Here is a 72,089-nt window from a genome sequence, read left to right on the forward strand (position 1 = left end):
TAGCACATGTCACAACTTTGCCAGTTGCTGGACACAATAGCACCCTCCCTTAACAAAAGGCTATTTAACATCTCACCTCACATACAATGACAGAAAACTATGATAAGTCATTCAACGTATTAGCATGTAGAGTAAACCTGTTCAATGTAAAATAACCCTTTTCATGTATTGTATATAGCAGATACCAGTATTGTTTAACAAAGTTTCAACTGTATCTTGACAAACATGTTTCCCAAGGCCTACGAAGAAATACCAGGATTGTTCCAATTGGATCTTGAGAGACAATATGCGCCCACCCCAAAAAAGCCCTATAAGTATGTGCTGGGAAATAAAGATTTCAGATATTTAGCAACCTATGTTAAGTCTGGGATGATATTCATCTCCTGATCAGAGCAAATGGGATATTCGTTGCACAGGGAAATATTCATGGGTTGGAGGTCTGATGCCTCATCATATAACCATCATAAACCTGCCTGAGAAAAACCGCTAACAGTTTGGTGTCAGAAGGTGGGATCCATGAAAAAACAGTATCGGGTAAGTGATTCTATATTTTTTATATATATTATTACTGCCCTATACTGTAAGAGTGGATTATTTGAACCCGGTAAGCGCTTCTGATAAGCGTCTCCCCGAGGAATCTGATAAGCATAAGGTTTGTCAGTAAGTATTTTTGCACTAAACACAAACATAATCATCCTTTTATAAACCTTTAAATTCAGCTGATCTCACTGTATATTTTAGCTAATTAAGATGGGCAATTCTTATGGTAAGAAGAATCCCAAAAAGAAACTGAATTTTAAATTTAGAACTGAAAATTATGTACCCTAAATCTGCTGCAAATCACTCTATGGTAAAACTGTCTCCTAAAAAACAAAATTGGGAGAAAGTCCAAAAATGTTTGTCCAGAGGTGTTTAGGTTCATTTTATACTGATCCTTGGGTTGATAATATGTGTAAATGGACAGAAGGAATGAAATGTACTGACCCGTTCCCAAAAGAATGGTCTTTTTCAGACTTCCATATGCCCATGATCAAGGGCCTATGTCTGAATGACATAGACACTTTTCCATGGTACAAAGGAGACCCTCACTGGAATAAAATATATATGAAAACTTGCGGCCAAGCATGGCTATCTGTGCAAAACTTTTTGAACTGACTTGTGCAGTTCAAATACAAGACAGCAAAGTAAAACCCCCATCGTGACTCCAACTCCTGTCCCACCCCCATATGTGCCATTGTACCCTGTAGTCACTAAATTAACAACAGAATCAGATGATGAGATATGCACACACTTGACTCTACCACAGGTTCCTGGCTTTACAGAACCTGAGGAACAGGTTTTGTCTGAACATGCGAATAAGCCTATTGTACAGTCTGCACAGCCCAGTAGAACAATACTGTATATGCAAGGGCAGCAAAGATTCAAGGGTTGACCAATGACACTAACGGTTGGATGGGGAGACCCTTCCCAACCCCATGGAGAATGAGTCCATTAATTCTGATGCCTAGAGACTTGCAGCAGATACAAGAGGAATATGTGGCAAAACTGATTGAGAAATTAAACATTGATTATGATGATATTTCGCTCTTGTTTCCTTTGCCAACAGTTGCATCAACCCAACCCTCGTCTTAGAGGGATAGATGGCGCTGGATTATCTTTTAGCTTCTTAGGGGGGGTTTCTGTGAGTTTATAGGAGAGGACTGCTGTACTTCAATCGCAGATACCAGTGATAATGTCCAGGCCCATATGGATAAGGTCACTGTAATTCAGGGCAGAGCTAGGGTTATTACTAATGAGGGATAGAATCCTTTCGCAGCTTTTAGTGGTTTTTTGGAGATTCCCTGTTTTCCATAGGTAACTGGTTGAAGGAAATAGGAGTGTATATCCTCATGTTGTTGTTTTTCTCTTTATCATATATATCCTGGTGAGATGCTCCTGCTGTTTGATCGATCGGATCGCCCAGTCACGTGCAGATAATGACATCCTAATCGCAGCTCCCAGATATACCACGGATCAACCTATGTCTTTGATGGAAAGGATGTCCAACTAAACGTTCATCACCAGGCCACACCTCCCCACATCAGGACCTCCCTCAGAGTCAACTCCCCGAAGAATTGAACCAAAGGATGGAGCATCATCATGGAGGCAATAACACCCAAGGAGCACCACAATCGACGAGGGCAAGCTGAGGAAACCGAAGATTCAGCAAGAGATTCAAAGAACACAGGGGACATATTACAGAGAGTAGGGAACTGTCGTGGAAAGTTTTATTAAGCATAGGATGACTATTGTGGACTTTCTTTTTAGCTTAGGAATGGTATGTAGATTTATTTTGTATATGCCTCCCTGTGTAAGGTCTGACCTGATTACGGTTATGAGAGCGTGATCGGGTCAGGTCGTTGCAAGGGAAATTCTATAGATCAGCACTCTGGTCCCTATTTCCCATGTGAAAGCCGCCACCGTTGGTTTGAGGGGGATCTAATGGCTGCTGGCTCTGAGAGCAATGTTCTTAGTGAAAACTACCAGAGGGTCCTCATCAGCAACGGTGGGGTATGGCACACTGATGCCGGTCTCACTTAACCATGGCACCCCAACATGAAACATTGGTTGGTGGGACTGGTGTCCATGTGAATGCTATATCACCTTTCTTGGTCGACCCTGTTTTAACCACCTCCTGACCACCTAACGCGGGGATGCGTCCTGCGGGCGGCCGGGTTATTCCTCCATGACGCATCGGCGCGTCATCTCGCGAGACGCGAGATTACGCGCATATTCGGCCCGCACATGCGCAGTGTGGGTCGGCAAAAGTTGCAGAAGGAGTTGGTCACCAGCCTGCCAGCCAATGATCAGAGCTGGCAGGTTGGTGACCTTTAAATAAACGAACCAAAAGCCATATAACACATTATATTTATAAATATAATGTGTTAAATGGCTTCTGTGCTCTCTGCTGGGTCCTTTTCGTCGGTTGGTCCCAGCAGAGAGCACAGATCACAGTGAGAACACCAAACACTACATATTTAGCCCCAGATCACCCCCCCATCACCACAATTAACCCCTTGATCACCCCTGTCAATCACTAGTGAAAGGGAAAAAAGGATTAACGTCTATATAAATTGAATTGAATTCTTATCTTCGGCACCCTCTGGGACCCCCAGGATTCTCACGTTGTATCTTCGCGATCTATCTTCAAGATCCACCACCTTTCTCTTCAGAAGATTAAATTCTGTCTTCAGAGTGGAGATTTCAGAGTTTGTTTTTTGGGATTCATTCTGTATAAGAGCCATGGCGCTCTCCACATTCTTGACTCTGTCTCGAATTTTTGACATATCGTCTCTAATCAATCCCACATCAACTTGGATGGACCCGAGCTGAGTTGTAATGCCCTGTATTAAGTCCCCGTTTTGTTTTACCTCCAACAATATTTCTTTTAGCGGAGAGGAGTTGACCATGGGCATATCTTCTCCCTCCATTCCCTCTTCCTCCTGGAAGTGTCCAGAGGCTTTTTGTGGTTCTATTTCCGTCACCCCAGAATTATCATTTTTTTGGGAACCAATGTCCTTTTGTCCCCCCGTTGTATTCACCCTTGGAGACCTCAGGAATTTATCTATTTTTGTCGCTTCAAAGGTTTTAGTATTCTGTTTCTGGCCGGAGAGATCCACCGAGCGCCTACTATTTTTTGGGGCCATTTTTTTTTTCCTTTTCCCCCCCTTTCTTCTTTCTCCTTCTCTTCCCCCTCCTTTTTCAAACCGCTCCTTATTTCTTCTATTTTACCTTTTTTTTTTTTCTTTTTTCCTCCCCCCTTCTTTCCTTCCTTTTTTTTTTCCCTCTCCCCCCCTTTTTTTTTCTTTCTTTTTTCTCGCCTTTACTTTATATTCCTCTCCCCCTTTTTTTTTTCTTTCCTTTTTATTTGTATTTGTGATATATTTTGTATTCCCTCCTTGTTCTCTCTTGCAAACAAACCATGCACAATATGGGGTGAGTACGCTCTGGTAAAGTTTCCATTAGGTATGCTCTAATAGACTACTAACCCTTTTTTTTTCGGTTAGTTTTGTTAATAGCAGGTTAGTTAGTTAGTATGGAGAGGAAGAAGGAGATGGGGGAGCCAAAAGAAACAAACAGGAAAAATCTCACCAGCTTGAGCATCCAAGTGTCCACGAAGATCCCACCTGGACATCCAAAACGATGGCCCCTCGATCCCAGGAATCAGGAGAAGGAATCAGGAATCACTTGGGGGATGCAGAGCAGGGGAGCGATAAACATCGGCAGGAGACCGGAGAGTCAGGAGGCGCACCAGCAATCAGAAAATACAGGATCCTGAGTGCAGCAGGAACCAGCTGATCGCGCTTTACCCCACCAGCCAGGAAGCAGCCGGAGCCGGAACGCCAAGAACGAACCAAAGGGGAGAGGAGAAGAATCCAGCTACCCTCTATCCAGGCGATCCCAGCGAGGTGCGTCCCAGGTGCGGTGTGAGAGGCAGTAGGAGGCAGGAGGATAGGGGGGAGCTTAGGGCACAAACACCGCTGGGAGCGAGCGGAGTCAGGGGCTACGGGGACAACATACACCCCAGAATCATGGAGGCAGAAACGGCCACGGAGACGCCAGGAGGAGCGGGATAGCGGGATAGCCGAGCCATGGGGAGAGAGGAGAGCGTGACGTGCTGCGTCTATGTCATCGCGTCACCCCTGTGGAGTGGAGTGGCCATACTGTAAAGATGACTGCAGGAGCACAGCGCAGACTGCTCAATGAGATGAAGAAGAATCCTAGAGTGTCAGCTAAAGACTTACAAAAGTCTCTGGCATATGCTAACATCCCTGTTAGCGAATCTACGATACGTAAAACCCTAAACAAGAATGGATTTCATGGGAGGATACCACAGAGGAAGCCACTGCTGTCCAAAAAAAAATTTCAGCACGTTTACAGTTTGCACAAGAGCACCTGGATGTTCCACAGCAGTACTGGTAAAATATTCTGTGGACAGATGAAACCAAAGTTGAGTTGTTTGGAAGAAACACACAACAGTATGTGTGGAGAAAAAGAGGCACAGCACACCAACATCAAAACCTCATCAAGTATGGTGGTGGGGGCATCATGGTTTGGGGCTGCTTTGCTGCGTCAGGGCCTGGACAGATTGCTATCATCGAAGGAAAAATGAATTCCCAAGTTTATCAAGACATTTTGCAGGAGAACTTAAGGCCATCTGTCCACCAGCTGAAGCTCAACAGAAGATGGGTGTTGCAACAGGACAATGACCCAAAGCATAGAAGTAAATCAACAACAGAATGGCTTAAACAGAAGAAAATATGCCTTCTGGGGTGGCCCAGTCAAGGTCCTGACCTCAACCCAATTGAAATGCTGTGGCATGACCTCAAGAAAGCGATTCACACCAGACATCCCAAGAATATTGCTGAACTGAAACAGTTCTGTAAAGAGGAATGGTCAAGAATTACTCCTGACCGTTGTGCACGTCTGATCTGCAACTACAGGAAACGTTTGGTTGAAGTTATTGCTGCCAAAATTGGTTTAACCAGTTAATAAATCCAAGTGTTCACATACTTTTTCCACCTGCACTGTGAATTTTTACATGGTGTGTTCAATAAAAACATGGTAACATTTAATTATTTGTGTGTTATTAGTTTAAACAGACTGTGATTGTCTATTGTTGTGACTTAGATGAAGATCAGATTACATTTTATGACCAATTTGTGCAGAAATCCATATCATTCCAAAGGGTTCACATACTTTTTCTTGCAACTGTATGTATGTCGGCTAAAGGAATCCACACCATCGCATTTACAATCACGAAATTTGGCACACAGGTACATCAGGTGTCCAGGAAGGTTTTAGATAGGGTCTCAGCTTTCTAGCACATACCGTTCCTGAGATATTCCCCAAAAATGCATTAGCCAATAGAAGCCAGGTCACGCGACCCTTATGAGCCAATAGAAGCTCAGAGGCCCTTAGTCTCTACATACACACAGTTTTACACCAGGTTTCCATAACAACTCAGCCATTTTACTTCAATGCTGTAGGTCAGCTTTAAAGGGGCAGGGGGCGCTGTGGATGACACTGTTAAGGGAGCAGAGTGCTGTGGAGGTCACAGTTAAGGGGTCAGGTAGGGTGGCCATCCCCAGGTCCCGCTAAGCCATGCCCTGAGCTGGTTAGGCCACACCCCTCTCACTCCACAGCTAACGGGGATTGAAAAAATTAAGGTAAAAATCAACTGCAGGGGTGGGAAGGAGGGTGACTTTCTCCCTGCAGCTCATGGTCAGACAGCACAGTGCTGCTGTCCATCCAAGCCCTGCACCGGACAGAGGACAGGGAGTCTGAAAGCCGGACTGTCCGGCCTAAAACGGGACCTCTGTACATCGTAGGGGCAGGCTGCTGTGGAGGTCACAGTTAAGGGGACAGTCCACTATGGAGGTCAGTGTTAAGGGGCATATTGCTGTGGAGGCCACTGTTAAGGGGACGGGGTGTGGTGGAAATCACTGTTAAGGAGATGGAATACTGTGGTCACTAATAAAGGGGCGCCGCTGTGGAGGTCACTATTAAGGGGGCAGGGAACGGTGGAGGTCACAGTTAAAGGGGACGGTCCGCTATGGAGGTCAGTGTTAAGGGGCGGGATGCTGAAGAGTTCACTTAATGGGTCGGGGTGTTGTGGAGGTCACATTTTAAGGGAACGGAGCTCTGTGGAGGCCACTGTTAAGGGATTGCGTTATTGTGGTAATCACTGTTAACGAGACGGGGTACTGTGGAGTTCACTAATAAAGGGGCGGCCGCTGTGGAGGTCACTGTTAAAGGAGCGGGGTACTGTAGATGTCACTGTTCTAGTGGATAGTGTTGATATCTTTTAACGACACACACAAACATTAAATGAAATAGATGAAATATACCCGTGCAAAGCCGGATACTTCTGCTAGTTGACTGTAAGGCCCCTTTCAAACGGGCGTTGCGGGAAAATGTGTGGGTGCGTTGCGGGAACACCCGCGATTTTTCAGCGCGAGTGCAAAACATTGTAATGCGTTTTGCACTCGCGTGAGAAAAATCGCGCGTGTTTGGTACCGAAACCCGAACTTCTTCACAGAAGTTCGGGCTTGGGATCGGTGTTCTGTAAATAGTATTATTTTCCCTTATAACATGGTTATAAGGGAAAATAATAGCATTCTGAATACAGAATGCATAGTAAAACATCGCTGGAGGGGTTAAAAAAAACTTAATTTTTTTTAAACTCACCTTAGTCTACTTGTTCGCGGCCTGGCATCTCCTTCTGGCTTCATCTGATCTCTGTGCAGCAACAGGACCTGTGGTAACGTCATTCCGGTCATCACATGGTACGTCACATGATCTTTTACCATGGTGATTCACCATGGTAAAAGATCATGTGACGTACCATGTGATGACCGGAGTGACGTCATCAAAGGTCCTTGACCTATAATTAATGCTCACCACAGGTCCTATTCAGTAAAGGGGACAGAAGTGATACCGGGCTACGCGATCAAGTGGATCAAGGTGAGTTAAATGATATATATATTTTTTTTTAACCCCTCCAGCGCTGTTTTACTATGCATTCTGTATTCAGAATGCTATTATTTTCCCTTATAACCATGTTATAAGGGAAAATAATAATGATCGGGTCTCCATCCCGATTGTCTCCTAGCAACCATGCGTGAAAATCGCACCGCATCCGCACTTGCTTGCGGATGCTTGCGATTTTCAAGCAAACCCATTCATTTCTATGGGGCTTGCGTTACGTGAAAAACGCACAAAGAGGAGCATGCTGCGATTTTCACGCAACGCACAAGTGATGCGTGAAAATCACCGCTCATGTGAACAGCCCCATAGAAATGAATGGGTCAGGATTCCGTGCGGATGCAATGCGTTCACCTCCCGCAACGCATCCGCGCGGAAAACTCGCTCGTGTGAAAGGGGCCTAAAGGTATCTGTTTGGTTTCCATTCTGGAGAACATTTCCTGAATGCAGGACTTTTCCCTCTGATATTTTTGACAAAATCTGTGATGGAGGCTCCGAACACAGCCTCCAACGTAGATGTGAACATACCCTAAGTGAGACATTTCTAATACGCAGACAAAACCTCAATAAAACTGCACACAGTTTTACTGTGATTGCTATGGTATTGCGGTGTAGTTAGTGAAACATATAAAAAGAATGTGTTCACCTATAAAAACATGACCTATCATGACAATCATGGTAAAATTGCATGCAGTTTTAAATTACATTTTTGAAGCTCTTTAACCACTTAGGCAAAAAAGGTATCATGAAAATATACCCTTAGGTCTCATGCACACAACCATATTTTACTTCAGATTTAAAAATGGATAGTACACTAACCCATAGAAGTCAAAGGGACTGTTCACACATCTGTTTTTTTTACACGGATCTGTGCTCCATCAGGTATTCTCACAACAATTTCTATTCTTGTCTATTTTGTGTGAATCAGAATTGCCCTTTCTATTTTTGAGAGTGAGAAATAATGGAATGCATATGGATGATATCCGTTTTTCAAAGACCTATTTTTTTGGGGGGGATTTAAAAATCGGATATGGTCACATGAGGCTTTAGTCTTACAATATAGTTTTAACTCTTTTAAAACTATGAGAAGTATGAATTTAAACATGGAGAAAACAAGCATTTTTTATGTTAACTGTTTATTGATTTTCAGCTTTAGTCACAGTAGAAAATGTAGCCAGAATATACTTTACATCCCCATCTCATTGTTAGCAACACATAGAAAAGCTATATATGGGTCATTTTTATTATCTAATCATCAGCTAATAAAAATAGTTCAGTAATTTCCATATAAAAGGACTGAAACAAAAGCTCTCATCATATATAGGCCATCAAGGAGAATCGAGTGACGACATGAAGCTAGTAAGATTATAATTGAAGAATATTCTGAGGAACAAAACATCTGTGAAAGAAAAAAAGACAATATAATTATATAAGCACTAGAACTATCAGTGGAACTAGTAGTGTTAATAAAAAATAAAAGCTTTAAAGGCTATGGACACCTTTGGGGTATGTTGTTCATGGAAATGTGTGCATTTTTAGCTAAAGATTTTTGTAATTGGGATTTATTAAACATTTTGAACCGTTTGTCTTCTGCAGCCTACATATATTCTCATACACTGCAGCCTGCTCAGTGTCATTCAGTGTGAAATCCACCAGATAAGCTCTCTGATAGCTCAGTCTGTAGCATGTTTGTCTCCTCTCCTGTTGATGTTAGCTTTATGAGCATTCAGGGTACAGAGAAGGGGGTTACAGACTGAGCTGTCAGAGATGTCAGAATGGATTTCACACTGTACAGTAAAGAGCAGCCTGCAATATATAACAAAACATACAGTCTGCAGAAGATACATGAAGCCAATTTGTAATAACAAGTTATTGCAAAATGATCTTTAGCCAAAAATACTCGCATTAAGTTAAAAAAATACAAAATTGCCCAAAGATGTCCATAGCCTTTAAAGAGAACCTATCACTAAATCTAATATTTTTTTTAAAAAATGATAGGTTTTAACAAAATAGTAGAGGGACACCTCAAGCAGTCTATGCGCTTGGAGGGACAACTACTCCAGCCTGACTGGAGTAGTTTTACACCAACATTTACACCTGTTTCCAGTCATTAATGTTGGTAAATTTGTCAGCGTGGATGCCCCGGCCACTGTCATGCTCCCTCCACTCACATGTGACGAGGACAGCATTTAAAAAGTTGCCAAAAGTGTCTTGTGGCTTTTTTTTTTACGCAGATGATTTCAGTCCACTACAAATGAGATGAGTTGTCTGCTTCCAGTACCAGATCTATAGCTAAACTGGTCTGTGTGGTGTGGGATGTCAGTTCCCCAACGATCAGATAGTCATGGACCATCACTTAGTAACAGATGAACCACCCTTTTAACAGAAGTTCGGTGTTCGGATGCTAAATAAAGCATGTTGAATGGCTGCAGTGCGGCTAATAAACAAGCTTTTAAGCTATTGGCACTTGGAAGCCATCACAGTCATGCCTAGTATTGGCATGGCTGCGATTGTCCGACGCAGCACTTGACCTGGCCTCTATAAATGCCGGATCACGTGTTGTGCCACCATTCTGCTCCAACTAGTGTAGGGACAGGATGCTACTGCAGTGAGGGACAGTGTTAGGCTTTTCATTTGGCTGTTAACTCTGTCGGTAACCTATAGCCATTTTTTGTGGGTGCAATACACCTCCTTTGCACCAGTGATACAGAAATACAAAACTTTTTTTAAATCAGATATTTTTTATTCAACAAATATTAAGATTATAGAAGCATAAGGGACACAGATATCACTAATGACATTCCAAACTTATTAACACAGAAATACTGTACAATGCTTAATCTGGCTGTTAATTCTGTGTGTGACCTATTGCCATTTTTTGGGGTGCAATACATCTCATTTGCATCCGTGGCACAGAAATACAATATTTATTCTGTCTGTTAATTCTGTGGGTGACATACTGTAAATAAATTTTTTGGGGCGCAAAACACCTCCTTTGCATCCGTGACACAGAACTAGAATAGTTAATCAGTCTGTTTATTCTGTGGAGTACATAAACCCATTTTTTTGGTGCAAAACACCTCCTTTGCATCTCTGACAAAGAAATAGAATAATTAATCAGTCTGTTAATTCTGTAGGTAACATAAACCCATTTTTTAGGTTGCAAAACACCTCCTTTGCATCCGTGACACAGAAATACAATTGTTAGTCTGACTGTCAATTTTTTGGTTCCCTTTAAAGAATGAGGAGAGCATCAAATAAGGGACATGGCCCCGGTCATGGTACTGCTGGTGTTGGTGGAGCGCCTGCTACAGGGAGAGGACGTTGTCGATCAGTGCCAGCTACACGCCCAAATGAAACACCTTCCTCTGGTTCACGCAGACGATAGGATGTTCTGTGTCATTTTGTAGGCCCAGATACTGCTGTACGAATGGTAAGGGCCAGAACAATTAGAGGCGGTAGTAAATTGGATGGCTGACAGCGCCTCCAGTTCCTGCACATTGTCTTCCACCCGGTCCCCTGCTGAAAATGCTAAGTTGGCACCGCCAGGCCATGGGCATGTCTTCCACTTTACCCCCTTGCACATCAGCCAAGCAGTCTGAGGCCCAAGTCATGCAGCAGTCACTTATGCTTTTTGATGAATCTGCTGGCGGGGGTTCTGTGGGCCATCCACCAAGCACTGCCCCAGAAGTGGAAGACATTTTGTGCACTGATGCCCAACCACTTATGTTTGAGGATGAGGACGTGGGAGGACCACCGCAGCACGTCTTTGATGATGATGATGAAACACAGGTGTCAACTGCTGCGGCTTTCTGCAGTGTGCAGACCGATAGGAGGGCAGGGGTGAGGAGTGGGTGGAACATGATGGAAAGGATGATGAGGTCCTAGATCCCACATGGAATCAAGGTCATCCGTGTGACGTGTGCAGCAGGTGGTGGTCATGCAGTGCCAGCAGCTCAGCAAAAGAGGGAGCAGGGTGCAAAAGCACAGTGGCTGGCTCCTGGCCAGTAAGCCTGCTACTGCTCACAGCAGCCAGCCCAAAGTCGTTTCCTGGCGTGGCAGTTCTTCAGGCAATGTGCTGACGACAAGGAATGGGTGGTTTGCACACTATGCAGTCAGAGCCTGAAGCGAGGCATAAATGTTTTAAACCTGAACACCAACTGCAGTGGAGTAGACAACTGAAAAACCATAACAGATCTAAGGCTCCTCCTGCAGTCTCTGCCTCTTCCTCCCCCTCTGGAGCAACAGGGCTCCCCACAAAGAGAGTATGTGACAGCACCACCACGTGTCACCGAGCATCGCCACACTGTCCCATGGAAGCGTTCAGCTGTCTGTCCCCCAAATACTGGAGAGAAAGATGAAATACCTACCCGCGAGCCCTGGCCCTGAATGCCAGCATTTCAAAATTCCTGGCCTTTGAAATGCTGCCATTCCTTCTGGTGGAGACAGGCAGTTTTAAATGCCTTATTGTGGTGGCTGTCTCACAGTTTGTGGTTCCTAGCCGACACTACTTTTCAATATGGGCGATCCCTGCCCTGCACAAGCAAGTGGCGGACAAAATCGAGTGTACAGTATGCTGTGCCATCAGTGGCAAGGTCCACATAACCACCGATATATGGACCAGTAAGCATGGGCAGGGAAGTTATATCTCCCTAACTGCCCACTGGGTAAATGTAGTGGTGGCTGGGCCTGAGGCAGAAAGCGGTTTGGCGCATGTCCTACCACCACGACGAGGATTGTTGGACATTTCTCAGTACCTTCTGTTGCCTCCGCCTCATTCTCCACTTTCTCCTCTACCGCCTCTTCATACTGTCAGCGCAACACCTATACCACCATGATTAGCACAGCCAGGGGGAAAGACTGCAAGCTGTTGTGAAACTGTTTGGGCGAAAAAACCCACACCGTGCAGGAGCTGTGGACAGCTATCGAAGAATAGAAAGATGAGTGGTTGGTGCCGCTGAGCCTAAAGCCTGGCCTGGTGGTGTGCAATAACGGACAAAATCTCGTAGAAGCTCTGAGCCTAGCCGGTTTGACACACATCCCCTACCTGGCGCATGTGCTGAATTTGGTGGTGCAGAGGTTTCTGAAAAATAATCGAGTTTCAGCCGCAGCATGCACGGGTAAGTTGCTCTGTAGAACAGCACCACTTCACCACCGACTAGTGGGCGTCCATGTAGGAGTACTCCACCAACATGGCCAGCGCTGATGATGCCATCATCAGTGTTCCTATGCCACTTCAATGCCTCCTTGAGAAAATGCTTCAGGCAATGATGGATGAGGTGGTGGCACAGGAGGAAGAGTAGGAAGAACAGGGATCATTCACACGGTTATCAGGCCAGTCATCCCCCCACACGTAGCTCGGAGGGTGGGTTCCTGCACAAACAGCGGCCAGGTACACAACTGTCCAGCCAGGGAACAGTTTTGGAGAGGAGGAGGAACTGTGTTCACAGCTAGTGTTAAAGAGGACCTTTCACCGATTATGACAATGTGAACTAAGTATACAAACATGGAGAGCGGCGTCCGGGGATCTCACTGCACTTACTATTATCCCTGGGCGCCGCTCCTTTCTCCCGTTATGCCCTCCGGTATCTTCGCTCAGTAAGTTATAGTAGGCAGAGATTTCAGTCACTAAGTTATGGTGGAGTCTGCCCTTGTTCTGCTGTAGCGCTGGCCAATCGCAGAGCAGAGCTCACAGCCTGGGTGGTTATTTTCTCTCTAGGCTGTGAGCTCTGCAATGCGATTGGCCAGCGCTACAGCAGAACAAGGGCAGACTCCGCCTACCATAACTTTGTGACCGAAGATACCGGAGGGCATAGCGGGAGAACGGAGCGGCGCCCAGGGATAATAGTGAGTGCAGTGAGATCCCCGGGCGCCGCTCTCCATGTCTGTATACTTAGTTCACATTGTCATAATCGGTGAAAGGTCCTCTTTAAGCCTGAATATTCTAAACGCTAATTTTTAACGCAAATATCGGCACTTAAAAAAATTTGCGAAGATCTAGAATATATTGCTATATCTTTGTAATAGCGAATATTCTAGATTTTTTTTTTTCCACTAGCTAAACCTATAATCTTTTCTCACTTATTGTATATAGCTAATTTTAATCCTTATTATGCTATCATCGATACTTATATTTTTCTTTATAGTTATTATTTTACTTATCAATAATTAACTTTTATTTTCCTACCTAACTGGTGTCAACGGCAAAGTGTCCAAGAAGTGACTGTGTTATGGATGAAACCTCTCTCCAGGTAATTTGGAATTGTAAGTATGCACAGAACATATGGAGGAGGGTGTGTTCAGGGCCGTCTTTGCCGCTGCCCCGGGCCCAGTTGCTCCTGGGGCCCCAAGGCAGCTCCGTTTCCTACATTCACTTGTTGTCTATGCGAGCGGCGTGCTGCTCGCATTAGAAGTGAAGGACTTGTCTGTCAATTACAATTACTTACTGCAGAGTCTGCCGGCCAAGTGCCATGCTAGCTCCTCCCCCCGACCTTGCGTCCCTACGGTATGTACGCTCAGGCATAGTCATTTGTATTGCCGTCCTTAGGAGAGGAAGAGATGTGTCTGGGATTCGAACCCACAACCTTCTGTATCAGAGGCAAAGCACCTAACCACACAGCCATAAGAGAGGCATTACCACTGACTGAAAAATGAATGAAACTTCTACTGTTATAGCTGGCTAAGTGTACGTCTATACACATGACAGCTGCCCTAACACATCCAGCACTGCTATATCTCTATATGACAGCTGTCCCAGCAAACCCAGCTCTGCTACATCTATACACATGACAGCTTCCCAAACACACCCAGCTCTGCTACATCTATACACATGACAGCTGCCCAAACACACCCAGCTCTGCTACATCTATACACATGACAGCTGCCCAAACACACCCAGCTCTGCTACTTCTATACACATGACAGCTGCCCAAACACACCCAGCTCTGCTACATCTATACAATTGACAGCTGCCTCAGCACACTCAGCTCTGCTATATCTCTATAGCATTGGCTCTCAAACAACGTGAGCTTAGATGGATCCATCGTCTCAACACACTGAGACCCCATGGTCTCAATGTTGATTTTAAGTGGAGTTTAGTATAGGATGTGGCTTTTTTGCTATTCCCTGGTGCCCCTCTCCATGTCGTGTCCTGGTGTATGTGAATTCCGTATTGGTGTCATTTTTTGATATATATAACCAATTTGTTACATACAGATGTATAATTCTCTGTCTTATTGCTTATATTCTACTCTTTCTTTCTTTAGATCATTGGTGCTCCGCTGGTGTTCTCTGTGGACGGTATGCGCCTTCTTCTGCTTATCCATGTTGGGATTATGATGATGGGAGAGATCCCTGATGCATTTGTATTGGCTTTGCCATGTAACGTGTGGGTTTACTATAATCATGTTGTCTATCTGGAGTGGTGGTCTGTTTATTTCATCTTGGACTGTAGGGTCGGTGTTTGGGTTTGGGACCTGTGGCATGGACGTTGTCTCTGATCCCTCGCCTTCCATGGAACAGGGGTTCTGCCGTGACAACGGCGGGACCCTTTTGATCCCCGGCCTGTTGTCCTATTTTGAAGTATGGCACGGGTTATTACTTTTTCAGTGCTGATATACTTATGCAAGCCACGTTCACTCTGATTTTTATTTATATATATAAATATACAAACTACAGTGACCTGCTCTGGTCCTTTTACCCACATAGTTCATTGTTGCGATGCCAGTGTCCCCCTTTTTTTCTCTCCTCTCGTCTGTTAACTCCCCCTCTCCTGCCGTTTTTTTATGTGCCCGGGTACCTGTGCCTGCCGTGTGACCGGTTGGTGGACTACGATACACACTGCGGGACTGCTGGTGCTGGGGGAGCAATGTTTCATTGTTGCCTAGCGACGCGGGGCCGGCCTTGTGGGCGTGTTTCTACCCGGCGCGTCCTCCTGAGGAGTCACGTGTCTATCGCTGTGGTCATGTGCCCACACGTTTCCATGGTGATGACGCCTGGCTCCTCGGCTTGGAGCGTCCGTCTGGTGACGTGGCAGGCACTTGGGACATGCGCACTTTGACGGTGAGGACGCGGAAGTTTGGCGCGCCGTCCCATACGATCCGGTGTGAGTTCCTTTTTTTAAACTACATGCACTTATTCATTTGCACAGGTGATGTTACACTTTTTTGATTAACTAGATATTGGTCAATTATTTCATTTGATCGTTATCATAATGATCAAATATATATGTACACTGTATTGCACTATGATAAATATTATGCAATGTAGACCATTCGGCTATATATGACTTTTGTTTTTTGTACACCATAGATTGTATGGTTTATGCTTCATTGTCCTAAAGATTATATAATTGTCACGTTCATTATTTGCAATGTATTGTGGGTATATATACCCCTTGATGACACCTTTTTTGTTATGCTTGAGAAAGACCGCATTGAGACGGTTGAAACGTTGCACAGAGGGGAATAAAGGATCCACTTTTTTACTTCCATTGGAGTGCTGCCTCGTCTTTGGAATCTATACTTATTTATAGCCGTCTTAGCCTGCGGCTGAGAGGACTTGCACCCACTGCTTTTTGTCTTGTGCTGCTGAGTTTTGTTTTTGGTTTCTATATATCTATCTACTGTATAGCAATACTTAGAGATATATAGATGTAGCAGAGCTGGGTGTGCTGGGGCAGCTGTCATATATAGAGATATAGTAGAGCTGAGTGTACTGGTGCAGCTGTCATGTGTATTAGATGTAGCAGAGCTGGGTGTGCTGGGGAAGCTGTCATATATAGAGATATAGTAGGCTGAGTGTGCTGGTGCAGCTTTCATGTGTATTAGATGTAGCAGAGCTGGGTGTGCTGGGGCAGCTATCATATATAGAGATATAGCAGAGCTGAGTGTGCTGGGACAGCTGTCATATAGAGATATAGCAGTACTGGGTGTGTTAGGGCAGCTGTCATGTGTATAGATGTACACTTAGCCACCTATAACAAGTCTCATATTTTTTCAGTCAGTGGGTATGCCTCTGATACAGAAGATCGTGGGTTCGAATCCCAGCAGAAACTTTTCTGAAATACAGGCTAAATTAGAATACACAAGCACTGACTCCACATATGGACATACAGAGCAGGACACAGGAAGAGGCTGCATCGCATCGCTGATATGGAGGTAAGTATAAGTGTTTTTTTTTAATACCTGCCATGGGGAGCGGGAGGCACTTGATACTGGCACATGGGGGGAGGGGGGTTGGCACCTGATACTGGCACATGGGGGGGGAGGGGGGTTGGCACTATGATACTGGCACATGGGGAGGTACCTGATACTGGCACATGTGGGGGGAGGGGGGTTGGCACCTGATACTGGCACATTAAGGGGGGCATTATGGAGACACTAGGCCGGCAGCCTATCAGAGGCCGGACACTGAGGGCATCTACTGGGGCACTATATATGGGGCATTTTATACTGGTACATTATGGGGGAAATTAGCAGGAAGGGGGGAGAGGAGCACTATGAGGGAATTTACTGGGGGCACTATATAGGGGTATTTTATACTGGGACATTATGGGGGCACTATGGGGACATTAGCTCAACTGGGGGCATTACAAGGGGGTATTTTTTGCACTGTCACAATAAAAGGAGAATTATTTCTACTGGGGGGGGTGCATTATGGTGGGCTTTATTACTCCCCCATGGTATGACCCCCTAGTAGCAGCACCAGCCTCTTCCTGCTCTGCTATCCCTCTGCCCCTTCTCCAAATCCTTATTATGAAATCTTTCTCATTAGGATAAAACACAACATCAGCTCCGCCGAGCCCCCGGCCAAAGTAGTGAAGTGGTGTCCGAGATCCCCAAGGGCCAAGCCAAGTAATTGTAAGTTTTCATGTGAAATATGTTTGTTATACACATATAGCCTACACTGTGCCCCACAATATACAGTATACCTCTACACTGTGCCCCACAATGTACAGTATACCGTTACACTGTGTAGTCTGTTATATAAGCACCATTGTTTTGTGGCGGCGGACAGAAAATAATCTGGAAGTGCCCCTCCCGAGACCAGGCTCTGACTGCTAGCACCACCATAGCCCCCATATATGGCTAAAAAATTATTGCTTCTGGGGGGGGAGACACCCAGTCCATCACCACCACCATCACTAGTCTAGACACTCAGTAACGGTTCGGTCACCTCTAGACTATCTGTAAGTAAGTCCCTTGTCGCTGGTGTGCACTGCAGGCTCACTTTTCTAAAGGAAGTGGAACTGTCTGAATGGCTGTACAGTACAGTCAGAGTGGCATATGAGTCTGTGACACATGATGTGGCAATAATAATGTGCCTGCAGCCTGCTGCCTGGACCAGTATCTGTACACGTATGTATGTCCTAATTAATGGAATCACACATGACATGACATGAGTGAGACAGGTCTTTACCAGGCAGCCTGGTAACTCATGTCATGTTATGTGTGACGTGTCATTCCATTAATTATGCCATACATACGTGTACAGATACTGGTCCTGTACTCCTGTGAGGCTGCAAGGCAGGGGTGTGGTGTGGACCACTCCTGAGACTGCATGTGCTTACAGTCCCTAAATAAATAATACTGCAGTGATTAGCAACCGTATGACAGGCGTTTATCACCGATCCTCAGGACGACCTTAAAGTGTAACTGCCATTTAATTATTTTTTTTGCTAAAGTGTTGGGCAAGTGATAAGTAACATTTTTAGAATATAGTTTATTTAGCCAAAACGTTTAATTTTAGTAGAAAAGTGTGGCTTAAATGGCCCTTAGCAGCGCTCTCTGAAATGAGCGTTGCTAAGGGCCACCCGTCTTCTATTTGAAAAGGGGAGACGGGCTGTGCGGGAGCTGTGCTTCTGCCTCCTGTGCCCCCGCGGTGGCCATAGGCCTCTTAAAATCTAATGCTCGGGTACACTAACTAACCTGCCTTCCCTGCGATAATCACTCATGAAGACAGATGGACCTTAGCATTTCAGGGGGCCCAAGGAAATTCTTGCCCAGGGTCCAATCAATATTAAAGACGGCCCTGCCAGGAGATGCAGCCTGCAATATTATATCACTTACCCCATAAGATGTAGACCATAAAAAAAAAACTGTGCAAAAAATGAAATTTTTTGTCACCTTTAATCACAAAAAAGTGTAATACCAAGCAAACAAAAAGTCTTATGCAACCCAAAATAGTACCAATCAAACCGTCATCTCTTCCTGCAAAAATGAGCCTCTACATAAGACAATCGCCCAAAAAAAAAAAAAAAATATGGCTTTCAAAAAATGGAGATGCTAAAACATGATTTTAAAAAAAAAAAACGCTTTTATTGTTTAAAAACTGAAATACATTTTAAAAAGTAGACATTGTAAGGTATTGCCGTGTCCGTAACAAGCTGCTCTTTAAAAATATCACATGATCTACCCCCTAAGGGGGATTTTATTTAAAAAAAACCTCCAATCATTTGGTCACTTTGCCACATAAAGTGTAATATTGAGTGATCAATAAAAATCATATGTACCCAAAAATGCTACCTATAAAAACATTAACTCTTTCCACAAAAAATTAGCCCGTACACAAGAAGATCGTCAGAAAAATAAAAAAATATAGCTTTCAGAAAATGGTGACACAAAAAACATGATTTTTTTTTTCACAAATGCTTTTATTCTATAAAACTGAAATAAGAATAAAAAAATAGATATTTTAGGTATTGCTACGTCTGTAATGACCTGCTCTATAAAAATATCACATGAACATTTCCCTCAGTTGAATGCTGTTAAAAAAAGTTAATAAAAACTGTGCCAAAATAGCCACTTTTTGCTCACCCAAAAATGTGTCAATGAATGATCAAAAAATCATACGTACCCAAAAATGGTACCAATAAAAATGTCAGCTCTTCCTGCAAAAAAAGAGCCCCTGCACAAGACGATCAGCAGAAAAATAATTATTTTGGTTTTCAAAAATGCTTTACTAAGGAAAACTGAAACAACAATAAAAAATACACATATTTGGTATCGTCGCGTCCGTATCAACCTGCTCTATAAAAGCAACACATGATCCATCCTGTCAGGAGAACTCCGTAAAAAACAAAAAATAAAAAAACTGTTCCACAACAGCCATTTTTGGTTACCTTGCCTCACAAAAAGCATAATATCAAGCAATCAAAAATCATATGTACCCTAAAATAGTACCAATAAAACTGTCATCTCATTACGTAGTTTACAAAATGGGGTCACTTTTTAGGAGTTTTGGGATGTCCCAGCGACATCTGCCCTCCAAAATCCTTATGGTGATCCTTTCCCTCTGTGCCCTGCCGTGTGCCTGTACAGCAGTTTACCACCACATGTGGGGTGCTTCTTTAAACTAGAGAATCAGGGTAATAAATATTGAGTTTTCTTTGGCTCTTAACCCTTCCTGTGTTACAGGGGAAAATAGATTAAAATGGAAAATTTGCCAAAAATTTGAAATTTTAACATTTTATCTCCATTTTCCTTTCATTCTTATGGAACACCTAAAGGCTAGGGCTACACGGCGACAATAAGTCACGCGACACATAGGGCACAACTACACTGCGACAATTTGTCGCAGCAATGTCATGCGACAATTTTTATAATGATAGTCTATGGTGTCGCACTGCATGCAACTGCAACGCGACAGTCACAGAAAAATCCATCTCGGATGGATGTTTTGCTACTGTTGTGTCGCAGCATGTCGCAGTGCGACACCATAGACTATCATTATAAAAATTGTTGTGCGACAAAATGTCATCGTGTAGCCCTAGCCAAAGGGTTGACAAAGTTTGTAAGATCAGTTTTGAATAACTTGAAGGGTGTAGTTTCTAAAATTGGGTCATTTTTGGGTGGTTTCTACCATGTAAGCCACACAAAGTGACTTCATAACTGAACTGGTCCTTTAAAAAGTGGGTTTTGGAATTGCTTCTAAAATTCTAAGCCTTCTAACGTTGTAAAAAATAAAATGACATTTACAAAATGATGCCAACATGAAGTAGACATATGGGGAATGTAAAGTAGTACTATTTTGTGAGGTATCACAATCTGCTTTAAAAGCAGAGACTTTCAAATTTAAAAAATTGAGAATTTTTCAAAATTTTCTGCAAAATATAGATTTTTTTTAATAAATAAAGGTGAAACATATTGACTCAAACTTACCACCAACATGAAGTACAATATGTTACGAGAAAACAATGTCAGAATCGCTTACATAAGTAAAAGCGTTCCAGAGTTCTTACCACATAAAGTGAAACATGTCAGATTTGCAAAATGTGGCTTGGTCCTTATGGTGAAAAATAGCTTGGTGTTGAAGGGGTTAAGGACATATATATATCAACAGTCTGCTATAGAGTGCTTTCAGTCTTACCCACCTATGTGCTCCTGTGCATCAGTACACTCCTTGAGCTGCTTTTGGTGCATTCAGTGATAACATATAATCAATAATAAATGTTGGGCAGTAGGATAGAGGCAAGTAGAATAGCTTAGCGTCCAATCCAGCAGAATATCTTGTCCAGGGATAACAGGCGGTCAGTGCATGCTCAATACAGTTTGTTACCAAGTAGCTTTTGGGAGAACTTTGTGTAACCATTTGTTCCATATTTTGTAGATCTGAATGAATAAAAACATAAAATAAATATTTTTTTTTAAAAAACACATTCTTAGGCCTTATGCATACGAACGTTGTTTTGGTCCGCATCCGAGCCGCAGTTTTTGTGGCTTGGATGCGGACCCATTCACTTTAATGGGGCCGCAAAAGATGCGGACAGCACTCCGTGTGCTGTCCGCATCCGTTGCTCCGTTCCGTGATCCGCAAAAAAAATATAACCTGTCCTATTCTTGTCCGTTTTGTGGACAAGAATAAGCAGTTATATCAATCGCTGTCCGTGCCGTTCCGCAAATTGCGGAACGCACATGGACGCCATCCGCAATTTGCGGATGGCAAAACACACAACGGTCGTGTGCATGAGGCCTTATGCAGACCTGATACATGACTGCAACAACACCAAAATGATAGCTTGGATTGCTACAAGACAGGGAACATTGCACTCAGCACAGTCAACCCTGCCAGGAAGTATGCCTGGCTTATTTAATAGGGTTGATCATGCTGACAGATTCTCTTTAGGCCTCATGCACACGACCGTTATTTTTTGGGTTCCGTTTTTCCATCATCCGTGACTGTTTTTTCGTCTGTGGGTCTTCCTTGATTTTTGGAGGATCCACGGACATGAAAAAAAAAGTTGTTTTCGTGTCCGCCTGGCCGTGCGGAGCCAAACGGATCCGTCCTGACTTACAATGCAAGTCAACGTGGACGGATCCATTTGACGTTGACACAATATGGTGCAATTGCAAACGGATCCATCCCCCATTGACTTTCAATGTAAAGTCAGGAGTTAATATACCATAGGATCGGAGTTTTCTCCAATCCGATGGTATATTTTAACTTGAAGCGTCCCCATCACCATGGGAACGCCTCTATGTTAGAATATACCATCGGATTTGAGTTACATCGTGAAACTCAGATCTGACAGTATTCTAACACAGAGGCGTTCCCATAGTGATGGGGACGCTTCTAGTTAGAATATACTATGAACTGTGTACATGACTGCCCCCTGCTCCCTAGCAGCACCCGATCTTTTACAGGGGGCTGTGATCAGCACAATTAACCCTTCAGCTGCCGCAACTGAAGGGGTTAATTGTGCGTATCATAGCCCCCTGTAAGAGATCAGGGGCTGCCAGGCAGCAGGGGGCAGACCCCCCTCCCTCCCCAGTTTGAATATCATTCGTGGCCAGTGTGCGGCCCCCCCCCGGCCCCCCTCCCTCCATTGTAATATCATTGGTGGCCATTGTGCGACCCCCCCTCCCTCTATTGTAATATCATTGGTGGCCAGTGTGCGGCCTCCCCCGGCCCCCCTCCCTCCCTCTATTGTAATATCATTGGTGGCCAGTGTGCGGCCTCCCCCGGCCCCCCCTCCCTCCCTCTATTGTAATATCATTGGTGGCAGTGTGCGGCCTCCCCTCTCCCCCCCCTGCCCAATCATTGGTGGCAGCGGAGAGTTCAGATCGGAGTCCCAGTTTAATCGCTGGGGCTCCGATCGGTAACCATGGCAACCAGGACGCTACTGCAGGCCTGGTTGCCATGGTTACTTAGCAATATTACAATATTAGAAGCATCATACTTACCTGCTGCGCTGTCTGTGACCGGCCGGGAGCTCCTCCTACTGGTAAGTGACAGGTCTGTGCGGCGCATTGCTTAATGATCTGTCACTTACCAGTAGGAGGAGCTCCCGGCTGGTCACAGACAGCGCAGCAGGTAAGTATGATGCTTCTAATATTGTAATATTGCTAAGTAACCATGGAAACCAGCCCTGCAGTAGCATCCTGGTTGCCATGGTTACCGATCGGAGCCCCAGCGATTAAACTGGGACTCCGATCGGAACTCTCCGCTGCCACCAATGATCGGGGGGGAGGAGAGAGGGGAGTCCGCACACTAGCCACCAATGATATTAATATAATAGAGGGGGTCCGGGGGGGGGCGCACACTGGCCACCAATGATAATACAATAGAGGGAGGGGGGGCGGGGGGGCCGCACACTGGCCACCAATGATATTACAATAGAGGGAGGGAGGGGGGGCCGACGGAGGCCGCACACTAGCCACCAATGATATTACAATAGAGGGAGGGAGGGGGGGCCGACGGAGGCCACACACTGGCCACCAATGATATTACAATAGAGGGAGGGAGGGGGGGCAGGGGGGGCCGCACACTGGCCACCAATGATATTCAAACTGGGGAGGGAGGGGGGTCTGCCCCCTGCTGCCTGGCAGCCCCTGATCTCTTATAGGGGGCTATGATATGCACAATTAACCCCTCCGGTGCAGCACCTGAGGGGTTAATTGTGCGGATCACAGCCCCCTGTAAAAGATCGGGTGCTGCCAGGGGGCAGTCATGTACACAGTTCGTAGTATATTCTAACTAGAAGCGTCCCCATCACTATGGGAACGCCTCTGTGTTAGAATATACTGTCGGATATGAGTTTTCACGAAGTGAAAACTCATCTCTGAAAAAGCTTTTATGCAGACGGATCTTCGGATCCGTCTGTATGAAAGTAACCTACGGCCATGGATCACGGACGCGGATGCCAATCTTGTGTGCATCCGTGTTCTTTCACGGACCCATTGACTTGAATGGGTCCGTGAACCGTTGTCCGTCAAAAAAATAGGACAGGCCTATTTTTTTGACGGACAGGAAACACGGATCACGGATGCGGCTGCAAAACGGTGCATTTTCCGATTTTTCCACAGACCCATTTAAAGTCAATGGGTCTGCGAAAAAAAAAACTGAAAACGGCACAACGGCCACGGATGCACACAACGGTCGTATGTCATCAGTCAAATGTATTCACTATGGATACACTTTATGTAAATTGTTAGGCAGGGATGCTCGACCTGCGGCTCTCCAGCTGTTGTAAAACTACAGCTCCCACCATGCCCTGCTGTAGGCGGATAGCTGTAGTCAGCTGGAGAGCCTCAGATTGGTCATCACTAGGATAAAGGCTGTACTGCATTAACTGTCAGTGCAAAATTACAGAGTTTAAAGTGTATGTTTTGCTATACTACATTAAGCAATACTGCTTGGATACTGTTCCTATCAATGCTACTTTCCATTCCATTGAGAAACTGCAGAAACTGGGAATAGAGCCTAGCTCGATGTAGATAGCTTCAAGCGCAGAGTAAAATGAGCAGTAAGGCTCTGTTCACACTGGCATACAGTAATTGCTTCTGTTTTTAAGGATCCATGACAGATCTCTTATGATCTGTCATGATCTAATTGATAGGCCTATCATGATCTTTTGTCATTCTAGGATTCTTTTTTTAAAACTTATACTGAATTGTCCGGTATCAATTTTCTTAAAGATAGACTAGTGAAGCAATTCATACAGCTAGGATCTTGGACATGTTCTATATTATTCAGGTTTAATTTGCAATGCATTTGTTGCTTATTCACAAAAGGACACTCTTTTGGCATAGATTTACACAGAAATGGGGTTTATTCAGGCCTAAATCAATGGCAGCCCCCTTGTTGGTGAAGATTTAGATCATAAAACAGGTATAGAAAATGATAAATGAGATGGGCCAGCCAACCGGCCCCCTTCCCTGCCCACACTACGCCCGCCTTTTTTCAGACCTGATGTGTGTGGGGAAAAGTCGCAGATTTGTCCGAAAGTCTCTTTTGCAACCGAATCTACGACAGATATACACCAAAAATGGGCTTATATCTAATAATAAATGACCCCCAAAGTATATGGACACAAGTTTGGTGTGAATGGAATCATAATGCCCTTCTATATCTTCATAATAAGAAAAGTGTCTGTCATGTTCTGCAGTCAGGTGCCTGAGAACTGAATGAGAGTAAAATAATATTCAATCTGCATAGGTTTACTTGGAAACAGGCAGTTTGATTCCCATGTTTACAGTAAATGTTCTAGGGTAGAGTTTGTTGTAATCTTACGTTTCTTGTAGTAATGCTCTCCATACAGCATCTTGGTCTCAGCTGACGCCATCTGCCATTTATCCTCCACACTCTTCTTAATGAGTGGCAAAATGGTAAGGGCCGTGTTGAAAGCCCCTGGCTCAACTATTGAAACTTTCACCCCAAAATCATTAACTTCACGCCTAAAAACATGAATATATGCGTCAATGAAAGTATTCAGGTGCATCTGATTTCTACTAATCAAATTTTAATACCATAATATATTTTTCTTTGTAGTACATGAACGCCAGGAAATAAAATTCTACATTTTTTAGGGATCTTTTGTACATTTGGGTTATTCATTTTCCAGGCTCCAGCATTATCTTAGAGGGTTCTAATCTCATGATAACCAGTCTAGTTTAAAAATAGGTGCATGTTCCTCTCCTTATTCTGGCATACAAACAGTCACAAATATTGGAATAAAATGGTGTGACTTACATATGTGCCCAGGAGTCTCAAGACCTTTAGACAATATCGCCATTCATTGTGCAGACTACATCCACAGATCCAACTGTATTCTTCTTTGAGGCTTTGTCACATTTCCTGGCTGGGTTCAGGGTGGCCCATATGTCATGTTGGGTCCTCCAGACACCGCCAAAGTGTCAGCTCAGTGTGGTAAGACATGGTGCAAATAAGCTAGCTGTCTCTCTGAGAAAGCTGGTAGCCTGACCAAAGATTAGTGGCCCATGGTCTGTGGGTCAGTCATCTGGCTGGCTTCCTGGTCAATGGGCTGGTAACCTGAGGTCTATGGCTCCTCATGTCAGTGCCTTCTTCTGGTAAATCACACAGAGAGGTGGAGTTCCAAAGCACAGCCAAAACAGAGACATTGTTACAATTCCTGTCTATCATAGACCCATATAGAGCTTCAACTCTTTCCTGACGTGACACTTTTTTAGTTTTTGCATTTTTGTTTTTCACTCCCCTTCTTCCCAGAGCCATAACTTTTTTTTATTTTTCAGTTCACATAGCTGGATGAGGGCTTTGTTTTGTGGGACAAGTTGTACTTTCTAATGCCACTATTTAATATGGCATACATATATTTATAGTTTTTGTTGCATTTTTATACTAAATATAAAAATATAAACTTTTGATAAGATGATTTTCTTTTCATCGCCAAATTCTGACCCCCATAACTTTGTTTCAGTTATGTCTACGGAGATGTGTGGGAGCTAATTTTTTTGCAGGACAATTAGTTTTTCATAATACCATTTTGGAATGTGTGTGACTTTTAATCACTTTTTATTCAAATTTTTAGGAGATGAAGTGATGAAAAAATGGTGAGTAGGCCATTCATGGTATGGGATAACCTGATGTAACCCATGATGCTATTTTTTTTATATTGTTTATATATTTTCAAAACTTTAACTTTTTTTTAACTTAGATCCTTAAGTGGACCACAGCTTGCAATCATCAGATAATAATGGAATTTGTTCCATTATTCTGTACAGAAATAATTATATCCCAGTTCCCATCTGCTGGCCTGACCTAGGATATACTAATAATGAGCCTGGAAGCCTAGTACAGGTTCCAGCTCATTATTAGAACAGGACGCTTTCCTGATCTCCACCGGGGGAAAGCTTGCCTTACCCGGAAGTTCCAGGCTTTAGCCTCCTCAGATGCAGTGGTCACATTTGACCATGGCATCTGAGGAGTTAAATGTCTACAGTCAGCACCACTGCCTATCGTGGACATTATCTGCGATTGCCTGCTCTATGAAACAGCAGGAACCTGCCACCATCTTTAAAGACCCAACATCCACTGTACATGTACGGTGGATGTCGGAAAGGGGTTAATGCAAGTTTATGGGAATACATAAGCAGTTTTTCCAGACATAGCCTTCAGAAATAAACAACAGAGCCATACCAGACAGTCAGAAGGTCAGTATGTCTGTTTTTTCCCTCCAAAACTTAGCATAGGTAGAAATTCTTAAAGTCTCTCAGTATTAGCTGGCTGTGCATTAACCCTTTCCACAGTGCAGTACAGATATGGTGTGATAACAGTGCAAATTAACAGGATATATAACAAGAAACATAGACAGGCAGTTCAACAATATGAAACAGTATAAGTGCACACAAAACAGCATAAATCGCAATAAAATAGGGAGTTGATGGTTTTGCAGAATAGCAATATGGGCACATGTCCACAAACGCCCTCAGCCCACAGTACCCGTGCTACAGTGCACTACACTTTAAAATCAGGAAAAATGGACCGACATCCCAAAATAGTGAAGTACCAAGGTGGTTTATGAATACACACAGTGTATGATACTCACAAAAAATAGGTATAAAAATCGCAGCAGGTGAACAACCACGTTGTTTCTTAAAATGTGAAGAGACATTATGTGTATCTAATCCTACGGTAATATTATGAATGTGCTTTTGAATATGGGTTTGAAAATTCAGGGATTGGAGGTAGAGCACAAAAAATAGCAAGGTGGACATTAATCAGCAAGAACTATACTTGATTTATTCAATGGGAACTCTGCATCCAAAATTGTTTAATGTCAATTTTGATATTAGGTTCTTCTGATTACGTCCTCCTCTTAGTGAGAAATCCAGCGCCAGCGGCGTTTAACAGATTCGCCGCGCCTACGCACTTTATTCCCCATTATGACCAGATTTATTTATTGTGCATGTGCCGGCCTGTACATGCCGATCTAGCCGGCCTTGTGCCTCTGGCCATAATGGGGAATGAAGTGCGCAGGCGCATCTGTTGAATGGCACTGGCGCTGGATTTCTCACTAAGAGGAGGATGTAATCAGAAGAACCTAGGGCGGGCCAGAGGGGTGAAAGGGGAGGGGTTTCATATGAAAAGTGCCCAGGGGCCTGGGCAACGGCCGCATGAAAGCCCCCCTGGGCACCTTCAGAAGCTAATTAACATATTGAATAAAAGTGTTTTTCAGAGAAAATCGGCGATGAACAGCAATATGGAAGGTAGCATTGTGAGATTGTGGAACAGCTCTTCCTGTATGATGTTTGTGCCTAATTGTATTGAAACCGTCATTTGGCATTTTGGGCACTAGAGGCCACTGTTTTGCAGCTACAGCCAGCACACTCTGGGATTTGAATATGCAAAGCAGATGTTGACTCATGCAGTGTGCTTCTAGACAGAACCAGGAAGTGTGAGCGGATCTGACATGATGGAAGGATTGTTGCTAATGGTTGCTGAGAGGTTGGTGGGCATCCCGGGTATGCGGCATCCTCGGGCCCAGAACGGATGCAGGTCAGTACACCTGGTTACTGATTGTATTATACTGTTGCTCTGCTGCGTCTGCCACCGGCTAGGTGTGTCCTCTTTAGCGGCACAGCACGACTTGCAGGCTCTGCTGTGTGCGCGCCATCGGGCTAGGCCTGTCCCTCGGACAGGGACGGTGACTGTGGGCCTGGGGTATAACTTAGTCTGTGTATACTTATATTGTTGTGTTATTACTATTGTTAAAGTAAAGTTTCTGTTCTTGCATATAAAACTGGTGTCAGTGTCGCTTTCCTTGTCTGTGACTTTGCTGCATCCTGGGGAGCCCACCCCGGTACATGGCTTATAGCATTCTAATATGGGAAATGTAATGGAGATCCTGATGTTAGTGTTCTATAATGGTGATTTAAGGTGAAAGACTCCCTTCAAACTGCTAAAAGGTAAATATGCACAATTATGCAGTGAAAGGAGACATTATCACTGTGTAATTGGGCAGGTTAGATATTCAGCTGTATGTACTATTGGTGTGGCGTACCTCAAATATAGGCAGACCATGCAGCTGCTATGGGGCCCGTTGGAGGTGGGGGCCCGGAGTGGATGGAAGGCCCTGCCCCCTGATTATTATATCACAACAATAGCTGCTGCTTGAGTCCCTCTCTGGGGTTTTGGCGGGCCCTGCTTCCCCTTACAATGTATGTTCCGGCTGCAGTTACAGACAGTCCCCACTGGAAGCCTAAGGCCCCTTGCAGACGAGCGTGTCCAGATTAGGTCCGGATGTGTCCCGGTGCATTGCGGCAAACCCGCGCGAGTAGGTACGCAATTGCAGTCAGTTTTGACTGCGATTGCGTTCCGTTGTTCAGTTTTTATCGCGGGGGTGCAATGCGTTTTGCACGCGGGTGATAAAAAACTGAATGTGGTACCGAGACCCGAACTTCTTCACAGAAGTTCAGGTTTGGGTTCAAGGTTGTGTAGATTGTATTATTTTCCCTTATAACATGGTTATAAGGGAAAATAATAGCATTCTGAATACAGAATGCATAGTACAATAGGGCTGGAGGGGTTAAAAAAAATTACTAAAAATTTAACTCCCCTTAATCCACTTGTTCGCTCAGCACATGGTCCATCACATGATCCATCAGCATGGTGATGGATCATGTGACGGACCATGTGATGAACGTAGTGACATCATCAAAGGTCCTATTCCTCACACAACAAGACAGAAGAGATGCCGGCTGCGCAAACAAGTGGATTAAGGTGAGTTAAATTATGATATTTTTTTTTCAACCCCTCCAGCCCTATTGTACTAAGCATTCTGTATTCAGAATGCTATTATTTTCCCTTATAACCATGTTATAAGGGAAAATAATAATGATCGGGTCCCCATCCCGATCGTAACCTAGCAACCGTGCGTAAAAATCGCACCGCATCCGCACTTGTTTGCGGATGCTTGCGATTTTCACGCAACTGCATTCATTTCTATGGGGCCTGCGTTACGTGAAAAACGCACAAAGAGGAGCATGCTGCGATTTTCACGCAACGCACAAGTGATGTGTGAAAATCACCGCTCATGTGCACAAACCCCATAGAAATGAATGGGTCCGGATTCAGTGCGGGTGCAATGCGTTCACCTCACGCATTGCACAGGCGCGGAAATCTCGCCCGTGTGAAATGGGCCTAAGAGAGAGCTCTCTCTCTTCTGTCAGTTGAGCGCTGAACTGGCCAATTAGCGCAACTGTCAGATACAGAAGCCAGCTCCCATGTGTGAACCCATGCTGGCCCTGCCTGGCTCAGTGAAGGCTGACTGCCGGACTAGAGGCACGGCACAGCCAGAGTGAGTAACACGCTGCTTTAAGTAGTGAAAAAGGTCAGGACCTGGTTGTTAGAGGGGGCAGCAATTCTGCCTTCCTCAGCAGCAGTAACCAGAGTATTTTATTTTTTTGGGGTGTGGGACCTTCTCTATATAAGCATCAGTAGCAAGCAGAGTTCACGGCAGCTTGCTGCTGTTTATATAGAGGACATTGTGCCCTAGGAAGAACCCCCTTCTTGCCCATGTACTCTCCCTGGTGCACACTAGGCATCAGAAGCAAGCAAGAGTTCATGGCAGGGAGGTGGTCTGCTTTTGTAAAACAATATAATAATTTCTTAATAGAATAAAAAAAAAAAAAAAGTTCAAGGCATTTACATACTACTTAATTCCTTAATATTTTATCTAAAATATGTGTAACTCCGAAATTAATTGTAACCAGCTGAGAATCAATCTACATATTATATATATATATATATATATAAAAACATAAATTGTACTTGATTTTTACAGGTAGGGATGGGCCCAGTACTGAGTTTTGCTATGGGGCCCCATGATTCAATGTACGCCCCTAGGTGGTATTATGTAGCTGGTACGTTGGCTGGTGCTGTTATCAAATCTATTTTGTAGCATTAGTTACTAGGAGATTCCTACTGAAAAATGGCCATGCTCGCCAGTAGCGTACATAGAGAAGAAGGGCCCCATAGCAAGGATCAAACCAGCCCCCCCACACAGGACAGAAGGGTTTCTGCCTAAACCCTTTTCAATGACCCTTGGGCCATTTTTCCACTGCTTCATTTGCTAAAAGTTGTTCCTTTAGAGCAGGGTTTCTCAACTCCGGTTCTCGGGACCCACCTACCGGTCAGAATTTGAGAATATCCCACAGAATGAATACCTGGGGTAAGTCCTGATGCACTGACACTAATTATATCACCTGCTCAATACTAAGGAAATCCTGAAAACATGACTGGTACAGTAGGTGGGTCCTGAGGACTGGAGTTGAGAAACCCTGCTTTAGAGGGTAGATTCCTGACCAAGTTTTTACCTCCAGTAGAAGAGGAGATAATACCAACTAAGACTGAGCCCCCTCTTGCCCTGGGCCCCATAGCAGTCGCATGGTCTGCCGCTATGGTAGTTACACCCCTGATGCTCATTGTGTACATTATTCAGACTAAACCCAGCCCCCTCCTTCTAAACTTTCTGTTTCATGAGCACTAGCATCAGAGGGGAGAGAGGGAGGGGGATAAGACATGGCTCAGCCTGAGAGAACAATGCACTGATTTTCTATTTTATTTTTCATGGTCTGCAATTGTGAAATCTGATGAAACAAGAGCAAATAACAAATACACAAAGGGAATATGTTATGTTTTGTTGGTTATTTTTCTTTGTTTGCATTCTGGCTTTACTGGCCCTTTAAGTATCAAACTAGGATGCATCATTAAGGGGTTAAGCAGCAAACCTCTGAGACTACTTAGGTCTCTCCATCAGGTCTGTTATACCGTGCCTGATAAAGAGACCTAGTAGTTTGGAAAGTCTGCTGTTTAACATACAGTAATTTTATTTCAATTAGAAATTAAAATATATAAGGTTTAGGCCTGCTTCACACTGGCATTAATGGTTCTGGCAGGCTGTTCCAGCAGTGTGCAGCGTGCGCTGCTGGAGGTCCGTCCAGCCCCATTCACTATCATGGGGAACGACGGAGGTCCTGCCGCAACTTGTATGGCCAGTATTAATAACTGTAATATGCAATATAGACTAAAATGTATATGGCTGCGTTAAAATAATGATTGTTCACCAGATGGAGTATTGGTGCTCCAACTTCTTAGGTACAACATTTTCTTTAGTTGTAGATATAATTTAAATCTTTTTCAAACTCCCATCATTGGCTTCTGGAAGTGTCAGTGAAGGATAGGAAGTACATACCACATGGCATAGTTATTTTTTTTTTAACATTTAAAACCTATTAACGATGTATGCCTATACAGTGGGACATGTTGTAGCCTTCCATTGGAGATATATCCTCCTGATGTACAGATGTAGGCTCCAAACATGTGAGCAGAGCCTAACTTAGGGCAAAATGTGATTTGACGTCTTATCTGTTTCACTGCAGAACTTAGCCTAGCTAACATCAGGGAAAAGGCAATCAATTTTATTACAATTTTCAAGTCCAGCACCACATGATAATAAATAATATTTACCTTAAAATATCAGAGAAGTCTTCCACACCATATTTGGAGATATTGTAACCACCTGGAATAAGAGGCAGTCTGCCGCAAATACTGGAAACATTTACTATCCTTCCTTGTGCTTTCCTGATTAGTGGTAGTAATGTCAGTGTCACATCAATCATCCCCAGTACATTCACATTAAGGACCTTGACAAAGTCATCTTTCTTCTGCCATCCAAGAGGAGCCATATAACCAGAAATGGCAGCATTATTCACCAGACCCCAAAGTCCTACAAAACATAATTTTGAATATAAAAAACATGGGCATCAAACTCAAAGTGTCAAACTTAAAGGTTTCATGAAAAGGTGGCCTATCAGAAGTTTTGACCCTGAAAAACAACTGACCGAGCTAGGTAGAGGCTGTGGACAGCAAGACAAACATAGTAAAAATGAACAAACTTCTTGACTGAATCATTCCAAAAATTTGATCTGGGTTCTAATATATTTCACTGGAAAGTGGTATAGTTGGCCTGAAAACTGGTACATGACATTTTGCAGTTGACATTCTGCAATTCGAATTTCAGGGAAAATTTGATTCACAGCGAAGCCGAGTTTCCTCGTGCTTCATGGTAGTGAATCGATTTTCCCTGAAATACTGTAAAAAAATAAAAATAAAATCATACTTGCCTCATCCATTTGCTTGTGATGGGCCTTCGCCATCTTGATTGAAGATCTCCCATGAAATCCCGTGCATGGTGAAATATGAAGTCACCACGCTGGCTGATGTGATGACGTCATCATGGGCCACACAAGATTTTGCGCTATATCTTCAATCAAGAGGGCTGCAGCCGGCCTGTCTTGAGCAAATGAATTTTATTTTTATTTTACACCCGATTATTGCTATCAAACGCTGCAATAATGTATGAATGCGGAATCTGAGGAGTACAATGACGGGGAGCATTGCAATCATTGCACCCACTACTTATAAAGAAGTGCACTTCGTGACAAACTAATTTGTCACAAAGCAAATTTTTTTGTAAAATTTGCGAAGCAGACAAATTTTATTTTTTAATACTTCACTCGTCTCTAGTGAACTCCAATCACTTGCTAAAATGGTCCAGCTTTTATCCGGTTTTAACCAAAAAACGTCACCCCCTAATGAAATGTAGCCAGCTTATGCAGTCTTTAAACATTTCTATCCGGAGGTTTTTTCTTTTTTGCGTTTTCGTTTTGCGCTCCTTGCCTTCCCAGAGCCATAACTTTTTTATTTTTCCAATTACATAGACGTATGAGGGCTTGTTTTTTTGCGGGACAAGTTGAACTTTCCAACTCCCCCATTTACTATTGCATATGATGTAGTGGGAAGCAGAAAAAAAAAAATATCCAAATGGGGTGTAATTGGAAAAAAATAAGCAATTCCGCCACATTTTTACAGGTTTTTTTATTTCATTTACGACATTTGATTTGCAATAAAACATGTTAGTTTCATTCTACAGGTCATTTTGAATCCAGCAATACCTTATATGTATAGTTTTTCTTGCTTTTTGATACTGATAAAATAATAAAAACCTTGGAAAATATCAGTTTTAATTTGTCATCACCATATTCTGACTCCTACAACTTTTTTGTAGTTATGTATACGGAGCTGTGTGAGGATTAATTTTTTGCGGAATGATCTGTACTTTTTTATTGATACCTCTCTGGGGTGTGTACGACTTTTTCATCACTTTTTATTGAATTTTTGGTGGGAAATGAAGCGACGGAAAGAAGTTTAATCAGATACAATGAATTTCAAATGATCAAAGAGCCAGATTCACACTTTGATAGTTGTAGCGATCTCTCTGCTCTTTCTTTCCTCTGCTATGAGTGACGGTTTTAGAGATTTTCTGGACGCTCAAGACACAACTCATAGCAGAGGTGAAAGGCTGTGAAGCAGCTCACCAAATATATAGTTATAGCCAGGTTTTACCAACACAGTAGTATGTTGCCACCAGCTGCTGAAACCACATCAGGGTATCGTATTCTTTGGTGTTGCTGCAGATGTAATTTCTACATCTCTTTGATCTATGTAATGTATTTAATCATTATTATACTGTAGAGTTTTCTCCTTTGTGTGTTTTAAAACCTAAATGCCAGGTTTGGAACAACCATTTTCCATGAATTCTTATAAATTTTTGAACACTGCTGAATAAATATAACAAACTGATATTGTCAAATGCCCTAAGGCACAGTTCATACTCAGGGATTATATAACTCACCTTTGTCTCCAACAATAAGAGACACCCACTCAGCTGCAGAGCTCACATTCTTGGAGTCAGAAATATCTAGGATTACAGTTTGCAGTCTACTAGATGCTTCATTCTTCAGCTTCTCAGCCCCCTTCTCTGTCAGGCAAGATGCTAGAACCCTCATGCCACGTTTGTCCAGTTGCTTGGCCAGCACATTTCCAAATCCAGTGTCACATCCGGTAATGAAGACATATTTATCTGTGAGATTCTCCAAAATATGACTTTGTCTGTACCATCTGTACACTAATAGCAAACCCAACAGTATCAGCACAAAGAGACACATGATGGAATCACAAATTCTAAAAAAAAAAAGAAAAAAAAAAGAATAATTGTTATCATACTGGGTATGGTCTCTTCAAAATTGCTCTAGAGCTGTGGTCTCTCTCTAACCTCTGGTTCTTACAAAACTACAACTCCAAGTATGCCCATCAGTCTGTGTTCTCCCTATGAGGCCTGTACAGTTTTATTGCTTTTTTAAAGTTCCAAAAAGTTGACTAGTTGGTTCCAAAAAGAAGACTAGTTTGTGTTTTTGTAATATACATTTCCTCTATTTCGAGGATATATATGTATATACACACACACAGTATATACGCACACACATTGACAAAAAATATAGCGCACCCTGATAGAAATGTCAGATTGCTGCCAAACTTGGCATACAGAGCAGTCCGTTTTTTGTCCGGCTGCCTCTCGGCATGTTTGCCGTGCTGCAGTCAATTCTCCGGCCCGTCCCCATTATAGTGAAAGGAGCCAGACTGGACTTCCAGAAGCACACGTGTGCAAGCGTTAGTAATCGTAAGCGTTGAGCGTAATGGCTCAAATCCTACTTATCACAATCAACTACCTTATGTGTCACCCCCAATTCCTCATAGATTGCAAGCCCCTGCGAGCAGGGCCCTGACTCCTAGTGTTTCAGTTGCATATTAACCAGATACTTTTGTTTTGTACATGAACCCTATGAATTTGTAAAGCGCTGCGGAATATGGTGGCGCTATATAATTTTTTTATTTTATTATTATTATTATTATTATTATTATTATTATTATTATATTATCCGGCAGGCCATTCCCCTGCTGGACAAGCCTAACGGTAGTGTGAAAGAATCCTTACTAGCATGTTTGTTTCCCATGGAGCATTGGTAATAAGTCTCAATACCATGGAGTACTTCCAGTAAGTCTCCATACAGGATTAGTCTTTTTAAGGAGTCAGTAAGCACATCATCACATACATACACTGTATGTATCCAAAATATAGCAGAACATTCAAGATGAGACTAAATGTTCCCCTAAGGCAGAGATCAACAACCTCTAGTTTTTGTAAAACTACAACTCCCTGTATGTTCCATTCACTTCTATGAAAAAAATCTTGTAGTAGGGTCAGGCTCGGACTGGCCCACAGAGGTGCAGGTGAATCCCCCGGTGGGCCCCTAGTCTCCCACCCCCTAAACAAGTGGCACATAACACAGTAGACTTACTGCTTTACATACATATATTCAATGTACAGCTGTCACAGCCAGACAGCTGAGAAGCGCTCACAGGAGCTTCTCAGATCCTCCTCCTTGAATTTCTTTGTTTTGGTTTAGTTTCTCATCTCGTTAGTCTATCTCAGCTGTCATGCAGTCAGACTGATCGCTACCCTTTAAGTTCCTCCCCATAATGCAGTAGTGTGCGGCTGATACAACTTCCTGGAGTGTGTGCGCGCATGCAGTTCCCAGTTCCCAGTTCCCAGTCGTCAGTCGTCAGTCGTCTGCAAGATAAGTGCTGTTTATGTATTTATGATTTTGTCTTTTCTGGATCCAGGTGACCCTGACTCCCTCCGTGTCAGTGTAGGGAGCCGGTGGTCGTGTCCCTTCACTATTGTAGGGTCTTCAGGTAATAGATAGCCGAGGAACGTGGATATGCGGACATCCACCTTTGGGGTGTTCGCATAGGCTGAGCAGTGAGGGAGAGCGGCAGGTCTTTTGCAGGGGTCTCCCTTTGTTCCTTAGTTGTAGATCCAGAGAGACATTGTTTATATGGTATTGTCTTGTTTCCTGTACACCATCCGTGACATTATCAGCCGCCAAAACCGTCTCAAGCATGGATCCGGTTTCACTTTTGGCTGAACGCTTTCAGGGTCTTTCTTTGGAGGTAGCTGATCTCCGTAAGACTTTTTCTCAGTTTCAAGTGACCGGTTCAGCTTGCGTTCATGGAGTTTGTGCTGAGCCTAAGATCTTGCTCCCGGATACGTTCTCCGGGGGTAGTGAGAATTTTGTGCGTTTTAGAGAGGCTTGCAAACTCCATTTTCGCCTTCTTCCCCATTCTTCTGGTGATGAAGAACGGAGGGTGGGGATCATTATATCGCTGCTCAGGGGTAACGCTCAGTCCTGGGCCTTTTCGCTGCCGGAGGGGGCACGGCCCCTTCGTTCAGTGGATGAATTCTTTTTAGCCCTGGGTCAGATATATGATGATCTGGATCGTATTGCTATTGAGTCTAGACTACGTCTGTTATGCCAGGGTAAACAATCCGCAGAGATATACTGTTCAGAATTTCGGAGATGGGCAGCAGATACGGGTTGGAATGATGCTGCACTCCGAAGTCAATTTTCCTATGGTCTTTCAGAGGGATTGAAAGATGCATTTGCCTTTCATGAAAGACCTACCTCCTTGGATTCTGCTATGTCTCAGGCTGTTCGTATTGACAGGCGTCTTAGAGAGAGAGGAGAGATCTCTCCTTCCTGTCATACTCAGTCCCGGGACAGTGCAGCGGTCTCATTCTGTGCACAGGGGTCTCAGTCGCTGTCAGCCCCTTCTGAGCAGGAGTCCATGCAGCTGGGGTTGATTGCCTCTGACAATAGAAGATTCAGCCCGCAGGGGAGGGTTTGTTTTTGTTGTGGAGGTATAAATCATCTGGCAAATGTTTGTCCCTCTAGGAGATTCAGGCAGTTTTCTGGGAGTAATAAAGAGACAAAAAGGAAAAAATCTTTTAAAAATGTTCCGTCTGTTACTATTGGCAGGGTTGAGGCGGAAATTGAAGGTTTTCCGTTTGCTTGTAGTTCCCGTTTTGTCCTGCCTGCTAGGGTGGCGCTAGAGAGCAAGAGCATTTTTTGTGAGATTTTTGTGGATAGTGGAGCAGCTGTCAACCTCATTGATAATCAATTTGCAATAACTCAGGGTTTCCAGGTATGCACTTTGGGAAAGGATATTCCTGTTTTTGCTATTGATTCAGCTCCACTTTCTCAGAAATCATTAAAGGGCATAGTTCACAATATCCGTTTAATTGTGAGTGATGCTCATGTTGAGGATGTGTCATGTTTCGTCCTTAGCGGTTTGCCTACTCCTCTAGTGTTGGGGCTACCCTGGCTCACTAAACATAACCCCACCATTGATTGGCAAGCGAGGCAAATAAATGGTTGGAGTAACTTTTGCAGAGAGAATTGCCTCATAACATCTGTTTCTGAGGTTTCTACTAAGACTGTACCACCTTTCCTCTCTGAATTTTTGGATGTCTTCTCTGAGAGTGGAGTTCAGGGTTTGCCTCCGCACAGGGAGTATGATTGCCCTATTAATCTCATCCCAGGCGCCAAGCTGCCTAAATCTCGTTTATACAATCTCTCCCAACCTGAGAGGGTCGCTATGCGGGCTTATATCTCTGAGAGTCTGAGAAAAGGACACATACGACCCTCGAAGTCACCTGTTGCCGCTGGTTTTTTCTTTGTTAAGAAAAAAGATGGTTCTTTAAGACCTTGTCTGGATTTCAGGGAGCTGAACAGTATCACTATTCGTGATCCTTATCCGCTTCCTCTGATCCCGGACCTGTTTAACCAGGTTGTTGGGGCTAAAGTCTTTTCCAAATTAGACCTAAGAGGGGCATACAACCTGGTTAGGGTCAGAGAAGGAGACGAATGGAAGACGGCTTTCAATACCCCTGAGGGCCATTTTGAGAATTTGGTTATGCCTTTTGGTTTGATGAATGCCCCAGCCGTTTTTCAGCATTTCGTCAACAGCAATTTTTATCATTTAATGGGAAAATTTGTATTAGTGTATTTGGATGACATTTTGATTTTTTCTCCTGATTTCAAGACTCATAAGGAACACTTACGTCAGGTCTTGCTCATCCTGCGGGAGAATAAATTATACGCGAAACTGGAAAAATGTGTGTTTGCGGTTCCAGAAATCCAATTTCTGGGGTTTCTTGTCTCCGCTTCTGGTTTTCGCATGGACCCCGAGAAGGTCCGCGCTGTGCTTGAGTGGGAGCTTCCTGAGAATCAGAAGGCGCTGATGCGTTTTTTGGGCTTTGCCAATTATTACAGGAAATTTATTTTGAATTATTCCTCTGTTGTTAAACCACTCACTGATATGACCAGAAAGGGGGTAGATTTTTCTTCCTGGTCGGTAGAGGCGCGTAAGGCCTTTTCTAATATCAAGGAGAGTTTTGCTTCCGCTCCCATCCTAGTACAACCTGATATTTCGTTACCCTTCATAGTTGAGGTTGATGCTTCTGAGGTAGGGGTGGGTGCGGTCTTGTCTCAGGGTTCCTCTCCTGCCAAATGGCAACCGTGTGCCTTTTTCTCAAAGAAACTCTCCTCCGCAGAGAGAAATTATGATGTGGGAGATAGGGAATTGTTGGCCATCAAGTTGGCTTTTGAGGAATGGCGCCATTGGCTAGAGGGAGCCAGACACCCTATTACCGTGTTTACTGACCATAAAAATCTGGCCTACTTGGAGTCAGCCAAGCGTCTGAACCCGAGACAGGCCAGATGGTCTTTGTTCTTTTCAAGGTTTAATTTTGTTGTTACGTTCCGCCCTGGGGTTAAGAATGTGAAGGCAGATGCCCTGTCACGTTGTTTTCCGGGAGGTGGGAATTTTGAAGACCCGGGTCCCATTTTGGCTGAAGGTGTGGTGGTCTCTGCTCTTTTTCCTGAATTGGAGGCAGAGGTGCAGGCAGCCCAGTCAGAAGCTCCTGATCTTTGTCCTCCTGGGAGGTTGTTTGTGCCTCTCGCTTTGAGACACAAGATTTTTAAAGAACACCACGACACGGTCCTTGCTGGGCACCCGGGGGCAAGAGCCACACTGGATCTCATCGCTCGGAGATTCTGGTGGCCTGCGCTTCGTAAGTCGGTTGAGGGTTTTGTGGCAGCTTGCGAGACTTGCGCTCGTGCCAAGGTCCCTCATTCACGGCCATCAGGTCCTCTCCTTCCTTTGCCCATTCCTTCCCGTCCTTGGACACATCTGTCCATGGACTTCATAACGAACTTGCCTCGTTCCTCGGGGAAGTCTGTGATTCTGGTGGTGGTGGACCGTTTTAGCAAAATGGTGCATTTTATCCCTTTTCCTGGTTTGCCCAATGCTAAGACGCTGGCGCAGGCATTTATTGACCACATTGTCAAATTGCATGGGATTCCTTCAGACATAGTCTCTGATAGGGGCACGTGCAGCGTACTCAGGTTAGGTTTAGAAATGTTCCTGGGTGTTGTAGTGCAATAGACACTAACCTGAGACGGCTGACTCTCTGCAAGGGCAGGTGATGATGAGAAATGTTCGTGACGCCAGTGCCAATTAAACGGTGGCACGCCGTTTGCTGATAGCAGGAATAACTGAGGAACCACGTGATGTTAAAACAGAATTCAAACTTTAGTAGTCATCATTTAGGGACATTGACGGAAGCGCAGTTCCTTTGAAGACAGTTGATTTTCAATACAGTTGATGCAGGCAATATATATATATATAGCAAGGTGACTTTAGAGTGTTAAACACAGGACTTGCAGTACAGGCAGCTTGCACTCTATTCCTGACTGATCCTGGAACATAGAAACTCTTCTCCAAGGTCCAATGCCCTAGCTCTGGCGTATATCCTTGGTTTTATCTCTATAAAGTACCTCCTCTGTAGTCTTGAGTACCTCTTGCTTTTCTTGACTTGCCTCTGTCTCTCTCAGTGTCCTCAGGCTGATTAGCTGTGGTGTTCCTGCTTCTGCATATATAAATTCAGGAGGGGAACCTTTTCCTTGGATCTGGAACCCGGTTACAGGGACTGCATTACCCTCTCCTGGTCCACAGGCTTCAGGCCTGGACTTGACTCTGACATAGTCTAATCTCTGGATAGACTAGACTACAGACTTCAGACTCCAACTACAACTCTAGACTGACTTTCCTTTCCCTGACTGGGCCTTATATAAACTAGGGCTCCCTAGCTCCCTCTAGTGACTAAGAGCTGGAATGACACCCCTAGCAGGCCTGTACATGCACATTTTACAGCAACAGGGAAATACATAGCATTACATTACATTACATTTTATAAAGATGACTTATACCAACTTCCCCATAAATAAGGGGGACGACAGCACACAAGTGACCCTTCTGTAGTGACGGGCATTACAGTCCCCGTACACTACATACCCCACTGCTTTAAGCTGAGTACGACCTCGTACTCCATCAGGGCCCGCCCAACTGGAATTTCTACCTGAAACAGAAAAAGACACATGCAGGCATACATATATGTAATTCATCTGCATTTGCATTCATATCAGGTCCAATTGGCAAAGGTGAAGGGTGGTGACAAGGGGCGTCGTTCTCTTCTCTCAGGATAGTGAATGGAACTGGGGCACTGACCTGGCACAGCGTGACATTAATACCAGGATAGTCCATGACAATGAATAAGTCCATATTAGAACAGCAAGAAACGGTAAAACAGTATAAAAGTTCTTGGAGGCTCAAAGAACAAATATGAGTCCGTACCCAGGTTATTTTCCTATAAATCACAGAGGCTCTCATGCGGTGGAGTCCATCTCTGGGCACATTTCCTTTTAAAAAGAGCAAGAATCTCAGAGGCTCAGGTTCTTTTGAGTCTATCTCCGGGCACGGTTCCTTAGTATCAAGTTGCACAATAAAATTGTATAATATAAAACAAGTGCTGTAATACCCCTGATCAACCTGAAAAGGGGGGTAAGGGTAAAAGGTGCAACAAAGGAACAGGCACAACTTGGCGTGGGATAGCAAAAGCAGGCAGGAGGTCCTGGAAACAAACTTGGCTTCGTTGACTTTAATACTTCAGTGGTTAACACCTACCACTGAGCCGTGGATAAACTGGCAGCAGCAACAAACGACCAGGAAACATAGGACTCCTGTCCTGGAAGGGTTAACAACATCATTCTTTGGTGAAATAAATCAAAGGCCTAGCAGGCTGATTCACAGGGGTATGTCATAATTACCCGGCTCTGCTGGCAAGTACGGCCTGTAGTAGTCCTCTACAGGAGGATGTGCCCACATAACGGCATCAGGGGGCAGCTGCAAGGTAAAGGGGCCCCTAATAGGTATTGGCCCCATGGGCCTAGGGGTAAACCCTCGGGTGGACCGTACCGGTCCCGGCATAATGATTGTGGGTGGTGCTGCATTGGGTACCGCCGCCGCAAGCGGTCCGGTGGGCTCTGTGCAGCAATTCACAGGAATAGTGGGTCTTCTTTGGGGCCTGGACGGAGCAGCGTTAACAGACGGTGGTTTACGGGTGGTGACAGGCACCCTTACCTCGTCTCCTTAAGGCGGCGTCTGGATCCTGGCGGTGGCAATCTTGCGCAGCTCCCGCAACTTTTCCTCCAGCCGGACGATCTGGTCACCAATGCTCTCTGTGTCGGAATCGCTGTCCTCTTCTGGCGCCGCCGGCGCAGGTACAGTCAACGATGGCTCGGACGCGGCCTCTGCAGATTCCGGTGGCGCATCGGGTCTCCTACCCTTCCGGATATTCCCCAAGGTAACCCGAAGTCCTTTTAAGTTCTCCATGTCTGGTACGGTCTTCTCCCGACGAGGCAGCTCGGGGGAAGGATAGGGGCTCACCCATTTTTCCAACACGGTTGGCTGCCAGAAGACATTAGGCCCAATGAAGGAGCCCCGCTCTTGGAAGGTGTGATGGGCCGGCTCTGGAGAGCGTTCAGGTTCCCGCTCGCAGCCAGAGTAGTCTTCTTCTGCCTCCCAGTCCTCAGGTTCTCGCTTGGGACGGGTCACGGCAGTTGCATAAGGGCCTCTCAAGCTCTCGGCAGGGGTGAACTCCACTTCCTCTCCCTCGCGGAGGCTGTGCTGATAGGAAGGGAGGTAGTCTCTCTTGACAGATCTTCTGTTAACATATAAGTCTCTGCCAGTTAGATAATCTTGGATGAACCCGTAGCCACGGGTTTTGTCAAAGGACACCACCACTCCCTTTCTCCTTTCCAGGCGGGGTTGGGTGTTGGTGTGTCGTTCATGGATAGTCTTGGTCAGTTCCTCATAATATATTTTAGTCTGTGTATTCCGCTTTTTAGCGGCCTCCCGGATCTCTGCCATTAGTGAGGACCACTTGAAAGAGGGCTGAAAGAAGTCTCTCCAAGAGCCATAGCAGGGCTCTGGTTCTTTCTCCCGTGGCGGGCCGGCGGGTCTCTCCGGTCCCAGAGAGTAGGCCGGTGGAGCGTCCTCAGGCTCTACACCAACATTATCCATCTTTGGTATTTCAGGCGCGGACGTTGCTGCAAAGCTGTGCTCACTCTCCAACATGCTCGATCCTTCTCTGGAGAGCGATAGGGTGGCGCCAATAAGATCAGCCAGATCCTCCCATTGCACTGGGAGGCCGCCCCCCAGGTATTCCAGTATGGGGAAGGCGGAGTCCATGCTGGCCGACATGCAAATGTCCAGATAAGCAGTGGCGCCTGACCTTGAACCTTTTCCCGCTTTTTCATCAAAAAGGCGCCAACTTTTCCCGCTTTTTCGGGATGAAGATGACACAGCAGCAAATTCGGCAAGCTCAGCGGCCATCTTTAGTAGAAACGCTGTCTATTCACTGACAGCAAGCAGGATGATGAAAAGTCCATAAAACCACACTCCGGTGTGGCGATTTCTTTCCTCTTGATAGCGCAACACTGCACAGCGCTTTTTGGAGGTTTTAGGCACACTTTGGGTATGTTTTTCAGTCCACAAAGTCCACTTTAATAAAACAGGCAATTTGTCACTTTGGTCACAGGGCAACTGTATAAGGCACAAAGTTCACGCTTCTTGCACTAGAAAGCGTGCGAATCCTGTTCGTGACGCCAAAAGAGAGGTGCAGCGTACTCAGGTTAGGTTTAGAAATGTTCCTGGGTGTTGTAGTGCAATAGACACTAACCTGAGACGGCTGATTCTCTGCAAGGGCAGGTGATGATGAGAAATGTTCGTGACGCCAGTGCCAATTAAACGGTGGCACGCCGTTTGCTGATAGCAGGAATAACTGAGGAACCACGTGATGTTAAAACAGAATTCAAACTTTAGTAGTCATCATTTAGGGACATTGACGGAAGCGCAGTTCCTTTGAAGACAGTTGATTTTCAATACAGTTGATGCAGGCAATATATATATATATAGCAAGGTGACTTTAGAGTGTTAAACACAGGACTTGCAGTACAGGCAGCTTGCACTCTATTCCTGACTGATCCTGGAACATAGAAACTCTTCTCCAAGGTCCAATGCCCTAGCTCTGGCGTATATCCTTGGTTTTATCTCTATAAAGTACCTCCTCTGTAGTCTTGAGTACCTCTTGCTTTTCTTGACTTGCCTCTGTCTCTCTCAGTGTCCTCAGGCTGATTAGCTGTGGTGTTCCTGCTTCTGCATATATAAATTCAGGAGGGGAACCTTTTCCTTGGATCTGGAACCCGGTTACAGGGACTGCATTACCCTCTCCTGGTCCACAGGCTTCAGGCCTGGACTTGACTCTGACATAGTCTAATCTCTGGATAGACTAGACTACAGACTTCAGACTCCAACTACAACTCTAGACTGACTTTCCTTTCCCTGACTGGGCCTTATATAAACTAGGGCTCCCTAGCTCCCTCTAGTGACTAAGAGCTGGAATGACACCCCTAGCAGGCCTGTACATGCACATTTTACAGCAACAGGGAAATACATAGCATTACATTACATTACATTTTATAAAGATGACTTATACCAACTTCCCCATAAATAAGGGGGACGACAGCACACAAGTGACCCTTCTTTAGTGACGGGCATTACAGTCCCCGTACACTACACACGCAGTTTGTTTCCAGATTCTGGAAGGCTTTCTGTTCTCGCTTGGGGGTTCGGTTGTCATTCTCTTCTGCTTTCCTTCCGCAGTCGAATGGCCAGACAGAGCGCGTCAATCAGAATCTGGAGACATATCTGCGCTGTTTTGTGGCGGAGAATCAGGAGGATTGGTGTTCTTTTTTGTCCCTTGCTGAGTTTGCTTTAAATAACCGTCGTCAGGAGTCCTCTGATAAGTCACCATTTTTTGGTGCATATGGGTTCCATCCGCAGTTTGGGACTTTCTCGGGAGAGGGCTCTTCTGGTTTGCCTGATGAGGACAGATTCTCCTCGTCTTTGTCATCTATTTGGCAAAAGATTCAGGATAATCTAAAGAGCATGAGTGAGAGATATAAGCGTGTGGCGGATAAGAGACGTGTGCCTGGTCCGGACCTGAATGTTGGTGATCTGGTGTGGTTGTCTACCAAGAATATCAAATTGAAGGTTCCCTCCTGGAAGTTGGGTCCTAGGTTTATTGGGCCTTACAAGATCCTGTCTGTCATCAATCCTGTTGCCTACCGTCTTGATCTTCCTCAGACTTGGAAGATCCATAATGTTTTTCATAAGTCCTTATTGAAACCTTATGTTCAACCTATTGTACCCTCGCCTTTGCCTCCTCCTCCGATTATGGTTGATGGAAATCTTGAATTTCAGGTCTCTACGATTGTGGATTCTCGTCTTGTCCGCAGTTCCCTCCAGTACCTCGTTCATTGGGAGGGTTATGGTCCTGAGGAGAGGATGTGGGTCCCAGTGACGGACATTAAGGCCTCTCGTCTCATCAGGGCTTTCCATAGGTCCCATCCTGAGAAGGTGGGCCCTGAGTGTCCGGAGTCCACTCCTAGAGGGAGGGGTACTGTCACAGCCAGACAGCTGAGAAGCGCTCACAGGAGCTTCTCAGATCCTCCTCCTTGAATTTCTTTGTTTTGGTTTAGTTTCTCATCTCGTTAGTCTATCTCAGCTGTCATGCAGTCAGACTGATCGCTACCCTTTAAGTTCCTCCCCATAATGCAGTAGTGTGCGGCTGATACAACTTCCTGGAGTGTGCGCGCGCATGCTGTTCCCAGTTCCCAGTTCCCAGTCGTCAGTCGTCAGTCGTCTGCAAGATAAGTGCTGTTTATGTATTTATGATTTTGTCTTTTCTGGATCCAGGTGACCCTGACTCCCTCCGTGTCAGTGTAGGGAGCCGGTGGTCGTGTCCCTTCACTATTGTAGGGTCTTCAGGTAATAGATAGCCGAGGAACGTGGATATGCGGACATCCACCTTTGGGGTGTTCGCATAGGCTGAGCAGTGAGGGAGAGCGGCAGGTCTTTTGCAGGGGTCTCCCTTTGTTCCTTAGTTGTGGATCCAGAGAGACATTGTTTATATGGTATTGTCTTGTTTCCTGTACACCATCCGTGACAACAGCACCTCAACCAGTCTATGTTCATATAAAAAACTTGATAGACTCCCCAGGTTATTATTCTAGACACGATCAGAGCTGAGATGACGTCTAGGTATAGAGGAAAGCTGCCAGTATCCTCTTTTTCACCAGGACCTACAGTACAGACCAAAAGTTTGGACACACCTTCTCATTCAAAGAGTTTTCTTTATTTCCATGACTATGAAAATTGTAGATTCACACTGAAGGCATCAAAACTATGAATTAACACATGTGGAATTATATACATAGCAAACAAGTGTGAAACAACAGAAAATATGTCATATTCTAGGTTCTTCAAAGTAGCCATCTTTTGCTTTGATTACTGCTTTGCACACTCTTGGCATTCTCTTGATGAGCTCCAAGAGGTGGTCCCCTGAAATGGTTTTCACTTCACAGGTGTGATCTGTCAGGTTTAATAAGTGGGATTTCTTGCCTTATAAATGGAGTTGGGACCATCAGTTGCGTTGAGGAGAAGTCAGGTGGATACACAGCTGATAGTCCTACTGAATAGACTGTGGGAAAACTTTGAAAGTAAGGGCTATTTGACCATGAAGGAGAGTGATGGGGTGCTGCGCCAGATGACCTGGCCTCCACAGTCACCAGACCTGAACCCAATCGAGATGGTTTGGGGTGAGCTGGACCGCAGAGTGAAGGCAAAAGGGCCAACAAGTGCTAAGCATCTCTGGGAACTCCTTCAAGACTGTTGGAAGACCATTTCAGGTGACTACCTCTTGAAGCTCATCAAGAGAATGCCAAGAGTGTGCAAAGCAGTAATCAAAGCAAAAGGTGGCTACTTTGAAGAACCTAGAATATGACATATTTTCAGTTGTTTCACACTTGTTTGTTATGTATATAATTCCACATGTGTTAATTCATAGTTTTGATGCCTTCATAGTCATGAAAATAAAGAAAACTCTTTGAATGAGAAGGTGTGTCCAAACTTTTGGTCTGTACTGTACCTTCTCAAAGTTACTGCCAGGACCCCCATATTCAATTATCTGGTAGAATCTTCTACTGTGTGAGTAGGTAATATTTTAATGTATCCGTAACGAGGACCCCGAAATTGATTTTACTGGTGGGCCCTAGGTACCCTAGTCCGACACTGAGTAGGGTCAACATCAGTAGGCCGGGACAACAGAAATAGGCAGTCCCGTCAATACCATAGTAAGATACAAAATACAACCCCAGCAGAACCAAATACCACAGTGCCACTCCCTCTGCAGTATTAAACAGTGTCACTGTCCTAAGGAGGACAAAGCAGTTGAGCTTAGGAGGGCACCTGCGGCCACCAGCCAGGTGCATAAGTATCTGATGCTCCTAGCAATAAAAGAGGTCTCACTTCAGCAAGTACTGTAGCCTTTATCACGTAGAGAAAGTTAATAAAAGCCACTTACTAATGTATTCGGCTCCATTCAGACGTCCGTAGTGCATTGCGGATCTGCAAATTGCGCCCCCATAGAAATGCCTATTCTTGTCCGCAATTGTGGACAAGAATAGGACATGCTCTATTTTTTTATGGAGCTGCGGACCGGAAGATCGGGGCCGCGCTCCGGAAATGCGGATGCGGACAGGACACTGTGTGCTGTTCGCATCTCTTCCGGCCCCATAGAGAATGAATGGGTCCACACCCGTTCCGCATAATTTCGGAACGGATGCGGACCCATTCTACAGACGTCTGAATGGACCCTTATCCATATTGTCTCCTTTGCTGGCTTCACTCATTTTTCCATCACATTATACACTGTTCATTTCCATGATTACGACCACCCTGCAGTGGTGGTCGTGCTTGCACACTATAGGAAAAAGCACCTGCCTCTCTGATGGCCAGGACCGTGGGAGCGCACATAAACTAGTGCTTTTGTCCTATATTGTGCAAGCACGACCACCACTGATGGATTACAGGGTGGTTGTAACTATGGAAACAAGCAGTGTATACTGTGATGGAAAAATGAATCCGGCCAGCAAAGGAAGCAATATGGACAATCACAATACATTAGTAAGTGCCTTGTATGAACTTTCTTTACATGATAAATGCTATTTGCTGAAGTAAAACAACCCCTTTAAATAAAACTAAGATAATCAGATCATTCTATACCTGCCCAGTGGCCTTGAGGAGGGTTTGGGCATCCCCCAATCTGCCTCTGCTTCTATGACAGTTCTGAGAATAGCCAAGCAATTGAGTATATTGGAAGTTGTAGTCTCACCACAGCTGGAGTGTCTAAGGTTGCTGATCCCTGCCCTAACACAAATGACTCAGCAGGGTCTTGTGGTAATAAAATCCAAATGATAAGGCAGAACTACAAATTTTTAACAGAATAGTAGAATGATTATCTTTATGGAGTGCTTCCTCCTCTTTTGGATTTTAAACACGTTTAATTTACTGAACGTCCTATGGCAGCGCTATCACAAATGGGTTAAATCCTCATAGTTACTTACTGGGAGAGAGATTTGGGAGTCTCATTTTCATCTCCTGAGCTGACATCACTCTTCTTATCACCTAATTTATCATCTAGATGTGTGTGAATACCGGAGAATGGTTGCAACGTCCTTACTAGGTGGTATAAAACACCAGATATTACCAGATATAGTGCCTCTGATATTTGTTGTAGGGGTACCTTTTTCTATATCTGGTGGACGTGCTCCCCAATTCAGTCTTGGTGGGCTGAGATTGGTCAGCCATACCTCGTTCTCCCCAACATGCCTCACTGGGTGTTTCGTCCAATAACTTGGCCTTTAAACCTTCCCCTCTGTTTAAGATACTCCTTATTCCTGTTCTCCCTTTTGTTCCTCTTTCTTGGCTCTCTACTTAGCTTTCTTCTATAGCCCAATGAATTGGGAAAGTTGACAGTCTTTACAGTTTGGAAGAGATTTTAGCATGAGAAATTCTATATCAATAGATTTCAATCTCTGTGGAAAGCCTGGAAATCTAACAGGAAGCTTTAAGACTGTAGTCAAGGCTGTAATCAATCACCATGGACCCTATAAAGCTGAGCTAAAAGAAGCGGCCAGTGTATTTTTTGTATCTCTCTCTAGGTCATGGTGGAGACAAGATCTTGTAACACAAAGCTACCAGAGGATACTGCCAGCATACCTAGGGAGTTGCATGCAGGGAATGGTCTCTGTCCCTCAGCTTGAAGGTGCAGCAAAATAATGCTTCCCCTTTTGTTAATTACATTGCACCTCTTGCAGCACATTATACACCCCCCTACAAAGACACTTCTTCAGCCTTGTCTTGCTCCCTTTCTGTATGCCGCCTGCTAACTTTGTAGAGTAGGTTTGGTGCTTTGCTGAAGACTATGCCGGTCTACATGGCTTTCCTGAGCATGTGCTGTTAGGCCATAGGGAGGCCGATTGGTACAGTTCATGCATAGAATTACCTGGAGAGTTGCTGGATATTATGGGATGTAGCTTCTAGATCTGTATGAACAATGGGTCAGAGCAAGCTATGCCCTCTGCTTATCGAGATAAGTAAGGTAAACCATTTCAGTGCACTTATCCCAGCTATGTTAACTCTTCTGCTCTCACTCTTGAGTATGTTACCTAGTGTAATGCTGGATGTGATGGGGATATGACTTCCAGCCAGTGTGACGCTGCCAGCAACCAGAGTCTTCTTCTTACCAAGATCATTAAGGCAGAAAATGTCAGTGAACTCACACTTTTTATTCTGCTGCTCTCATTATGTTAATCATACCTCCCAACTTTCCAATCGAACAAAGAGGGACACATTGTGTGGCATGCAAAGCGTGCCACAGCAATTTTTTTCAGCACTAGGCCACGTCTCGTAACTCCGTTCAAAACATAACTGTGCACCTAATCCCAACCAGTCCCCTTAATGCCCCCACATAGTAGTTATTCCCCCTTCATGCCACCGCACAGTATTATGCCCACATTGTGCCCCCTCACAGAATTATAAGAACCCGGGCATCGGATTCATACATTTCTAATCATTTTAATTATTTTAAAGATTTGATGATTTCTGGCAAAATATAATAAACAAATCCAGTACTATACCAACAAACCTGCTACCCGCAGTACTGGATGTCCATGATCTGCTACATGCAGGAGTACTCCATGTTACAAGCTTCCAGTTTTTAGGTGACTGCCCATTTTCTTGAGATTTCACCCCCATGAGTCACACATGAAGTCTAGTGTCAAGCGAGCATGCTCGGCCGAACTGCTGTTCGGATCGAGCATATGCTCAGCACATCCGAGTACTCGGCCGAATACTGCGGGTGCTCGAGTACAATTTAATACAATCAAAGTCAATGGGAGACCCAACCATCAAACCAGGCACCCCCTGCTCTGAAGAAGAGAGGGTGTCTGGGTCACAAAAAAAGGTTAGAAATTGATGGAAACCCCATCAAAATGGATTGGAAACAGCATTAAGAGTATGGCTGGATGCATCTTGGACTCCTATTATCTATGACATACAATAGACAACCACACAAAGGCTATATGCCAAAAGCCAGGTATATGCAAGCCATCAATCTATCCATGAGACAGATGACAGGCTTAGTCAGCATACCTTACAATGGCAGTGCACTATGAGACATTCCAAACCAGCTCTCATTCGACTGAGAGCCAGTAAGCCTCAAAGCTACTTCACATCTGTTGGATGGCTTGGGTGGACGTGCGCACCTAGAGCAATATCATTAGGGAGACAAAAGGTTTTCTGATTGTCCTAACATAATATTCTATAGCCTTTCTATACAGTTTTGTCATGTAAAAACTGATTTGCAAAAACATGGGCATATGGGAAAGACATGCTAATGAGCAGAATCTGCCTTGTTTTAAGTTGAAAAACCATTTGCATGGAAAATTGGCGATCTACACTACTCATGAACAGCGCCATCTATTGGTTTCATAGTCTTATGACAAGAGTAATATTCTTGTCATGAGAATATGAAACCAATAGATGGCGCTGTTCATGAGTCATGAACAGCGCCATCTATTGGTTTCATTGTCTTATGACAAGACTATTACTCTTGTCATAAGACTATGAAACCAATAGATGGCACTGTTCATCTTGTTGGGGCACTAGTAAGTGGGACACACTGCTAAATAGAGTCCACACACCATGTAGCACTCAGCCTATAATAGCCTGCGCTAACACTAAGGTGTATATCGGATTGCTGCTATCATTCACACATCTTCTAGCACTTTATCTGCGATAATATAAGCTTGCTAGGGTGTATCTGAGGACTATTGCCCTGCTTGTAATGACTCATGAACAGCGCCATCTATTTGTTTCATAGACTTATGACAAGACTATGAATCCAATAGATGGCGCTGTTCATGAGTAGTGTAGATCGCAAATATTCTAATCGCAAATTTTTATCATGAATTTTCCATGCAAAAGGCTACACTAATAATCTTGTCATAAGACTATGAAACCAATAGATGTCGCTGTTCATGACTCATGTACAGTGCCATCTATTGGTTTCATAGTCTTATGACATAGTTGGTGCTGTTCATGAGTAGTGTAGATCGCAAATTTTCCATGCAAATGGTTTTTCAGCTGAAAAACAAGGCAGATTCTGCTCATTAGCATGTCTTTCCCATATGCCCATGTTTATGCAAATGAGTTTTTACATGACAAAACTGTATAGAAAGGTTATTGAATATTATGTTAGGACAATCAGAAAACTTTTTTGTCTCCCTAATGATATTGATCTAGGTGCACAGGTCCACCCAAGCCATCCAACATATCTGAAGTAACTTTGAGAATTACTGGTCAGATGAGAGCTGGTTTGGAATGTCTCATAGTGCACAAGGCTGCCATTGTAAGGTATGCTGACTAAGCCTGTTATCTGTCTCATGGATAGATTGATGGCTTGCACATACATGGCTTTTGGCATATAGCCTTTGTGTGGTTGTCTATTGTATGTTGTAGATAATAGGAGTCCAAGACGCATCCAGCTATCCTCTTAATGCTGTTTCCAAACAATTTTAATGTGGTTTCCATCAATTTCTAACCTTTTTTTTGTGAACCAGACACTCTCTTCTCTTCCAAGCAGGGGGTGCCTGGGGTTCTCCCATTGACTTGTATTGTGCTCGGTAGAGCACACGAGCACTTTGGTGCTGAAAAACTGAAAACACTAGTCCCCACTATCTTTTCAGTTTTTAATAATGCGTTGGACAGTTCTTAACCCAATTTTAGTAGTTTCTGCAATCTCCTTAGATGTTTTCTTTGCTTGATGCATGCCAATGATTTGACCCTTCTCAAACAGACTAACATCTTTTTCACGACCGCGAGATGTGTCTTTCATGGTTGTTTAGGAAATGAGAAGCAACTCATTGCACCAGTTGGGGTTAAATAACTCGTTGCCAGCTGAAATATAATTGCCCACGCAGTAATTATCCAATAGGAGGCTCATAACTATTTGCTTAGTTAAATCCAGGTGGCAACTTTTTTTTTGGACAGGCAGTGTATATATATCATATATACACTCACCTAAAGAATTATTAGGAACACCTGTTCTATTTCTCATTAATGCAATTATCTAGTCAACCAATCACATGGCAGTTGCTTCAATGCATTTAGGGGGGTGGTCCTGGTCAAGACAATCTCCTGAACTCCAAACTGAATGTCAGAATAGGAAAAAAAGGTGATTTAAGCAATTTTGAGCGTGGCATGGTTGTTGGTGCCAGACGGGCCGCGCTGAGTATTTCACAATCTGCTCAGTTACTGGGATTTTCACGCACAACCATTTCTAGGGTTTACAAAGAATGGTGTGAAAAGGGAAAAACATCCAGTATGCGGCAGTCCTGTGGGCAAAAATGCCTTGTGGATGCTAGAGGTCAGAGGAGAATGGGCCGACTGATTCAAGCTGATAGAAGAGCAACGTTGACTGAAATAACCACTCGTTACAACCGAGGTATGCAGCAAAGCATTTGTGAAGCCACAACACGCACAACCTTGAGGCGGATGGGCTACAATAGCAGAAGACCCCACCGGGTACCACTCATCTCCACTACAAATAGAAAAAAAGAGGCTACAATTTGCACGAGCTCACCAAAATTGGACTGTTGAAGACTGGAAAAATGTTGCCTGGTCTGATGAGTCTTGATTTCTGTTGAGACATTCAAATGGTAGAGTCCGAATTTGGCGTAAACAGAATGAGTACATGTATCCATCCTCTGATGGCTACTTGCAGCAGGATAATGCACCATGTCACAAAGCTCGAATAATTTCAAATTGGTTTCTTGAACATGACAATGAGTTCACTGTACTAAAATGGCCCCCACAGTCACCAGATCTCAACCCAATAAAGCATCTTTAGGATGTGGTGGAACGGGAGCTTCGTGCCCTGGATGTGCATCCCTCAAATCTCCATCAACTGCAAGATGCTATCCTATCAATATGGGCCAACATTTCTAAAGAATGCTATCAGCACCTTGTTGAATCAATGCCACGTAGAATTAAGGCAGTTCTGAAGGCAAAAGGGGGTCCAACACCGTATTAGTATGGTGTTCCTAATAATTCTTTAGGTGAGTGTATACTGGCACAATATGGGGGGGGGGGCACTATGAGGCCCTATATACTGGCACAATATGGGGGGGACACTATGCTAAACTAGTACATGGATTGCAGGATAAAACTTACCAGGAAAGGTTAAAGGACCTTAATATGTATAGCTTGGAAGAAAGAAGAGACAGAGGGGATATGATAGAAACTTTTAAATACATAAAGGGAATCAACTCGGTAAAGGAAGAGAGCATATTTAAAAGAAGAAAAACTACCACAAGAGGACACAGTTTTAAATTAGAGGGGCAAAGGTTTAAAAGTAATATAAGGAAGTATTACTTTACTGAGAGAGTAGTGGATGCATGGAATAGCCTTCCTGCAGAAGTGGTAGCTGCAAATACAGTGAAGGGGTTTAAGCATGCATGGGATAGGCATAAGGCCATCCTTCATATAAGATAGGGCCGGGGGCTATCCATAGTATTCAGTATATTGGGCAGACTAGATGGGCCAAATGGTTCTTATCTGCTGACACATTCCATGTTTCTATGCAGAAGAGGGGAAGCACTATGGGGCCCTATATACTGGCACAATATGGGGGGGTCGGCACTATGGAGAAGAAGGGAAGCACTATGGGGCCATATATACTAGCACAATATGGGGGGCCTATATACTGGCACAACATGGGGGGCACTATGTAGAAGAGGGGAAGCACTATGGGGCCCTATATACTGGCACAACATGGGGGGCACTATGGAGAAGAGGGGAAGCACTATGGGGCCCTATATACTGGCACAATATGGGGGGGCACTATGGGGCCCTATATACTGGCACAACATGGGGGACACTATGCAGAAGAGGGGAAGCACTATGGGGCCCTATATACTGGCACAATATGGTGGGGTCAGCACTATGGAGAAGAGGGAAGCACTATGGGGCCATATATACTGACACAATATGGGGGGGCCTATATACTGGCACAATACGGGGGCACTATGGAGAAGAGGGAAAGCACTTTGGGGGCCCTATATACTGGCACATTATGGGGGGGCACTATGGAGAACAGGGGAAGGAGCACTATGGGGGCATCTACTGGGGGCCCTATATACTGGCACGCATTATAGGTGGTCACTATGGAGAAGTGGGGGACAAGAGCACTATGAGGGCATTATATAGGGTGATTTAATACTAGCACCCATTTTGATGCCACTTTGGGGAAGGGAGGAAAGGAGCATTATGGGGGTATCTATGTGGGGCAGTCTATAGGGGCATTTTATAGTGCCACATTATGGAGGGCACTATGGAGATGGGGAAGGAGCACTATGGGGGCATCTTCTGGGGGGACTATATAGGAGTATTTTATACTGGCACAAATTATAAGGTCACTATGGGCACCTAAGCTCAACTGGGGGCACTAAGTGTTTTTTGTAGTGGCACACAGTACGGGTCATTGGAACACATAAGGGCACTCTGGGGACATTGGCTCTACTGGGGGCACTAAGAGGAGGTATTTCTTTTTTTACTGCCACACAACAGGGCATTTTTTGTACTAGTGCACATTATAAGGGGGGGGGGGGGTTCTACTGTCACACATTATAAAGAGAATTATTACTATCGGGGCATTATGGTGGGCTTTATTACAACTGGGGGACTATGGGAGCATTATTACTTGTGGGACACAATTACTGTTGGGGGCACTGTAGGAGCACTATTACTACTAAATGCACTCTGTCAAAGAAATAATTACTATTGTTGGGACTTTGGGAGCACCATTACTTTGGGGGCACCCTGACACAGCATCAGCTTAGCACAGTTCTTTTTGCAGTATAGTTTTGGGGAGCACAGCTTCTCAGTATTGGGGGTGCATGATGGGATGTTAATTGGAGGATGATGGAAAAGTAGGAAACTAAGATGTCTGTCAAACTCTGCAGAGACGTGAGGTGGCTGAAAGAAATTATCACGTGGTCTGGTCTGAATGGAGAAGATGAAGAAAGAGAACGTCTACATCAGAGGAGACGTCACTGGATATAAGAGGTATAGGGCGCTGTATTAGGCTACTTTCACATCTGCGTTAGTGATCCTGGCAGGCTGTTCCAGCTGAGAATTCACTGGATCCGGCACTGCTGGATGCAGACAGAATGCCCGCCAGCCCCATTAACTATAATGGGGTACGGCAGAGATCCGGCCACAATCTGGGAAAAATGCAGAGAATCAGCGGGACATAAACCGCTGCATGCTGTGCTTTGTGTCCAGTCGATTCCTTGCATTTTCTGCTGGATTAGGTGGCCGGATCGTACTAAGACCCCTAATGTCACCTGGGGACCCCCAAAGAAGCTTGTGTGTTGGCTGAAGCTGTCACGAGGGTATCGAGAACCACGCCTGACTCCGTTATACCCGGGGTCAGGAAGTCGCAGCGGTTGGCTGCACGCTCTATTTAAGATAGGGCTGTTTTCCTTATGGTAGCTTTCTGGGTTTGCTTTGCAAACCCTTTTGGCTCACTCAGGGATCCGTAGCGCCTTCTCCTCAGCTGTTCCTTGTCCAGCACTCCCAAACCTCCTTATATTCCTCTCTCACACTTCTCTGGTTGCCAGAGATAGAACTTCCTGCCTGGGCATCTATTCTGACCTTCTGGAGCTGTGTTGCTGCGTTCTCTGGTAGTTGGTCCAGAACGCTACCCTCCGGATCCCTGTTGGACCTTTGTGGTCTATTGTGATCGCCCACCTGGGTGTATGTGTTTGTCTGTTTTGTCTGTCCTCTCCCTGGTGTTTCCCTCTTAGTGATAGTGGTGCGGACTAGCGATTCACTATCTAGGGTTCATTTTAGGGAAAGCCAGGGTTTAGGCACGTGATCGCCGCACGGGTGAGGAACCCGTCTAGGGACGTCAGGGCAGTCAGGTGCCAGCCGCAAAGTGAGTTAGGGGTCACCACCTTTCCCTCTCCCTTGGGCAGGGCTTTCCCTTTTTATCCTCCCTGTGCGTGACGTCGGTCATTACAGAAGCCTTCCTCTCTTACTGGTGGCTGGCCCTGTCTCTCAATTGTGCTTCCGATTTTGGCTCCGCCCCTAGACTGCAAGGGGGTGTGGCCTTTTGGGGGTCATGTGATTGGGCTGCTCAGTCAAAAATGCCTGGGCCTATTTTTTGTTCCAGTCTGGCCCTGGTCAGAACTGTAACTTTCCTGCCTCTGACTTTTTGTGCTTGAACAGCAGATGCTACGATTAGTGAATACTAACTGTAAAGGACGTAATGTTACAGTATGTCTTACCTTATGGGTTCTTGAAGTGTTATATGGTTACAGAGCTGACCCCATATACTTCAGTAAACAGCGGAAATAAGTGGTGGACTTTATCTTTATATATCACACTCTCAGCTAGTGCTTTGGCTGTATTTGCCTGGAGCAAGTTTTGGCTCAGCTTCTGCATGTACTTAAATTGTCCAAGACTTGGAGTGGATCCTAAAGGGAGGGGAAGAATGAAAGGAAGGACTGTACGTGGCTGCAGAGATTTGGAACAGGGGTTATCGCATGAATTTTTTCAACTGTTTTGAACTCGCTTAGGGTGCTGCCGCGTTTTGGATGCAGCACAAAACGCCTTAAACTTGCTTGCTTTCCTGTGGGCAGGCATTAGTTCTTCAAGCACCGCCATTGCCCAGAACAGATTTGTAATTAATTCTTGTTAACCCCTTCCTCCCCTGCATAGAAAATAGTCCCTCACGTGAAGCCCCAGAGATACATATGGTACATAATGCAATTTGTGTCTCCATTGTCTAGAGATATGGCCATTTATTTCTATAAATTTAGAAATAGGGATAAATGAATGTGTCAGGACCACTTCATCTGCTTCTTTATGGGATCACTACACTGGCGCTAAGAGGAGGGGAAGGGAGAAGGGAAGCTACTGACCATTTTAGTCCACCTCTGAATGCAGGAGAAGGTGGACCAGAAGGATACACAGCAGAGAGAAAAATGTAATTTACATGTAATTTACAACGCTGCACAATATTTTTGTTGCATGTACTCTACATTGCAATAATACTTCATTTAAAATGTTCTATTTATCACATAGTAATACTTTTTGGGGGATTATATCTTTAACTCGTGTATGTCACAATAAAATTCTACATAGACATAAATCATCAAATAGACAGCAAAGCATTGAACTTCTAGGGAATCTGCCTTTTCTCCTGTCATGTCTGTTTTAGCTGAAAGGCTTGTGCTTCTTTTTTTAGATCTCTGCTTGGTGTCGTTGCCCTTTTATTACTCCTGGAAATGCATGGATAAATTAATAACGGAGTGTTACTATCCCACCACTGCCAATATGGCTTGTACCTACATGGTGCAAAGCGATTTTCCAGCCCTGCACTATCTGTCCCTTCCTGAAGATGCCTGTCCCTGATACTGCGGAATTTAACCCCTGGTAATAAAAAAAAAAATGGTGCTGAACTTCAGATTTGGAAAAAATGTACACTATTAAAAAAAATATACTATAGCACTATATTAGCTAAATTGCAGTCTATATGTGTATTTTACGAATATTCGCTATATTGCTATAACTTTGTTTTTTAGAATATGACGAATATTCTAAAAAACGACGTTATAGCAATATAGCAATTATATTCGTTATTTCGAATATTCGTATTTTTTTTTTCAATCTGTACTTTTATTCCATTTTGGCATACTCCTCCCCGACAAGTGTCCCCGTCACCATGGGAACGCCTGTGGGTTAGAATATACCATCGGATCTGAGTTTTCACGATCTCAGGGAAAACAGATCCGATGGTATTTTCTAACCCACAGGCGTTCCCATGGTGACGGAGACACTTGTCCGGGAGGAATATGCAAACAACTGTACAGATTGGGGGAAAAAAGGCGAATATTCAAAATAACGAATATATTCCCTATATTGCTATATATTTGTTTTTTAGAATATTCGTCATTTTTTTTCCATATGAAAACATGATTCCGCCCTGCTTAAGTTGCTTGTGGGCCAATGACTCATTGACCCACAAGAAAGAAGCAGGGAGGAATCATGTTTTCAGATGTTAAAAAATGACGAATATTCGATTTAGTGAATATATAGCACTATATTCGAAATATTCGCGAATTAGCAAAGTTGGTATATTCGCGATTAATATTCGCTATTCGAATATTCGCGCTCAACACTAGTGATAGGTTCTTCTGTCCATACATACATGCTACAGACATAGTGCTGTGATGTCACAACAATACTTAGTGCACCAATCAGTAATATCTACTCAGACCTGCTAAAATGTGAAGTTCCACATATTGCGCCAAAATATTCGCATCATTAGTGCCGATTAGCGCAATCGCGAATATATTCGAGCACTCTGCATATAAAGCCATTTTTAACCCTTTCATGACCAAAGGTCATTGATGCCCCAGTGTCCAGGTCAAAATTTACAAATCTGACATGCGTCACTTTAAGTGGTAATAGCTTTGGAACACTTTTACTTATCCACGCCATTCTGAGATTGTTTTCTCGTGACACATTGTACTTCATGACAGTCATAAATTTGAGTCAATATATATCACCTTTATTTATGAAAAAATCCCAAATTTACCAAAAATAAATAAAAATTAGCAATTTTCTAAATTTCAATTTCTCTGCTTCTAAAACAGAAAGTGATACCTCATAAAATATTTATTACATAACATTCCCCATATGTCTACTTTATGTTGGCATCATTTTGGAAATGTTATTTTATTTTTTTAGGACGTTACAAGGCTTAGAAGTTTAGAAGCAATTCTTAAAATTTTTAAGAAAATTTCCAAAACCCACTTTTTAAGGACTAGTTCTGGTCTGAAGTCACTTTGTGGGGCCTATATAGTAGATACCCCCATAAATGACCCCATTGTAGAAACTAGACCCCTCAAGTTACTTAAAACCAATTTTACAAACGTTATTAACCCTTTAGGTGTTCCACAAGAATTAAAGGAAAATGGACAGGAAATTTCTAAATTTCACTTTTTTAGCAGATTTTCTATTTTATTACATTTTTTTTTTTAACACATTAAGAATTAACAGCCAAACAAAACTCAATATTTATTACTCTGATTCTGCGGTTTACAGAAACACCCAACATGTGGTCGTAAACTGATGTAAGGGCGCACGGCAGGGCGCAGAAGGAAAGGAACACCGTATGGTTTTTGGAAGGCAGATTTTGCTGGATTGGTTTTCTGAACGCCATATGTTTTTTATTTTTCTACCGATCGTCTTGTGCAGGGGCTCATTTTTTGAAGAAAGAGTTGAGGTTTTTATTGGTACCATTTTTGGGTACATAGGATTTTTTGATCATTCATTATTACACTTTATAGGACAAGGTGGCCAAAAAATTGGCTGTTTTGGAACTTTTTTTTTTTATTACAGCGTTCATCTGAGGGGTTAGGTCATGTGACAGTTTTATAGAGCAGATCGTTACGGACGTGGCAATACCCAATATGTATACTTTTTCTTATTTATTTAAGTTTTACACAATAATAGCATTTCTGAAACCAAAAAAATGATGTTTTAGTGTCTCTATAGTCTGAGAGCCATAGCTTTTTTATTTTTTGGGCGATTGTCTTAAATATGGGCTTTTTTTGCGGGATGAGGTAACGGTTTGATTGGTACTATTTTGGGGTATATACGCCTTTTTTGATCGCTTGCTGTTGCACTTTTTGTGATGTAAGGTGACAAAAATGGCTTATTTTTTTACACCGTTTTTATTTTTTATGGTGTTTATTGGACGGGGTTGATGATGTGATATATTTATAGAGATGGTCGCTACGGACGCGGTGACACCTAATATGTGTGTTTTTTGTTTGTTTTTTTGTTTTTTTTTATAGGAAAAGGATTTTTTTTTTACATTTTTATTTATTTATTTTTACTTTTATTATTTTAAATTTTTTTTTTATCAGTTCCCTCTTGGATCTTGAAGATCCAGTGGGGCTGATGGTTGTACTATACTTTGCAATGCTTTTGCATTGCAAAGTATAATACAATCAGATGCCTGTAGGTGGCAGCACCGGACGCCTATGCCATGGCAACCGGACGCCTTTGCAAAGCGTCCGGTTGCCATGGCAACCATCGGGCGCTGCGATCGCAGCAGCCCTGATGGTTGAGAGAGAGGGAGCCCCCTCCCTCTATTAACCCCATGGATGCCGCTACTGCGGCATCTATGCGGTTACAGCAGTGTCAGCATAGAGCTGACACACGCTGCTGATGGCGGCGGCTCAGGAATGGAGCCGCCGCCATCACACACAGAAGGGGGACCGCATCGGGGGCAGCATTTTACTTATAACAGATCGGGGCAGGAGGGGGCGGACGCATCGGGGGCAGGGGGCAGCATTTTACTTATTACAGATCGGGGCAGGGGGCAGCATTTTACTTGTTACAGATCGGGGCAGAAGGGGGCGGACGCATCGGGGGCAGCATTTTATTTATTACAGATCGGGGCAGGAGGGGGCGGACCGCATCGGGGGCAGGGTAAGAAGAAGGACAAGAAGGGGGCACAGATCGGGGGCTTCAGGACACATTACCGATTTCAGGCTGTGATCTGCAGAGCGCAGATCAGAGCCTGAAACCGGCATTTTAACACTGCCGCGATCCGATTGGTTAGTCTGCACAGACTAACCAATCGGATCGATTGCCAGCAAGGGGCCACTCTGATTGGCCCCTTGCTGGCATTACTAGACTGTATGCTGTCCGTGACAGCAGCAGGGCTCGGGCAGAAGCTTTAATCCAAGCGCTTTGCAGCGCTTGGATTAAAGAGCTGGCTTGACGTCTATACACGTGATAGCTGCACGGGGTATGTGCAGCTATCACGTATATATACAGATTGCGTTCGTGAAGAGGTTAATGTTCTGCCGTACCAACCATTTTCTCCAGTCTCAGGAAACTTCTAGCAGCTTGGAAAATGTAGCAAAAGTGACCCACGCCTGTATTTTGCGCGCATTACACTGCAGATTTTTCACAATCAAGAAAATAATCTTGAATTTGCAAATATATATGACGAATATTCGCCCAAATATTTGTGAAATATTGCGAATTCGAATATAACCCCTGCCGCTCATCACTAATGCAAAAGCAAACACTATATGCAGCAGCAGCAGCAGCACACTGCTCCAACCGCAGAGACACAGGCAGACACTGGAAACACTGGTACATACAATAATACTGTATCATAAAAAAAATATTTTACAAAATAGCATAGTAATGATTGAGTCTGTGGCTGTGCTATAATATATATATCATTTCTACTGTAAGAATATAATCTACATGAGTATATTACTGTGGAGAGCACGAGGCCACTTACAGCTGTTACATTTGCATGGCGTTTTATGTGCGCGCAACCGTCAGAACTGTAACTTTCCTGCCTCTGACTTTTTGTGCTTGAACAGCAGATGCTACGATTAGTGAATACTAACTGTAAAGGACGTAATGTTACAGTATGTCTTACCTTATGGGTTCTTGAAGTGTTATATGGTTACAGAGCTGACCCCATATACTTCAGTAAACAGCGGAAATAAGTGGTGGACTTTATCTTTATATATCACACTCTCAGCTAGTGCTTTGGCTGTATTTGCCTGGAGCAAGTTTTGGCTCAGCTTCTGCATGTACTTAAATTGTCCAAGACTTGGAGTGGATCCTAAAGGGAGGGGAAGAATGAAAGGAAGGACTGTACGTGGCTGCAGAGATTTCGAACAGGGGTTATCGCATGAATTTTTTCAACTGTTTTGAACTCGCTTAGGGTGCTGCCGCGTTTTGGATGCAGCACAAAACGCCTTAAACTTGCTTGCTTTCCTGTGGGCAGGCATTAGTTCTTCAAGCACCGCCATTGCCCAGAACAGATTTGTAATTAATTCTTGTTAACCCCTTCCTCCCCTGCATAGAAAATAGTCCCTCACGTGAAGCCCCAGAGATACATATGGTACATAATGCAATTTGCGTCTCCATTGTCTAGAGATATGGCCATTTATTTCTATAAATGTAGAAATAGGGATATATGAATGTGTCAGGACCACTTCATCTGCTTCTTTATGGGATCACTACACTGGCGCTAAGAGGAGGGGAAGGGAGAAGGGAAGCTACTGACCATTTTAGTCCACCTCTGAATGCAGGAGAAGGTGGACCAGAAGGATACACAGCAGAGAGAAAAATGTAATTTACATGTAATTTACAACGCTGCACAATATTATTGTTGCATGTACTCTACATTGCAATAATACTTCATTTAAAATGTTCTATTTATCACATAGTAATACTTTTTGGGGGATTATATCTTTAACTCGTGTATGTCACAATAAAATTCTACATAGACATAAATCATCAAATAGACAGCAAAGCATTGAACTTCTAGGGAATCTGCCTTTTCTCCTGTCATGTCTGTTTTAGCTGAAAGGCTTGTGCTTCCTTTTTTAGATCTCTGCTTGGTGTCGTTGCCCTTTTATTACTCCTGAAAATGCATGGATAAATTAATAACGGAGTGTTACTATCCCACCACTGCCAATATGGCTTGTACCTACATGGTGCAAAGGAATTGGAGAAGGTGAGGCTCATGGGCAGGGTTGGTGTTTCCTCTCTTTAATACCCCTCATACTGGGCAACTTTTTCAATCCCCGGAGAAAATATAGGTGCATTCAGCTGTTATACTGTCAACCAGTTGATTTTATGGCGCAGCGCAACCCCTGCATAACCGGAGCCCAGGAAAAGCATCCCAGTCTAAGGCCCCTTTCAGATGGGCAAGTATTCCGCGTGGATGCGATGCGTGAGGTGAACGCATTGCACCCGCACTGAATACCGACCTATTCATTTCTATGGGGCTGTTCACATGAGCGGTGATTTTCACACATCACTTGTGCGTTGCGTGAAAATCGCAGCATGCTCTATATTTTGCATTTTTCACGCAGGCCCCATAGAAGTGAATGGGGTTGCGTGAAAATCGCAAGCATCCGCAAGCAAGTGCGAATGCGGTGCGATTTTCACGCACGGTTGCTAGGAGACGATCGGGTGCAGGTGCATTACGGGAACACCCGTGATTTTTCCGCTCGAGTGCAAAACATTGTAATGCGTTTTGCCCTCGCGTGAGAAAAAACGTGCATGTTTGGTACCCAAACCCGAACTTCTTCACAGAAGTTCGGGCTTGGGTTAGGTGTTCTGTAGATTGTATTATTTCCCCTTATAACATAGTTATAATGGAAAATAATAGCATTTTGAATACAGAATGCATAGTAAAATAGCGCTGGAGGGGTTAAAAAAAAATTAAAAATAATTTAACTCACCTTAGTCCACTTGATCGCGATGCCCGGCATCTCCTTCCGTCTCCTTTACTGAACAGGACCTGTGGTGAGCATTCATTACAGGTCAAGGACCTGTGGTGACGTCACTCCGGTCATCACATGATCCATCACATGATCTTTTACCATGGTGATGGATCATGTGATGACCGGAGTGACGTCACCACAAGTCTTTGACCTGTAATGAATGCTCACCACAGGTCCTGTTCAGTAAAGGAGACAGAAGGAGATGCCGGGCATCGCGATCAAGTGGACTAAGGTGAGTTAATTTTTTTTTTTTTTTTTTCTAACCCCTCCAGCGCTATTTTACTATGCATTCTGTATTCAGAATGCTATTATTTTCCATTATAACTATGTTATAAGGGGAAATAATACAATCTACAGAACACCTAACCCAAGCCCGAACTTCTGTGAAGAAGTTCGGGTTTGGGTACCAAACATGCGCGATTTTTCTCACGTGAGTGCAAAACGCATTACAATGTTTTGCACTCGCGCAGAAAAATCACGGGTGTTCCCGTAACGCACCTGCACATTTTCCCGCAACGCCCGTGTGAAAGAGGCCTAAGTGCTGCAGGATTCTCCTGTGCAGCGGAGATCAGTGGCTTGGTTCTCCTAGCAGAAGCACTGATCTGGGTTGTTTAACCCCTTAGATGCCACAGTCAATACTGACTGCAGCATCTAAGTGGTGTACAGGAAGGAGTCTTTGCATGGCAACCAAGGGCCAAATGTGTATGCCTATCAGGATATGCCTGTCAGTATAGCAGTGACAGTATAACGCACTGTACACGGTACTCTAAAGGCAATCAAAAGATTACCTGTTATAGAATTCTGCAGGACTAGCAATCGGTAAAAAAAAAGGTAAAGGTTTATTACATAAAAAAAATCTCCAAGTTAAAAAATGCACCTTTTTCCTTAGAAAAAAAAAGCTTTTCAATAAAAAAAAAATTGCAGAAAATTAAATCCCATATTTGGTTTCACCACTTCAATAACGATCTGCACTACATAATCATACATAATTTATGGGAGAGGCTTAACTGTGATGAGAGGGTGAAGCGCTTCCCCTAACCTAGCTGGCTGTGTTGTGCCGGAAGCCAGGAGCGAGGGTAAGCCTAGTAGTGGGCAAAAATAAACGAGGAGAGCAGAGTACTGACAAAGCCTTTAATACCACTCAGAGAGCAAGGTTACAAAATGCCTGGGAAATCTCTACATGCGGGTTTGGGATGTATCTCGTGAAGCAAGAAGAGCGCCACCTACCCATGCACTTAATCACGTGAGCCGGGACCCCGTTTTTTGATGCTGAGGACGCGGCTCCGATTCCGAGTGAGTGTCCTGTGATGGCCAGCGGGTTATAACCGAGACCTGAGGCCAGCGTTCTGATGTGGGCCACAAACTGGATTGACGTCAGGGGCCCCCCACGCCAAGGAAGCAGCGGGGCCTCTGGGGAGGCATCTTGCAACAGGGCTAGCAATTGACGGAGGACCATGACTGGGCACCAATCGTTGGAGGTTTTGAAAAACCTGACCTCCGTAGGTGGTCCATGCTGGTTGACCTTCGTGGAAGGGAGCCAGAGGACGAAATGGTCATGGGCCCAAGACAACTGTCGCACCTGCAACCCCTGACGATTAGGGGAGGTGCTGGTGAACTCACCTGGCCTGAGGAACCCGTAAAACCCGAGGTACATTGCTGCTTTGATAATCAAACTAGGAGAGTGCCCAAAAGGAAGACCATCCAGCGCGGACGTGAGTCGCCTAAACATCTCGCCGGAGACAGGCTGCCTACGGACGGGAGGGACGACCCCGCACTTCTGGACCCCCCTAAGGACAGCTTTTACCGCCTGCACTGAAAAGATGGAACCTCCCTTCGGGTTATGGAGCATTGCGCAGTGTTGAACCCCCGCTAGGTACAGCTTGATGGTGTTGAAGGATAGCCTGAGATTGCGGTGACAGTGGGCTATAAACGCCAGGGTGTAGGAGACCTCGTCTAAGCCACCTTGCGGGTGGGACCTGGCGAAACCTTCGTAAACCTTGACACCGGCTTGGTAGTTCCTGATGGTATTGGAGGAGAGGGAGTGCTGAACCAGGTTCCTGGCGTGAGCAAGGAGGGACTCTAGTCCATCACTAGAGACTGGAAGACCGGAGGGGGGAACCCCGAGGGGTCCGCTCCTGGCAGCACCTGAAAAAAGAGGGGGAAATTAAATCGGGACAGGGCATCTGCCGCTACGTTCTCGACCCCCGGGATGTGACTGCAGAACATATGGAAATTATAAGTGAGGGAGAGCCAAACTAGTCTGCGCAGGAGGGACATGATCCTGGGGGATTTAGCCCGACCTTTTGTGATGATGCCCACCAACGCTTGGTTATCGGTGATGAACATCACCGGTGTGTTCGCCCAACGATGACCCCAGCTCTGGGCTGCCGCCACGATGGGGTAGAGCTCCAGAAGGGAAGAAGAACTCAGACTTTCGGCGACTGACCGGATCTCTACGGGCCACTGGCCAGCCATCCAATGGGACCCAAAAATAGCGGCATACCCCCGGGACGCAGCAGCGTCCGAGAAAACGGTGGGGTATGATGGTGCCCATGCTGGTACAAAAAGGGAGATCCCGTTCCAGGAGGATAGAAACCGGGACCACATGGCCAGGTCCGCCCTGGCCTGGCTGTCCAAGTGGACGATGCTGTTCTGGTCAGGGGCCAAAGGCAGTAACTGGAGCAACCTAGAGGTGAAAGCCCTGCCCTGGGGCATAATTCTGGAGGCAAAGTTGAAACGCCCCAGCAGGGATTGGAGCTCCACCCTGGACAGATAGCCCACGGACATGGCGTGGGAAATTGCCGCATGGCAACTCGCCAGTTTTTCCTCCGGGAGGCTGGCCTCCATCCGGATGGAATCCAGGGTGATACCAAGGAACGTCACCCTGTGGGCGGGGCCCTCAGTTTTTGCGTGGGCTATCGGGACCTGTAGGCTGGAAAAAATCTTAAGAAGAGTAGCCAGGTTGCCCGACCTGCCTTGTGGACCCTCGATGATCAGGAAGTCATCGAGGTAGTGGATGACCGTTGGTAATCCGCCATGGTGGACGAGGATCTAGTGCAGGGCCTTGGCAAATTGGTCGAACAACCAAGGGCTACTCTTCGACCCAAACGTGAGCCTGTTTGCGAAGTAATAGCGACTGGCCCATCTAAGCCCGTAGTAACCCCATAAGTACGGTTTGACGGGGAGGAGCTTGAAGGTGTCTGAGATGTCCGCTTTTGCCAACCAGGAACCCCTGCCGGAGTTTACTATACCTTTAATCGCCTCGTCTATGGAGGAATATTTGATGGAGAACTCCTCGGATGGGATGAGCGAGTTGAGACTGGGGACTGCAGAGGCATGAGGCGCGGACAGGTCATAAATTAACCTTTTTTTATTTGTATTTTTTTTGGACACCAGGCCAATGGGATTGATGCGCCAGGAGGAAAACGGTATCGACTCAAGTGGCCCAATTAGGAACCCTTTGTCGACCTCTGCTTGGAGCAACTCCTCAACCGCTGCCGGGTCTTGAGAAGCTGACCTCAGGTTGCCGCCCTCCCAAGGCGTCTGCGGCAGAGCAATGAGGCCCGTGTGAAATCCCTCTGTGAAGCCGGACAGCAAAAACTGCACAAACCCCCGGTCGGGGTGGCCCTGCAGAAGGATTCCAAGGAGGTCGAGGTCAATGTCGGCTAGTCATAGCTGCTTCGCCGACCCCTTGGGACAGGCGGAACGCGGGTGAGCCCTGAAACACTGCGAGCAAACATGGAGGGCCCTGCAACTGTTGAAGCTGCAGCCATGCCTGTTGTAATTATTACAGACCTGGCTCTTGCCCAGGTACACGATGGGCCTGCCCAGTTTGTCCACTCCGGGGGTGCCCAGTTGGAGACCTGAGGGTCCAGGCAGGGACCTATCCTGGACAGGGTTGACCGCGCTTGGACACCAGTCCGCGGAATGAAAGATGGATTGACACCCTGAGCAGGACGTGGCCCTGAGGCCCGCGAAGTGACGGCAGAACAATTCCATGTCTATATTTGCCCAATTGGTGATGAACTGGAATTGAGCCAGGGCAGCCGCAGCCTTCGCGGAGAAGGAGCGGTGATAGTCATAAAATGACGCGCCACCGTACTTATGCCCCAGATCGGTGACCAGATAGAGGTAGGAATCTAGTTCCTCCCTTCTTGTGGGCTGGGCCGAGCACACGACATCCCTGAACAGGCTGAACGCCAAAACAAATTCCGGGATGGTGAGCTTCCGGTTCAGCCTAGCGTCCTTTGCCCTCAGAACAAGGGAGACGTCACCACAATTGATGACCCTGTTCTCAGGGAGGTCCTGTGAGGCGATGAGGATGGATGCCAAGTTCACATCCTTTCCCGCCAGGATCTCCTTCTTAATGCCGTCCGGGATGAAATGAGCCGGGGCCACCCTGGGAGTGAAAATGGCCGTACCTACGGAGGCCGACTGAGGAACCACGGACTCGGCCGGGGGGTATGGAGCCTGGGGGGGGGGGAGGGGCCCGGGACTCCAGTACCGAAACCCTGGACTGGGCATCAGTCACCATGCCGACCAAGGAGTCAATGGTGGCTTGCAGATGCCTCAAGGACTGTTGAGTGTCCGTGGTGCCCGGCTGGACGCCTGACGGACCCGTGGTGGTCATCAGCCGCTTGTACAGCTCTGCTTTGCGGGCAGAGGCCGGGTGAGGGATGCCCCTTTTATTGAGTTCCGCGATGAGCCTGGGAATCGTCCAGCTTCTCAGGGACGTGTTGCCCGGCTGGCCTGAGACGGACGTTCCAGGGAGAGACATGGTGTCCTCCGTGTCAGAAACATGTGACATGCTTAGACCTGTAAAGAAAGAAAATGGTCCCGAATGACTATATGAGACCGGAACGTAGTGCGACTGGTGCCTATGAGAAGGCTTGAGTCGGTCTGGGCAACGTACCTGGCTTAGAGGCTACTACCTGTATCGATGTGTTGGGTCACCTGACCTTGATCCCAAAGTCGTACGAGAGAACGATCAGGACACGTTCCTGAGAGGGCAAATCATGAGGTTCGGAAGGAAAAGAGAACATAACTGAGGAGGGTGACGGGACTGGGTGAACCAGGAGACAGAGGTAGGTAAGAGTCTGGACGAACCAGGAGGCAGAGATAGGTGCGTGCCTGGGCGATCCAGGAGGCAGAGATAGGTGCGTGCCTGGGCGATCCAGGAGGCAGAGATAGGTGCGTGCCTGGGCGATCCAGGAGGCAGAGATAGGTGTGAGCCTGGGTGATCCAGGAGACAGAAGTAGGTGTGAGCCTGGTGAACCAGTAGATGAGACAGTAGCATATAACGTGACGTTCATACATAACATAAGGCACTGTCGCCCTCCTAGAATAGGTGACTTGTGGCGAGCGCTTTAGTGACCGCTGAGTGGGTATGGCGTACACTGATGACCTGGCCTACTCGTGGTGAGACCCCGGTCTCCCTGATCACCGTGCAGAAACTAGGTCCCTTCCACCCAGTAGAGACCCCGGGAGCCCTCCCCCTGAATGAGGAGAACCGAGGATGACTTGCCTTCCCCCCGCTGCGGCACGGCGGGAGAGAGTATGACAAGAATACCGATTCAGCTGTATACACATACATGTATACATATATGTACCCACACATATACGCATATATAGACGCATACACATATATATATATCCACATACACCCACATATGCATGTACACATACATGCATATAAACACCCGCATATATATGCAATCCAGAGAGAGAAAAGAAATCCTCCCCCATTTTTTTTTTTTTTTTATTGTCTGTGGGCATGGCCGTCGTTGGCCAGGGGCTAGATACCCCTGCTTGCCGCGTGTGGCCAGTTAGGACGGGGGTGCCGGTCTGGGGGCCGTAGGCCTAATAGTGAGGCCAGAATCAGTTTGTCCTGGAAGAAGGGGAGGGATCCAGAGGGGACAGGGAAAACCTAGGCAGGAGCCAGGCACCGGAGCCGTCATGGCATGCATCAGCCGGGCCTGAACGGCGATCCCGGCGTGCGCCCCAGCCCGGAACGCACGCCGACCCCGCGACCAGGGGCCAGGCCCGGCTGAAGGACTCCGGCGTGCGCTCCAAGCTGGAACGCACGCCGATTACGTGACCAGGCCCCTGCCTGGCTGAGGGACTTCCGGCGTGCGCTCCATGCTGGAACGCACGCCGGCCCGCAGCGAAGCCCAAGTAAGGACGGGGGAGGCCGTGTGGAGGGGGGGACCCGTGGTTGAGACCCTGCCCCCCCTGTTGTCTCGGGAGGGGATGAATGCAAAAGACAGGGGACAGATAGGGAAAGGGGGGGAAGGCGGAAACAAAAACATTTTTGGGCAGACAAATGTGTATCGGCGTGTGTTCCACGCTGGAACGCACGCCGACTCAGGGGGCCGGAGGTATGTGCCGTCGCTGATTGGGCCCTTGTGGCACGTTTGTTTTGCACAGAATTACCTCTCCTGAAGACGTGACGGCTGTGTATGAAAACGAACGGACGAACCAGATGAAAGTACTCACGACGTGCACGGATGCAGTACCAGAGCAAGCGACTCCTTATCCAGACTGTGAACAGAAGCGCCCTGAGGAGCTGGGGGCTGGAGCTTAAAAAGGTAAGATGCCCCTCCCACAAATTCAGGCTGACTTTTCAGCCTTCCACTTATCCTATACGGTGAACATCGTAAAAAATTATAATAATAACAACACTTAAAGGGGAATTCTGGTTATATGAAGTGGAGCCCCCTGAAATTAAAGTAGCTGGTGGTCGGAAATACGCATGGCAGTTCTTCATTTTTACAGAAGTGTACAGCACCCACCCGACTATCTCTGGAACTCCTGTGTGCATTTCTGACCACCTGCTTCGTTCACTTCATGGGGGCTCTTGTGTTTTTGGGGGCCTCATTTATGGGATTGGTGGGGGTTCAGCGGTAAAATCCTCACCAGTCTATTAGTTATCCTCTATCCTGTGGATAGGGGATAACCTGATATAACAGGAATACCTTTGAACTGAAAAAATGTTTTAAAAAAAGTGTCCAAAGGATGAATAGAGTTTGTGCACTCGTCTTAGAATTATGAACTTTTACACAAATGCTGACACACTAAATTAACATTGACCTAAGATTAATATTTTACAGAGTATATTTGATTTGGCACAGTTCCAGACAAAGATATATACAAATGTGGTTTCATGCAAGGACACATGGAGTGGATAGAAAACTGTACTTCAGGGAGTGCACCACTACTATAACTAAAGTGGAACAGTCACCCTGTCTCAGCATTTTGTCAGAATGAATGGCTGCCACCTACTCGCTCTAACACCCATTTAAGGTATGGGCTACACCACAATCTAGCCTCGAGACTCTTTGCACAACCAAGGAGTGCTATGTAGCAGTGCACCCATAAAAATGAATGGGGTCTCAGTGCAACTCTCAAGCTGCCGCTACCATGACCCCAAAAAATCCAGCATGGTTGCAGGGCTGAAATCCATTCATTTCTATGGCTGCAATGCTACACAATGATCCTTGGTCATGCGACGATAGTCGTAGCCCCGATCACTGTGTAGCCACATCCTAAAGTAATGGAGCTGCTTTACTGAGGTTATTATCAAAGTAAAAAGAAGAGTGAAGACTTGATATCTGAAGAGTGAAGACTTGTCGATAGTGTTGAGCATATCGAAGCATCCAAAGTGAAATTGAATCCAAAGTTTAGGAAAAATTTAATTCGCAATGAATCCGAATTCCTCGCGCATCATAGTAACGAATCAGGTTTTTCCTAAAATGGCGGCTACATGTGTTACAAAGTGAAAGTAAAAAGCCTGGGAATGTAAGATCACCCATAATGCCATGCAGCCAGCCAATCCGCAGATAGCCATCCCCTGTGATGTTACATCTCTAAAAAAGCCTTATCCCACTTTGTCTCAGCTGCTTCACTGTGAGCTAAGCATAGGGAGAGACATGGCAAGCGCTAAGGACAGTGTTTCAGAAAGCTTTTAATTGTAGAATAGTGAATAGGGAGACTGCAGGGACAGTGTAGGGAGATCATAGGGAAACTGCAGGAACGTTGCAGGCTGAGTGTATTTGTCCTTTGCATCTTGTTCAACTGCTGCGCCATTCATACTTAATCTGTTCTGTGATACATAGACTTACTGTGCATCAGAGTCGGTCTCAACAAACGGTCTAAAATATAGGCGTGTTTAGTTCACCTGCTGCGTCATTCATTCTTAATCTGTTGTGTTTATAAATAGACTTACTGTGCATCAGACTCTGTTTCAAAAGGCTGTCTAATATATAGGCGAGTTTATCTAGTTCACCTGTTGGCCATCCATACTTAATCTGTTCTGTTATACATAGACATACTATGCGTCAGACTGTCATT

General features: G+C 45.0%; 1 protein-coding gene across 2 annotated transcripts; it reads right to left on the reverse strand.

Moving 5' to 3' along the window:
* Window positions 1-8,644: 8,644 nt before the first annotated feature.
* On the reverse strand, window positions 8,645-56,838 carry LOC120996032 (retinol dehydrogenase 7-like). Of its 2 annotated transcripts, none has more exons than XM_040425689.1 (6): window positions 56,685-56,838; window positions 34,481-34,753; window positions 32,254-32,512; window positions 25,039-25,202; window positions 20,900-21,137; window positions 8,645-8,926 (listed from the first exon to the last, which is right to left on the reverse strand). In XM_040425689.1, exons 2-5 carry the CDS (start codon window positions 34,632-34,634, stop codon window positions 20,917-20,919), a joined length of 798 nt encoding a protein of 265 aa, XP_040281623.1. In that variant the 5' UTR covers window positions 34,635-34,753; window positions 56,685-56,838; the 3' UTR covers window positions 8,645-8,926; window positions 20,900-20,916. The 2 variants fall into 2 exon arrangements, with proteins under 2 accessions (XP_040281623.1, XP_040281622.1); XM_040425688.1 differs by having other exon boundaries at window positions 34,481-34,809; window positions 56,685-56,836.
* Window positions 56,839-72,089: the final 15,251 nt, after the last annotated feature.

The sequence above is a fragment of the Bufo bufo genome, chromosome 3, assembly GCF_905171765.1.
Source record: "Bufo bufo chromosome 3, aBufBuf1.1, whole genome shotgun sequence".
In the NCBI taxonomy this organism is placed as follows: domain Eukaryota; kingdom Metazoa; phylum Chordata; class Amphibia; order Anura; family Bufonidae; genus Bufo; species Bufo bufo.

Coding starts and splice junctions, on each gene's coding strand:
- LOC120996032 (XM_040425688.1), bottom strand. CDS start 34,793: ATGTGTCTCTTTGTGCTGATACTGTTGGGTTTGCTATTAGTGTACAGA. Junction 32,513..34,480: donor TCTTATTGTTGGAGACAAAG/GTGAGTTATATA, acceptor TATGTTTTGTAG/GACTTTGGGGTCTGGTGAAT. Junction 25,203..32,253: donor GACTTCTCTGATATTTTAAG/GTAAATATTATT, acceptor TCATGTTTTTAG/GCGTGAAGTTAATGATTTTG.